We start from the raw sequence: 72,089 nt of genomic DNA, 5'->3' as shown, positions 1-72,089 counted from the left end.
AGGAATGCGTTACTTCCACTGTTGGAGGCGATAACAGTGTCTGACTGAGGCCGGAGCATCCGGATGTTGTTGTAATATCCCACATAAGTTGATCTTCTCGCCTTTTAGATGGTAAAATTAACTACATGACCAACCTGGTATCCAGCCTGTTCTCATTCCCAGGGCGTCAAATATCAAGGGTTTGTCACGGCGATCAACGTTCGGTACAGACGCACTAGACACCCCGGTATGAAAAGCATCAGACCTTCCATTAACTATAATGTAAATCCATCCACGGCAACAGTAAACGCTCTGAGAAAGGAGCACCGGGAGTGCGGTGACGTCACATCGAGGCAGCGTAAGGGGAGGTGGATGGGTCCAACAAACAAAGCTTTCATCCAGGAGACCGCTGTTCGTGTCTCGTGCGTCATGTTACAATCAGCTGTTCCTTCGTGCCCCTTGTTCACAATGTTCAGTGTAATTTTCACCGTACGAACGTAGTAGTTTAAAGCCCAACGTGTATTTTTCCTAAACCTAACTATTGTGGTTTTGATGCCGCGGAACAAGAGTGTGACAAAGCGGCAGAATGTGAGAAGCTGAGATGACAACATGTTGTGACGTCACGCCAAACCATGTACCGATAGACCCACCTGTCCACCAAAGGATAGCGTGTCAGTGTTTTTTGCCTCGCCGAGGCGTTAATATAACACGTGTGTATGAACATAACCAAACCGTTCTCCCTCCCAACTCGTCAAATACCGCCGTTTGGTCAGTGCCCCTCGGCATCGGAGGCACCTTTTAGCTACAGTATGTGACGAACCGATAACGAAACAAACGTAGACAAACCAGGATGTTTTATTTTACTAAACCAAATAGTTTTGTTGTATCTTTTTTTTTTTTAGTTGTATAGGAACTTGCAGGAGACCGTGTTGGATTCTGTGAAAGTCTGGCGACCTGTCCAGTATGTACCAGTGCATGCTGGGAGAGGATCCAACCCCCTGCAACCATGAGTGGAGGTACACGAGTAAATGACCAACATCACGTTACCAAATAGATGTTTGATGATTCAATGAAGCCAATTTAAATGAAATACCAGGACGATTATTCTCAAACACTGCTGTATGTCAACAGCCAGGTGTGCTGCTGAGAGGACGAGAGCGAAGAACCAGCGACCGCAGTTCTGCTACCTGTAAGAAATAACTAGAACACAACAGGTCAGGATAATATGTTATAAAAACTCTTGAATTTGCAGTATGTAAATGTGCAACCCCTCATCGTTGAACTAACTGGACTACCCACAGAGAGCGCTGCTTCGCTTTCCTCATTATATTCAATATCTCATATTCTATTCAATTATATATGAACTGCAAAGGGTTCACTGTTGTATGTTTTCCAGCTTTGTAGTGGCTGTGAGCCAGGTGCTAGGTTTACGTTTCAGACAGTATGGATTAAGAGGATGGTACAGATACACACATACAAACCTAAAACCATCCCACTCCCACCAGTGTCAGCCTGGCGTAGCTGGACTCTCTCCTCTCTGGCCTCGTCTGTCTCTGTGTGTTTGGCTTCAGTGTGTGAAGAGCAGCCATCTGTTGGTGAGGAGAGCTCGTCCTCTGGCTGCCTGTTGTTACGAATAAAGGATTCACAGCTTTGTTTTTTTCCCCCTTTTGTTTCAGGAAACTCAGCATTGAAATGAAAAGAGCCAACATTTTCACATTGTACATGTTTTCATTGTTTCTGTTTTGAGTGCAGGCTTGATGCTCATAGAGAATTAACTGTATTTGACTGGCTGTAAGAAGTGGACGCATCTTGTTGAACCCATGATCTTAGGTATTTACCATGCAACCATGACGGCTAGAGTTTGAGTCCAGATGGACACTGTTGTGTTATGTCATCCTCCTCTCTATCTAATAGGTTGCTCTTCCTTTCAACCAGTTAAAGTGAAATAAATAAAAACACTAAGCATATCCTGAGAAATACCAAAATGTTCTCATCCAAACTCGTCACATACCGTCGCTTCGTCTCACCCCTTGGCATCAACAGAACTAGATTTAGGAAAGAACATGGGGTTAAAGCTACTGTGTTTGTACAGTGGAAATGACGCTGAACGTTATGAACACGGGACACAAATGAACTGCTGATTGTAACGTGACGCACTGGACACAAACAGCGGTCTCCTGGATGAAAGCCTTGTGTTTGTTGGACCCACCCACCTCACCTCCCACCCGCCCGGTGTGTGTCTTTTCGCTCTTCAAACTGCGTCACCACACTCCTGCCGCACTCTCTCGGAGTGTTTCATACCAGCGCTAAAGGGTGTCTAGTGCGGCAGTACCGAACGCCGACGGCCGTGACAAAGCCTCGGTATTTGACGTCCTGATGAATGAGAACAGACTGGAAGTACTTGCTGGTTTACTAAGAAACTTTAAAGCCACAATATCGCCAGAGAGGAACATAAATATTGGACAGAAAATCGTGGTTATGGTTAATTGAAATACAAATATTGATTGCAGGTCTGTGACTGGGACGCAAACTCCGGTTTCCTACAAGAAAGCCCGACTCACAGGACCTTTGCAGTTTCACATGATGTTCATTCACATCAAATGAGTTGTATTGTTCTGTAAAACAAAAGCTGCAGCAGCAAACCAGAGGAGACGCCCTCTTTCAGGAGGGAAGTTATGCAAATGTTCCAAACCAGGGTTTTATTTGTTTACAGTAATTGCACCGACGTTTCACAACTCATTTAACAACGGCTTTCTATATTGGTGTTAAAAAAGGCCACAAACTTCGCCAACAATTTGATGTTCAACATCCAAAAAACAACTCTTTTGATCAATTGGTTGAGATACACATCATCTCCGCTCAGCCACCTTCTAGAGGAGGGTCTCCATCAGGAGGGAATTAGGATGCTGGTATGTTAAATAATCATCCAGTCGTACCTCATTATGATGATGATGCTCTGACAATAACAGCCATAAGGTTACGGTTGGTGTAAAAATGTGTGGATGGAGTTAGAGAGGGGGGGTTGACCTGAACGGAGCATCAGTGCTGGGTTTGTTTACAGGAACGCCAGCGTGACAGCGCTCCGCCTGCTGTGTACCGCATCAGCACATTTCTGGCACGATCTGCTGTCAACTAGTCCCCGTGAACAAAAGCTTGCATTAAGGTGTTGTGAAAGGACATCAACTGGAAGACAAATTACTTGCATATTGTGTCATCACATGCAGATGGTGACAGACCGTCACGTCTTTGTGATCAAAGTAAACTGACCACAAAGTTTTTGAAGGTTTCTGATTTCCTAATTAAAGTCCAAGAACCAGATAATTCAAGAACAGCAAGTGTAAAACAGAAAACTTTCAACTTGTGCAGAACGTTTTTTATTTTACTGAAATAATCCCGACATACATCCGCAGTCATTTGTCATGTTAATATAGACTGTATATAAGAAGTGGACGTAGTAACCGTGCAGGTTGGTCTCATGCAATGTTTGTAGCTTTACCTACTTTTGTGTATATCCTGCAACTGTCGCATTGGGAGGAGGCTGGGTCAAAAGATATCGGACTTTCACCCAGGAGACCGGCGTTCATGTCCCGTGTGAAAGCAGAAGTCAACGTCGATTTATTTGTCACGTAACTTACTTAAAGGCAGGGTTGAGAATGTTCTCCAGTATATCTGTTGTCCCATGCATGCTTGCGTGTGGCTACGCTGTTCAGAAGAGTTAGTTTAGCTCTGAGAATATCTAGTGAATGTTCAGTGGACGTTTGTGCAGAAATAACTGCTGCAGCTCCTCCAGACCAACAGAGGTTTCCCGTGTCTTGTGAAGTGACGGGGCTCCGCAGAGAGAAACGTTATCGTCTCCCCCGTTCCCTCCGGCCGCGGTCGGGAGGCTGAGGCAGGAAAAGCCAACACTAGGATCAGCATTGATTCATGGAGAGACCTTGGTCTGGTCAGCTAACATTACTGCCAAGCAGCTGAGATATAGAGTGATATTGTGCTTTTAGCTGACGTGTGTCTCCTCACTGTGTTGAGAGATGCTCCTTCATGTCTATGTAGAGCGAGCACAAGCGCCAGCAACAGGACGCTGACTTTAGTTGACTTAATGGACACAGGTGTCGCTGTTAACAAGACATCTCTGATTCTTACAAACAGTCCCTTTAAAATTAACTTTGATGAACTGAAAACACACCGTGAAAGGGTTAAAGCTCTAAGGTGAAAACAGGGACAACGCCGTGGTAGCGACCTGTCAATCAGCAGGTAGCCCCGCCCTAAAGCATCCCCTGCTTTATGGTCTATCTGACTCTAAATGGGACCATCATTTACTAAATGAACATCATGCTGTATTGAAGAAGACTTGAAACTAGAGATTGAGACCATAAACTCATGTTTACAATGTTTCCTGAGATAATAAATCAAGAGAGAAGTAGGCTCATTTTCTATCAGACTTCTATTCAACCACAGGAGTCGCCCCCTGCTGGCTGCTAGACAGGATGCAGGTTTACGGCTCTTCAGCGTTGGCTTCACTTCTCAGACCTGGAGGTTTCCGCCTGGTTAATTTATCTTTGCTGTTTTAAAGCCAAACATTCTGCTGAAAATGTTGTTTTCTGCTTTTCAAGTGTTTTGGTTTCTTTTCAGACTTCAATCAATAAAAATATGAACCTCATGTGAAGACATAGTTCATGCTGGAGCGACGTAACCTTCAACCTCCTGAATATCAGAGGCATTTCACTTAATCTCATATAATACAAACTGTTGGATTGTCTCTGAGAGAAAGCCGTCGCTGAATAAAGTGCTAAAGTTCAACGGAGGCGGACAGCAGCAAGGTTGCTGTTGCACTCCATAAATTCCTGTTTGCTGAACCTCTAAAACACTCTGTGTGTTTTATTCAGTATTTAAGTGCCACTGTGGCTTCATTAGCTGCCATTAATTTCCCAAATTATAGTTTTAAGAGGCCCTCCATTATTGCACCCTGTATTTTAGCAGAAATGCCAGGTTTTATCTCATCATCTCGCCCTCAGCCTGAACAGTTACTCTAGAAAAGGTTATTGTGCTTCAGGTCATTGAAGGGTCCTCAGAAGTAATTATGAATTCTTTATTCTGAGCAGCTTAAAGACACAAAGGCATGACGCAGCTCTGTCCTCTGCACTGAGCCTGAACTATCTGAATGGAAGCTATTCAGCGCCGAGGATGTTTTCTCTTAAATCCCTCTGATGGAGGGAGCATTTTATTAAAGAAAGGATTTAAAGCCCATACGGAGCAGAGGAGAGACTGTGGTTCTTCATCTGACTGTTTATGAAGTATTCATCATGTTAATTACACAACATAACATCGCGGGGCATCCTGATGGTCAAGTGGGTATGATGTATATTTTATGACCACCATGTTTGATTCCAGCTGCGTGTCACACCTCTCTCTCTCACTAAGGCACCGAATATGAGAACATGTGCAGCATTAATGTTTGGCGTCCAGGCTCTGACTTTGTCGTGTTGAAGCTGATGAAGCAGCTCAGACAGGAAGGATCCAAATGCAGATGCAGAAGCAGGCTGACCGGTGCAGTTGAATGAGTTATTAAACTAAAGGCCAAGATGCAGGCAGATAACAGGTCACAGGTAACTGGTCACAGGTAACTGGCAAACAAGACTCCATGCAACAAAGAAGACAAAGTGACTGAAGACAAGGGGAGCACAGAGACTAACGCTGCCTTACAACAACAACTCGGAACTCGAAAATCTCCGAACTCCTACTAGAAAAAGTACAATAGAACGCCACTCAAAGTGTTCAAAGGAGTTCATACTTCTCTAAAAGGCAACGTTAAGTATATTTAAAGTCCGTGTAAAGCAAAAATAAATATGCATTGAGGGTTTTTCACACCACAGAAAAATGTGTTACTAACCACACAGCCAAATTTGAATGATTGAAGAAATCGCCAAGTATATAAAATTAGCTTTCAAAATCATGTAAAATAAATCAGTATTCTCTGCTCTGAGCCGCTGGGGGGCCTGAAACCTGAAACCTCTCTTAATACATCCATGGCTGAAACCACACCCACAAGAGGGGAAGGTGCAGGACGGGCGGAGTGAGGAAATGTGGCGTACGGAAGACCGCTTGCCCGGTGTCGCTCGGGGGCGTGAGTCCCTCTGATGGAGGCTCAGCCCGTGGACGGTGTGAGGCCGGCAACGGCCCCCGTCACGCAGTCTGCCTGGGGGATCAACTCGGCGGGTTAGGGACGGCCGCTCAGTGTGGGAGGATCCCCTCGGGGACCGATCCCCTCTCCCCGGCGCTGGCTGGCCCCCGCCCACGCCCCGCTTCAATAACTTTCTGGGTTTCTGTTTTGTCTTTCAAAAACCAGGTTTGTGAAGACGGGTGGAGTTATGTTAAGGACGGCTCCACTGCGTCACCGAGCCGTGATTTCAGCCCCGCCTAAAAAATCCTGAACACAAAACTGGCAAAAAACAGTTTAACGGTCTAACTCCACAATCCAGAACTACAATGTTCACAGTCTTTGCACGTTTTCAGTCATTATTGTCCAACATTTATAATGCGTTTAGAAACAAAGCTCTGAATTTCCTTTACACGGCCTTTCAGTATATTTGCATTTAATTTAAATAGTACATCCTATCATATAGTTCAACCTGTTCTGCATGTAAAGTTATGTCAAAATATGTCACCGTGTCATGAAGTAGCTGGTTACGGAGAACAATCTCTGAAAGTTATCTTCTCTGCACACAAGTTATTCGGTGAAATGTTAAAATTGCCAGTAAATGGTGAAGGTTGAACTGTTTTTTTTTTTACATTTGCACCTGGAACGCGAAGTTGAAAATTTCAACTGTGAAAAGTCCGACCTCTGAGTTATCTGGAACACAGGTCAGGTCATATACACGAGGAAAGGAGGGTGATAACCAGGGACAGGTTGACAGCAGGGCTGGAGAGGAACAGGTGAAACTCATCAAGGTAAGGTAGGAGGTAAATCCAGACAGGACACATGAGCAGGACCGTGACGCGTCGCTCACCACAACGAAACACAGAGCTTTTCATTAAAGCTCTATAAAAAGAACTGGTTACAGATATTGTAGATGTCTTGCGAATCAATTGGGACATTTTTCTTGTAATTTAACACTTGTCTTCTGGGCTCCATTAGTATTTCAAATGAATTTCTCTTAGTGTGAACGATGCCGGCTGCACAGCGTGAGTCTGTATAATGGATTGAACGGCGGGTTGAGCCGGGTTAAACAGGTTAATGAAGGTGCTGCGAACAACCGGCGCTCTGAGACATTCTAACAGAAATAGCTGAACGCATGCGTTCTCAGGCTCTAAAAGGGCTAATGAAGAATCTCTGCTTTCATTAGAGTATTTAGTAAGGTGATCCATGAGCTCATTTAGCCTCATTAACAAGCTTAATTATCTTATTGTAGGGAGTAGATTTGTATCAATGTTTCCTACTCACCGGAGATAAAAACCATCATATATCTCATCTGCTTTCTGGTCTATGTGACTCTAGATGGGAACATAATTTACTAAATGAACATCATGCTGTATTGAAGAAGACTTGAAACTAGAGATTGAGACCATAAACTCATGTACAATGTTTCCTGAGGTAATAAATCAAGAGAGAAGTAGGCTCATCTTCTCATAGACTTCTTGTCTTGCAACCCGGTCTCACTCCCAACACATCCAACACCGCCGTGTGGTCAGTGGCCCTCCGCATCGGAAACCGACGCTTGTGACGCATTTCTGTAGTTGTTTCCGTACGTGTTTTTCCTAGTTTACTTACTTATTTCAAGCCCAGCAATGTCGTTTTTCCTGAAGCTAAATAACTGGTTTTCTTGCCTAAACCTAAAACTGTGAATGTTTGCATAGCGTACAAATGACGCGTGGAGTGTCATGGTATTTAAATGCCTTCCCGTGAGATTGCGTTATTATGCCACGCAACTTTCAATAACGAACGCTCCGTACTTGCTCTGAAAAAAATTTAATTTTAAATTTAAAAAAACATTCAATGTATCCGTGGTTTGCAGAAACATATAATGCCAAAATGTTTTCCCGGCGACCGGGTTGTTTTTGCATTACTATTTTTTTTTCAAAATCACATTTTCACCTTTATGAGTGTTTGCAGAGGAAAATGAAATGAGTTTTACCTAAAACACACACACATCATTGAAACCATCAAAGATTGCCAGGCGTTCTCAGCTTGGCAGCAGCAGTGTGGTAAAGCAGAACCAGCTAATCAGTCCTCAACTCGTCTGCTCTGAAACAGCTCCGCTAAGCAGCGCTGCCTTTCCTCCCAGACTTATGGAGCAAATTGATTTTTCCGGCCTGATTAATCTCACCTTGCTCTCTGATTGGTGCTGTTGATTGACTGCTCAGTGATTTCCCAGACTGCTTCTGGTGGCTGTGATTGTCGGGAACCTGAACACAGATTAGTAAAGGGGGGGGGGGACACGGAGAATACGTGTCTTTACCTCCAAAGAAAAGAAAACAGACTGATTACCAGTTTACAGAAAACTCTTCTCTCCAGACAACCCGACTCCACTTTTATATTTGTTGTGATTCTTTTGTTTTCTATAAAGCAAAAAGACTGTTAACACTCTGATGATCAATATCTGGTGGAAGTGGGCAACCCTGTCTCCAAGAAATGATATTTATATTTTACTAAACTGTTTTCACAATTACATTTTGATGACACATATCCGCTGGCTGGATTCTGTTCAGAGGCATGAAGGTGTTTTTTTTTAGTTGATGAAGCGATATTTATCTACCGCACAGATGGGTTGCAAAACCCCGTTCTCATTCCCAGGGTGTCAAATACCGACTCGCACTTTGTTTTCCTAAATGAAGAACATGCACACGTACAGTAAAGGTAAAGTGAGAAAGAGATTCTGATCCTTCCTGTAGAACTTGTTGACCGGAGCTGAACTTGTCTAAATAATCACCAGAGGAGGCAGAAACTCAGCGCTGACATGTGAACAAGCATCTGTGAGGGTGTAAAATCACAACACGTCCTCAACCTCACACACACACACACACACACACACACACACACACAGTAACAGATGGCAGGTGCTGTTGTGATATTAATTCAGTCCCATACGTTGCAGGTTTAACAGGTTCTACTCTCCGATAAATCACAACCCCAATTTCTTGAGAAGAAAAACAACACAAAGAAATTCCTCAGGAGGACGAGCTGCAGATACGTGTGTTGTTTTTGTTGAATCTCATGTAATAAATGTATTTGTAGCCTAATGGATTGTGTTTAGCAATTTGTTATACCCCCAGCGACAACATCATCACGTGTCCGTCCGTCCTTCCGTCCGTTCACGTGTCGCTTCTTTCGTTTCCGGAGCAGAACTCGGAAAATATTTAACTTAGGAACTTCAAATGTGGCATGATGGTTGACAGTGTGGTCTGACAGGAAGTCAAGCAGTTTATTAATCTCTTCGATCACCTCACTCAAAGTACCCGGATGTTGTACTCTAACGGTCAGATGGTTGAGTGTGGAACGCTGGACACTTTCCACACTCAACTGTCGCCATCTTGGCTACGTAGCGGAAGGGGCGGAGCCACGACCACTATTCAAACATACGCAGATAACAGAATAAAACAATACGTAAACATACCGGTGCATTTTCAGCCAACAGGAGGACACATCGTAGGCGACGACGTTGGAAACGTAATTTCCACTCTGCTTTCATTTTTTCCAGAAGATATTCTGGCGGGTAGCGAGCCGCGCTCAAATGTTGAGATCGTCATTTCCGGTCAGTGCGCCGCAGAGTATTCCATTTGAGACGATCCTACCCCGCTGAAATGTACGCACTACTCAAGTGAGTACAGAGTGCACAAAGTGCACCACATTGAAGTGTACTTCTGGAAGTACGTGGATTGGAACACACTCACTGAGTCACGATATTGAGCAGCTGAGCTAGTTGTGCCTTTTGGGGGTTAGAAGTCCAAGAAGCTACATCATGCTCAATACACTAATTCCATTAGTTTCAAAAGGGCAAAACCTTTGGCTCTACTTTAGTAGGGGTCAAGCGGTGAAGTGGGAGAACGTGAGCCATGCTCACTTTCGCCTGTTTTCTTTCCCAAATTAAATCTCCACCTTCATAGGAAAGGAACATTAAAAAGAACATTCAACTTCAGTCTTTTCAGTTAACAGTTATAAATCATTTACCTATGAGGTCGTCCTTTCTTTAGCCAGGCTGAAATGTCATGTAATATTATGTAACTCCTACATGGAGAGATATACTCACGAAGGATGTAATGTAATGTAAACTGATTCTTTTTTTATTTATATCATCACTTATAGTTCGTACACACACACACACACACACACACACACGGTTGTGAACATGAACATTACGGAACACTGAAAACACAACATATAGGAAACCAAAACCGACCCCATGCAGTCGATGCAGCTTCACTTGTTGACCTTCTACCAGTTTGAGGAACACAGTTTTATTTTTTGGAAAGTATAAAATGTGTGAAAACAGATCCTTGATGCTCGTATATGCTAATCTGTTTATAATATCTGATTAGCATTTGTCCTTGGTGGAGACCAGTGAACCCTTAAGTCTGTTGGTTATAGAGTGAGAGGATTACCGTGAGCCTCCGGGACACACACACACACACACACACACACACACACACACGCATACACACACACTTGATTATGATTACAGAAAACACACTAATACAGCTCACACATGGATAAGTAAAACACATAATCTCATCTCACACAGTTAAACTCATGTACTGTACTTGTGAGGACTCTCATTGACTTTAACCATTCCCTATAGACTCCTAACAACCACAGCTAAAGTGGGATTTATACTTGACACACGTCGTTAACAGGAGTCCCGTCATAGATACCTTCTACATATTCTCATTTATAGTTTGGCATCAGATTTCACCCGCGGCACCAACACACAGCAAGAAGGATGTAACGTATATTATCAGGCTGTTTTAAGGATATAATCCCCACTGTAGCTGTATCTGCACATACTTCTAGTGATGTTAGATCCACATGACTTCTATTTTGTCCCATTAAAGGTAAAAAGATGTTTAGAACAGGCGACAACCTCCTGTTGTGAGAAGTGAAGCCAAAGCTGAAGAGCCTTAAACCTGCATCCTGTCTACCAGCCAGCAGGGGGCGACTCCTCTGGTTCTATAGAAGTCAATGAGAAAATGAGCCTACTTCTCTCTGGATTTATTACCTCAGTAAACATTGTAAACATGAGTTTACAAGCCAGCGTGTCATCTCCAGAGCACAGAAGATCATCGGGACACAGCTCCAAGCCCTGGAGGACGTCTACAACTCGCGCTGCCAAAAGAAAGCGGTCAACATCTGCAATGACGTCACACACCCACACCATCATCTGTTTGAGTTATGGAGTTATGGAAGGCTTTATTTTATCATGCACTTTAACCTTTGACTGCAGAATCGCACTTTGAACTGCATTATTTGTTTAATGATATTGCACATGCGGACTGACTATATCTATTTTATTATGTATTTAATTATTTACTATAATCATCGTCTTTTATATTGTTTTAGATTGTCTACTTACTTTTTACTGCCCTTTAAGACAGTTTGCATATACGACACTGGTCACTAATCTTATAGCTGTTGCTTGTATAGTACATCATATTTATATTTATAGACTGTCTTTTAATGCATCGTGTATGTGATGGGGAGTTGCAAACTCAATTTTGTTGTACCTGTACAATGACAAAGGAAATCTAATCTAATCTGATCTTTATGGTCTCAATCTCTAGTTTCAAGTCTTCTTCAATACAGCATGAAGTTCATTTAGTAAATGATGGTCCCATTTAGAGTCAGATAGACCATAAAGCAGGGGATGCTTTAGGGCGATTGACAGGTCGCTACCACGGCGTTGTCCGGTCTGGGAGATGATTTAGCTCCACCCTCTCGGGTCACTTCTGGTTGCAAAAAGCAAAGATGGTGACGGCCAAAAACCAAGATGGCGATGGGCAAAATGCCGAACTCGAGGCTTCAAAACAGTAGTTCACAAACCAATCGCTGATGTCACAGTGACTGCGTCCACTTCTCATGTACAGTATATGTTTTAGACACGTCCATTAAAACCAGGCTAAACTTGATGAAAAGGTGTTAAAGGATTTTAGACATCTACGTTACATAATGTTTCACACTTCCTTTGACATGATTTCAATGACTTTCAATGTCGAGCTTTAAAATATTTCATTTTCATCCAAATTCTGCGGTGTTTTAACCCGAGATAGCGTCTGCTAATCCGTTCTCACTGGACTGTTTTAAAACAAAAAACCCTCTGACCTGAGACAGAAAAGAAAAATGAATAAGTTGGCAGATTTTTCCCGTTTTTCCTCTTCCCAAGATGTTCCTGTTGGATCTCTCCTCTAATTAGTAATCCTGCTTGTATCTGTTGTCTGTGTTTTTGTCGCGCTCACTCGAGGTAAAGGGATGCTTATGTGCCTCTTTTTTAAGTCCCGTCATGTTGTCAGCTCTCATGTTGCAGCTCCCTGCGGAACCGGCTTTTTACTGTAGCGGTGACATGAATAACCCTCGTTCCTGAAGGGTTCCTGTAATAGATTTAATGTGAAGTTGGAGAGTCTTGTCCTCTTGTTTAGCCTGTGGGGGAAAGTCTGCTGTTCTGGCCACTAAATGATCAATTTAAAAAGGAGAAGGAAGAAATGGCATTCGATCAGCAGATTGGCCTTTCTGGATAAACCTCATTAACTCAGGAACATGCCATTCCCCCGTCACTCATCAAGACCAAATGTCACAGAAAAATTGGCACCTTTGCTCGGTGCACAGAGAATTCATATGAGCCTATGAAACAGTTCAGGGTTCACCTGTTCAACTCCTTCAATGGCTGCTGGTACATCTGATTTACAATGCACGCTCATCTCAGCTTTACCTGGTCCTGCAAGACGGTCTGAGTTACTCATCCCACAATAGAGGAGAGAGGCCGTAATACATCACATCAGAAACCATTTCCATGATGATGGGTCAAGAGACGCAGAAGGATTTTGATCCATACACACCGCTGAAAAACTAAGAAATCATCTCGAGCATCACATACAAACTTTGTTCTGAATATTCATTTAAAACTTTAGCTGCCAATATATACTTAAAGGAGTAGCATGACATTTTGTGAAATAGGCTTATTTGCCTCCTTGCTGAGAGTTAGATAAGATGATCGATACCTCTCTCATGTCTATGTATGAGGCTACAGCTAGGAGATGGTTAGCAACAAGCCATAGTCTGTCTGTCTAGTCTGAATCAGAGAGAAACTGGTTTGTTTTCTATTTAGTCTGTTTCACAGAGAACTAATTAAAGCGGACCAAATAAAAAAATAGTTTGCTGAGTGGCGTGTGCGAAGGAGCAGGTCCGGACTCGGCACTGAACCACTCTTCTCCTCCAGTTTATCTCCCATAACTTTGTGAACATCACTATCTTTTCGGGCTTCATTTATCATATTCTGTATGTTCTTTTAGGCCCAGATGTTAAGCAAACATCAGACTCCTGCAGAAGTCCAGGTCCGTCCTCTCCCACTCATGTTAACCTGTCGTTTACCTGCGTCCATCTCAACAAATAATCACACAGGCAGCCTGAGATTTGGTTCACCTCCTGCTATTGGGTCGGATTATGTTCTCACTGCGATGGAACCGTACCAGGGTTCACATGGAAACGGTCCGAGACCACCTCTCACAAGCGGTCTCAGCTTGTTTTGGTTCGCACTACTGGGTTCACAACCGCCCAAAGGAACCACACCAGAGGTTGAACTGACAAAGTTCGATTAAAATGGAATACATACTGGCTAATGAAAGCGCCCTTAGAGATGCTGGTAGATGGATTTGTTACCTTTGTTACCAGGATGGCTGTTTAACCTCTGTTTCCAGTCTTAATGCTAAGCTAAGCTAACCATCTCCTCTGTAGCCTCTGATTTAACAGGCAAATATGATGGTGGTATCAATCTTCTCATCTAACACTCAAACCAAATAATGTCAAACTAAAAACCACCAAGAGCCATAACAAGATTTTAGTTTTGTATCACTCTGTGTGCAGACATGCAGCCAGTCCAGAGCGGTAAACAAAGAATACGTTTGTATATATTTGAAGAAAAGACTAATGGCAGTTCAGCGAGTTGTGTGTTTCCCCAATCAGATGTACGAAGGGTTCACACTGATTTCTGAGTGAAGGAAAGCTCTAGCTATTCATCATCCGTCCTGCCTCGTCAGGAACGATGTCTGTCTCCAGTAAATTGCTCAACGTGGACATTAAACTTTGTGGTTTGGTTCTGTGTTGTGATCCGCTGATTGAAGTCATGATGTGACCTCCAAGTAAGCACACACTCTTTATTGATGTTTTCAGTCTTAAAGTTACTGTGAGGAGTTTTTAACTGCTTATGACACAGTCTCAATGTAATACTGATGCCTCTATATGACCTACATCAGGAGAGGAGACTATCTGTGAGAAGACTGACTAGTTCTTCTTAAAGCTCGTCATCGGTGCCATCGGGTCAGATTCTCACGAGAGACAGAAACATGGCGGCAGATCTGCTTTCATGTTCATCTGAAAGGTGTCCGAGCGAGGCCAGAAGAGCAGATCCACTTCCCCCACTCTCCAACCACAAAGCCAGATATCTGTGCTAAGGTGAGGCCAACCTATGATGCTGGAACATGTCTTACACGGGTTCTCACCACCCTGAGTCGCATCCTGATAATCTGACAGATGCTGATGGCGAGGAATCTCATCTGAGAATACTTTTAGAGATGAAGAGGATAAAACAGACAGTAGGGCATTCTGCACTTTGTTGTATAAAAAATATGAAAGAAAAAACAAGAAAGAGACAAAACAAGCAGAACCGGCTGACATAACGTGAGAGTAAGGACGCTTTGTGTTGATCCTCCGGGTGTTTTTTGCTTTTAAGCTTGAAAACGAAGTCTTCAGTGTTTTTAGCTTCAGGGAGGGAATGAAAGTTTCAAAGATAAAAAATCGTGCAAAAGCTATGGAACATTTCCAGAATACAGGAGCTGACACAGAGATGCTTTGAAAGCATCTGGGATAGTAAGGATAGCAGCTGCTCTCAAACACCTACAAAACAGAGAGTTATTAGAGAAACTGTTCATGCTTTATTAGGACTGCAAGTATGGCAGCTCAAACAGAAATGACAATCCCAACGTTGGCATCTGTATAGATTTACTCTCTGGATGCAGCTCAGTGTCACAAAACAGCCAGGGCTGGCACGTCCATATATGTGAACTAGGCCTAGGGCAGTATGGAGGACACAACCTGCCAAAATCAAAAATAAATGAATACATTTTAAAAAATGACTCGATAAATGAATAAATATGTCCTTAAACGTAGCAAAAATAATATAAAAAATAAATGTAGTCATTAATTAGTTGATAAGATGTGACATAAATTGATATTTCTGCTTTAATTTTCTTGCTTCTTTTATTTACTCTTCTGTTTAATTTTCCTTTTGATTTATTCATGTATTTATTTTATACATTTTTAAATGTATTTATTTATTTTGGGATGTATTTATTTTTGTATTTTTTTAATTAATTAATTTATTATTTTATAATATAATATATATATATATGTAAATATATACATATATGTGTATATATATATAATATTTATTTTAAAATATATGTATTTATTTATTTATTTCTGCACAAAGACAAATGACATCCCCCACACTTACATAATGAGGCAGAAATGCATAAAAAGAAATGTATAAAGAAAATAATACAGAAATAAATAATTTTGGGTAAATAAATAAGGGGTGAAATGCAAAGGGAAAATCGTGCATTTAAAAATAAATATAAAATAGATCAAAATAAATAAATGCATACATAAATAAAATGGGTAATTTATTAAAGTATATTTTGGTGCTGATACGTACGTACTTTGACATAAGTAAGGTTTAATACAGGACTTTTACTTGTAACAGAGTATTTTAACAGTAAAAGATCTGAGTTCACCTCTGGTGTTAAAGAGGACCATCGTCTTCTAATACTTCACTGTTTGATTAATGCTGTAAATTCAGATCACAGAAAGTTTGTTTTCTCAGTCTACTGAAATGAATATAAATTGTGCAGAAAGATGAGTTTCTGTCTCTGGAGACTCGGAGGGAACCTGCAGGAGGAGGATGCCTGTCCGACTCATTGCATGAGGATTGCATTATGTGTCCTTCAGCTCTCCACTCCCATTTTTTAAAGTGCCGGTCTCTGTAAAATACATGTCTGCAGACTGGTTGAGTTATTTGGAAAAGTTACACCGAGATGATATTTGGCAAGAGCCGTGGTAAGCTATAAGCACTGTTGAGGCACAAATTCAACCAACCCAAGTACTTTCACCGATGGAAGAATAATGTTCAGTCTAGTCAGAGCGTGTAAACACTGGTACTGCACAGAGGTATTATTATTTGTTCTGGACCCGTCCAGCGAGAGAGGTCGGAGCAGACATTAAGTCCACAGCGGCGAGGTCCGGGAGAAGGGTGCTGTAGAGCTCAAGGCCGGAGGTATGAGCCAACTTCACCCCCGGGCCTTTCCAAGCCGACCTCGTGCTGGTTGTGGTGCACCACCATGGAGGAAATGTACCTGGCGAAGGCCAGCCAGCGCCGGGGAGAGGTCCCACGAGAGGATCTTCCCACACCGGGCGGCCAACCTTGATGTTATGTTATATATATGTTATATTTTCGGTTCATTATTAAACTGATTTTGAGGAAGCTAATCTTCCCCTAGCCTCTTAATAGCGCCGCCTATGCATCCAACACATCACTTCCTGTGTATACAAGACATTTGCTAGGAGACTCTTAAATAGCACAGAAAGTGTATTATGAGTAAAAAGTCCAACATTATTACTTTAACATTCTCATTATCCTCTCCGCGCGGTGGGATTCCCGACACGCTGAGCTGCCTGAAAGTAAAGCGAGGCGGTGCTGAAGAGAGGGATGCACGCACAGCAAAGCTTCCCTGTAAACACACAGGTGAAATAAATAAAACAAAATGTTCTGCCCTTTGTTCTAATAGAGTCCATAAATAGGACAAAATAGACCATAAATACAGAAGAGTGCTTTGTGAAGCAGAACAGCTTCCCAGGGGTTTTTATTCAGCTGGTGTTGTGTTGTGCTCGTCTGCTTCCCGGTCCGGGTTCGGCCCGGTTTGAATCACTTCCCATTATTGGCTGCAGAGAAGCTGCTCAGCTATTAAAGCCTGCAGTCACTCAGGCCTATCTTAATAGAGATCTCCCTCTGAGACCAAACAACGTATTGAATCTCATCACTCTGGCAGCAGAAAACAAAAGATGGTTGAGAGTTAATACATGTAGGGGGGAGGGGAGGGGGGGACGTCATGTGGTCAGATACACAAATAAATCACATTTTACAGCTGAAGGTTCATCGACACGGGCCGACGAGGGCTGAGTGGAAGATGGATAGATAAAGCAAATCATGATCTGTTGAGATGTGGGGATCCATCCCACGACTGTCATTGCTAGTTTCAGACCGACGCAGTCGTCATTTTCGCGCCCATGTTGCGTTAGTAGCAAATGTACTTGCGCCCATCTGTGCGCCCAGGGGCGTGTTGGTCTTAACATGAGTTGTGGTCAGACGCTTTCTTGGCGTGTTGCTATCTTGAGGCAGCAGAAAGCGATTGCGCCGTTGACCAACAAAAACCTGGTCTAAAGTCTGGCGCGGTGTTTTCCTGCTATTTAAAGGGCTCGTTATTCAGATAGTAAGATGCATCTACAGGCAGGTTCACAGCACGCGTACACTCTGCTTGTTACACACACAGGGCCGAGCAGCGGTCCTCCTCCTCAGTTAAACACAGTGTCGGCGCGACAACAATGTTTTTATTCATGTGAAAGAAAACACTAAATTCAGCCGGCAGGTGACAATTCAGAATATAATGAAGTGAGGCTCTCATGCATTCTGTGTTGATCAACCTGCAGCACGCTCTCAGCGCTCCTCCGGTCGCTACGTCCGGTCGCTACTTCAAAGTTTGCGGGCCCTGAAAACACCTGTGTAGCTGTTCAGAGGCTTTAATGCCAACTTTGGTTACTGAGCATTTTTCAATACTCTCTATATCTCTATATAGTATATAATTACTCTAAAGATGTGTTGTAAATGTGTGTCGACAGTTGATTTTGCACAGACACACACGTTTGTACTTGATTATAGAGCATTCCTTACTCCTTAACCGTAACTCTGCCTATTCTAACGTCAGTTCTAAAATGCAAGTTAGCTCTAAAACAGCCGTTTTTATGAAATGAGGACCAGGCAGAATCTCAAATGTACCCGTATGAGTTCATGTCTTTGATGGGTTGAATATTGAGGCTACTGACCCAGACTCACTTTTTTTTATGTTTTTGGAATTCACACTGTTACATGTTAAATTGACATAAAATTAACAATGAGGGGCGCAAAATTCATTATAAAATAATCCATCAGCCTCAAAACGCCACCGTTTAGGAGGAGAGTTAATCTGGCTGTTTAGACTTCTACAGGACTGAGTGGGCGTCTCCAAACTAAATGAGTTACGTCTTCCTGTTAGCTTTATTGAACCTGTTAGGGCAGGACAAATTACACCTTGATCATTTCTATTGGTAGACGGAGATTTGTGACCTCATACATTCCCATCGATGCTCCACCAAACTTCAAGCTGAGCAGAGATCTAATCAGTCACAGTAACTGGAAACACCTGAGTGGGTGTTCAGAGGATTTAGACGCTTGTTTACACTTTTCTATGATTCTTTGGTCAGATATCTGATATCTGATTTCTGTGTATTTCATTTTGGCAAACTTCTTTATTCAACACTGATGGATTGAATACTTGTTAGAAGAAACTATCATTTTGGCACTGATATAGAAAATGTTCAAACGATAGCAGCATGTTTTCAAGTATTGATTTTATGTTGGGAAGAAATTCAGAATAATCATCTATCTGTCCATTAAATTGGACATCATGCATCCATTCTGTATTTCAGTAAATCTGCTACGCTCAGAGCTAGTGACATAGAATAAAAAGTGAGAGAGACTGCTGATGGTGGAGGGGTCCGTGTTCGTGTGAATTATTTTGAAGTTATGTTAGTGCCGTGTTTTTAGTGACGTTTATGACGTGTTTTCCGAACTTCTGTTACGTTGTTTCTGTACGTATTTTACTAAGTTAACTTACTTATTTTAAGCCCAACCGTTATGTTTTTCCTAAACCTAACTGCGGCCGTTACCGTAGTTTTGTTTCTTGGCGTAATAATGACACGCTAAAATGCGTTATCAGGAATGTCCTTGTAATGTTGTGCTATTTATACGCCTTGCCATGAGATCCAGTTGGAAAGAAGTATTTAGAGAGCCATGGACGATATGTTTCTGTTATTTTTGTAGAAAAAGTTATTTTAAAAAAATAACAATAAAATACAGTTCAGCAGGGGGGGGGGTTAGGGAAGGGTTAAAGAGTCAGGAGTGAGGTTCAACGTTGCTGCATTGCATTGAACAATATTAGAATATGTTAAAATATACAAACTCAGCATTAATAATTATATTATTTTATAGTTTTCTCATAATATATCACTTTATTTGTTGCTTTATATATTTCTTGCTTTATATATTTCTTCAGTTGAAAACTCAAACGCATGCTCTCCATCCGAATGGACATGTGAAAAACATTCATGCCTAAAGAGGAATAAAGACATTTGTGGTTTTCATAATTAGTTCATGAAGTGCAACGACCTGATACACGACTAGTAGTTTTTAACAGTGAAGGATTTAACTCCAGATGTTTCATACAGGGGTGATTTTCCGTGTGCTGCCCTGTTACTTCTCTCCTCAGCCTCTCCTCTACCAGGCATCGGGGCGCTAAACCCTGAAACCCTCATAGATCACACAGCGACATCAGTGTTATCCTTGAAAACAGCCTCTTCCTCACGGCGGCTCATTTCGCTGTAAAATAGGTCGGTGCTCAGCTGGAAGTTTCCACTGCCCTGGAAAACTGGAGGGCCACGAGAAAGGTGCTTTTTGTTTAATAGCAAGACCATGACATACATAGATATACAGATAGATAGATAGATACATAGATAGATAGATAGATAGATAGATAGATAGATAGATAGATAGATAGGAGGGTAGATAGGTTTTACTTTCTTCTTCGCTCTCTTCCATCTCATCGCTCTCGCTTGTCTTGATGTCTTGATTAAAACGCCCATCACTGCAGACTTCATTCAGAGCTCAGTCAGTTCTTCTTTCTGGAGAGCCAGATATGAATTAGACTGAGAGCAGCAGACAGGCCGCACTCACAGAACATAATTACAGTAAAAGGTCAACAGAGACCCGATCTGCTCTGATGACAGGATGGGAAAGTGTTGGCCGAGCCGGAGACACGGAGACGCAGCTGCTGGTCGTTACCAAGCTGTTAAAACCAGAGCAGTTACACTTCACAAGCTTTGTTGTATTACAGCAGAGCAGATGAACCTGTGTTACTGTAATACACTACACTAATACATTACAGATGCTCTGCTGTTAGAGTATCCAGATATATTGCACTGGCTGATAATTGTTGGTGGTTCTTTAGATGAATGTGTTTCTGTAGGTGGTGCTCTTTTCCTCTGTTGTGTCCCACTACAATCTGATAATGAACAACATGGACTTCACTCATTTTCATGGTATATTGGTTTTAACGTTTATCATTTTGGAATGCAATAATTCAACACTTAACTGCTGTGTAATTAAAGATTGTTATGGAATATGTGCGCCAAAGGACGGAATTTATTTCTGAAGCTGTTTTGTCAGATTTTGCAAACTGTGAGTCGCTCCAATGTTTCTAATAAGAAATGACTCCATTGCATTTTGTATTCAATGCCAATTGTTTTTTTATTCTGCATTACTGCACATTTCCTCTTGTGGAGACCTGAACTGAACTGGATTGTGAGAACCAGATGTTGCGTTTCCACCAAGCAGTTCAGTTCAGTTCATTACACACTAGTAAGTCAATTATTTACACTGATCAGCCATAACATCCAGACCACTGACAGGTGAAGTGAATAACATTGATTATCTGGTTACCATGGCACCTGGCAGTGGAGGGGGGGGGGGGGGGGGGGGGGGGGGGGGGGGGGGATATATTAGACAGCAAGTGAACATTTTGAACTTTGTGTTGGAAGCAGAAGAAATGGTCCAGCGTAAAGATGTGAGCGACTTTGACGAGGGCCAAATAGTGCTGGCTAGACGACCGGGTCAGAGCATCTCCAGAAATGCAGCTCTTGTGGGATGTTCCCGGTCTGCAGTGGTCAGGACCTACCAAAAGTGGTCCAAGGAAAGGAGAACCGGTGAACCGGCGACAGGGTCAAACCCGAGGTTCATTGAAGCCTGTGGGAGCGAAGGCTGGCCCGTGTTGTCCGATCCAATAGAAAAGCTACTGGAGCTCAAACTGCTGCAACAGTTATTGCTGGTTCTGATAGAACGGTGTCAGAACACACATTGAGGAGCAGTTTGTTGCATTTGGGGACCGCTCAGGGTGCCCCGTGCTGACCCATGTCCACCAACCAAAAGCGCCTACAATGGGCACGTCGTGAGCATCAGAACTGGACCACGGGGCAATGGAAGAAGGTGGCCTGGTCTGATGAATCACGTCATGTGGATGGCGACGAAGTGGAGGTGTTGACTCGGCCTCCAGATTCTCCAGATCTCAATCCAATGGAGCATCTGTGGGATGAGCTGGACGAACAAGTCCGATCCACGGAGGCCCCACCTCGCAACTTATACAGGACTTAAAGGATCTGCTACTGACGGCTTGGAGCCAGATACCACAGCAGACCTTCAGAGGTCTAGTGGAGTCCATGCCTCCACGGGTCAGGAGGGGGACCTACTCAATCTATGGCAGGTGGTCATCATGTTATGTTTGATCGGTGTAGTTTTTTACAATATGAATGTATTATTTACTCAAAACCTGTTTAGAATGAATATGGACCTTTTCATTGTCATTCTGTTGCACATAGGAGAAGTTTGCCTTCGGGGTTTACTTTAACCCAAACTACAATCTTTTCCTAAACCTACCCAAGTATCCCCAAGTCTGTTGGCTTAACCTGAGGAGATTTCAGGCAGAAAGCCCTGAAGGCAAACTTTGGTCCGAGTTTACTTCCTGTCAGCTACTAGATTAACAAACTTTGCCACAGGAAGTACACATTTAGAATTGTCTGTTGTGAGACAGTGTTTGTGTGATTAACCATGGGGTGGATATACATCACTGCTCATCTGGTGTTAAAGCCAAACATACTGCTGTTACTGCCGCTGCAGGAAATGTAAAATGCACTCCCTTCATGATACCTCTCTCTGTGAAGACAGACACACCGCGGGGGTTTGGAACTTTACTTGTGAAACTTTTATGTGCTGGGTGTCGGTGGAATCCCTCTTGTGCTAAATCACATCATGAGAACAGACCAATAGTTGTTATTTTAATGATAATAAGCACTAAAACGCCATGAGGCCCACCTGAACATGCAGCACACACAATACACAGTAAAAAAAAACACATGCAATGAAGCATTAATGTTTTATTTGGCAGGAGTTCTTGTTTTCTCTTGTTAGAATCCACCTCAGCTGGCAGCTGCTAAACAACAAAGTGATGCTGTGTCTCGACTGCCGTAATAAATTCAGCTGAACAGTGCTCAGGTGCTCTTGTATTTCTTGAGATACGTAATAAGACAGACAAGATGAATACTAACAGAAAAAGTGGATTATCGATCGAGTAACCTTTAAGGAAATACAGCATTTACGCTCCAAATTGAGATATACAAGAAACCACTGGAAAGCATGAGTTCTTGGATCTTTTGTTCTTTGATTTGCCACCTCTATAGTTTAAGATACGTATTAGCTTTCTGGAGGAGAGTTATACAAGAAGATTAATACTACACTCATATTTGTCCATTACATACAGTATAAGGCTTGAGGCAAGAGGTTGATAGTTAAGCAAACCAGATCATACTGTCGGTGTTTTACTGTAAATGTTGTTGTCGTTTCTCAGGTGAGACACATTGGTTTGCACCCTGTAAGTGCAGCCGTGCTGCAGCTGAACCTCAGTTGTGCAGACGGTGTAATAACAAGCTGTGATCAACAGTATTGATGGAGCAGTAGGAGGGCGGAGGAGTCATCAATAACTGAAAGATCTTTCGTCACCACAGCCGCCGGTGTGGTTTCGGTCGAACGGAGAGATAAAAATCCAGTCTGGAATTTGTCAAAAAAGTTTATCGTGTGATAAAGAAAGAGGTTGGTTGTTTTCAAGCAGATATGAGGTCACCATTAAAGCTGCAGTCGGTAACTTTGAGAAAATATGATTAAAGAAAAGTTATTTTTATAAAACTGTCACTGTGTCCTGACAGTGCACGAGACAGGTAATCTGTGAAAAGAATCATGTTAGTCTGTGTCCTCCGGTGCTCCTAATGGCATTTGCAAGATTTCACTTGGTGAAATCTTGCAAATGCCATTAGGAGCACCGGAGAACACTGGAGAAACATGATTTTTTTTTCACAGATTACCTGTCTCATGTCTCACTACTGTCAGGAAACAGTGACAGTTTTATAAAAATAACTTTTTATCATATTTGTTTGTTGTTACCGACTGCAGCTTGACTCTGGTGAGCTCGTGTTTATTTTGAGGTTGAATCGATATGAAATCCTTTTTCTACTTCTACACCCTCATGTGTCACTGTCTGCACCTCCTCTCCACCACAAACGTATGACCCTTTAATATTGCTCTCTCTCCCTCAGACAGCAGGTACATTCATCACAGTCTTTCTTACACAAATTTGATTGAAATAGAGACAAACAAGCGCCACCCTCATATCAAGCTGTGCTGAGGTTCAGTGGCTGGCTGCTGTAAGCGGGCGTGTCTGTCTGCTTTCCTGTCAGCCTGTTTTTAAAGTCTATCTCTGTTGTTTCTCTACTTTTATAATCTAAACAGACTTCTGCAGTCAGAACACGTCGTTTAGTCTTTTTCTTCATTCCACCTTTTCTACAAACCAAAACCTGCAAGATGATATTTGATAGATGCTACAATCACATAAAAAGTCTGAATGTTTGCTGGAATCAGGGTTTGATCTCTTCGACCACCAGGCCTTCACACAGGGAGATCTGACAGGAGGTGACTGATCAAATGGCCTTTTAAAAGATAATTCCTCTCCTCCTTTTTAAGATGTTTTACAGTGTAAGAATAACCCAAATACCCTGCAGAGAGAAATCAAAGGTCCAGCCAAAGTAAAAGCCTCTGAAATGTAACTGCAGAAAGAATAAGAAGCGTGTGTTGTGCAGATATTTTCAGTTTTGTGAATCCCACACAGTCTTCAGTCTGAAGAAAACACAAGGGAGCAGAGCAACTGGTGGAAAGTCAAAGCATCGATCCATCTCTCCAACATCTGAAATATTTCCAGAGAAAAATAAAAACCAGCTCATCCTCTGTTCATGCCGGCGTGAATTTGGGCATTAACAAACAGTTGGAAATGTACGACCTCCGAGGGGTTCAGCCCACACCGAAACCTCACAAACTGTGATCCGGCTAAGCTTTGCAGATTGTGTTGAGAATTTAATGAGCTGTTATGAATTCTGGGCTTGGTCGGGCAGACCACACAGAAAAAAGCTTTCGTTCTCTCTTCAGAACTTTATTTTTATGTCTAGCATGTTGCTGAGCTTCTTTCAATTTGCGTTGGATCGTCCAGCTCGTTCTCATTCCCAGGGCGTTAAACACCGAGGCTGGTCACAGCCGTCGGCTTTCAGTACCGCTGCACGTAGGAAACGCACCAGGCGTTCCATTTACTATCATGTAAACCCATCTGTGACAAGAGTAAATGCTCTGAGAAAGTGTGCCGGGAGTGTGGTGACGTAGTCTAGAAAACAGTAAAGTGTTCATTTGATTGTTGTATATTTACAGGGACTTGGTTGCAAAAACTTAGTTTCTTTTTGTTCTTAATACTGTGAACCTTTTCACATCCCCTCCGCTTGATAGGAAACCGTGTTTACGAAACGTTACGACAGTTTCCGTCGGAGAGAGGGAAGTTCGTCCCAAAGCTTGAAGGGTGCTTCATTGAGCTGTGAGTATGACCACAAACGGAGTTCACTCCGTCACGGAGTCAGTCAGAACAAGCAAAACAAGGCTGTTCCACTACGGTCCTGGTCCTGGTCCTGGTCCTTGGTTCTGGAATGAGATTAGAGATGAGAATAGAGTAAAGGAAGTGGTCACTGCAAGCTGCAATTGTTTCAATTAAATAGCAAACACATGACCAACACGCTGCTCTGTTTGCACTGAATGCACTGTATCATGATGTCATGTATTTTGCCTTACCTATTGTTGCTGTTGTGATTCAGTGTTGTCTTTTTATATATGTTGAATGCTGCTATTTGACCCTGTCTTGGCTCGGTCTCACTTGTAAAAGAGGTTTTAATCTCAAAGTGACTTCCTAGTTAAAGAAAGCTTATGAATGAATGAGTGGGGACGGTCCAGTTTGAGAAAGGGACAGAGAGCCAGACAAAACAAACAAACTGTAGACAGTCCTCATGACAAAAACAAAGAAAAGCAGCTATTTGAGAAGCTGGAAACAGAGAATATTTGCCTTTTCTGTCCTGATGAAATTGTTGTTGATTACTTTTATGCAACTAATTAACTAACTGATTAACGGACAACAAAAAGGATCCATGCTGCACAATGTGTACTTTAACTTTTGATACTTCAGGTACATTTTACTATTATTACTTCTAATTTACTTTTGAAATACTTTTCACTTGTAATGGATCTTTTTATTGTTTAGTATTGCTGCTTTTTATTTGCTTCTCAAGCAAATAATCTGATCTTCCTCCACAACTGAATATAAGACATTTAGTGTTGCACATTCTGAGTGCGTCATCACTTATTATTATATTGTTGTTGTTGTTCATGCACTTAAGATATGAATCTAAATGTGATGCAGAAATGATGAGGAAATATTCAACGCATGATGAAATGATAAACAACAGCAGCATGAGAGAATGGGAGAAGAATGAACGATCTGTGGCAGTAAACTATTACATGTTGCTATCAGGGAGCTGTCATGTTGCTCACCTCTTTGTTAAAAGCTCATTTCCATTCTGCATTATCCAGAAGCCAACGAGTATCTAGTAGCGGGGGGGGGCAGAGTCTATATAGTGACTGTCATTAATAAAGTGAGAGTGAAGCTGTGAGGAGAGAGCTGCCAATCAGCTGGAAGAGCAGCATTCGAGTCCCACGTGTTTGTTGTTAAGTGTCAAGCTCAATATCACCTTGGTGGGGAGGATGTCTGTAGGAGTCCGGTCTGGTGTCTGTGGAGCTAAAAGAACCACAAGCAGACTGTGACAGACTGTAACAGGGATGTTAGTTTTAGAGAGTTGCATGGCCAGGAGGTGGAGCAAGTAGAGATTTGAATAAAATGCAAAGACAGTTCCATGTTTTAAAGCTAGACTGAAGACCCTGGTATCATATGAAACTATATAATCCTGATGAATCCATCGATACCAACCAGGTCAGACTAGCTGGTCATGAAGGAGGTTAAATAACGCTCCAAACTAACACTAAATGTTGTCGAGGAAAAATTGTCATGTCCATATTCAAAGGGGTCCCTTGACCTCTGACCTCCAGATCAGTGAATGTAAATGGGTTCTATGGGTACCCACGAGTCTCCCCTTTACAGACATGCACACTTTATGATCATCACATGCAGTTTCATCATCATTCCTCTTCATCCCCTATGGGACATAAGGCTTCAATGAGCTCTCTCCATTGTATACGGTCCTTGGCAGCATGTTGGGCCTCTCCCCATGACAGGTTCATCTTGTCCAGCTCCTGTGTCACAGTTCTGCGCCAGGTGGATTTGGGCCTCCCGGGTTTTCTTTTGCCTGGTGGTGTCCATCTTAAGGCGACTCTCGGGATCCGGTCCTGCTCCATTCTCAGCACATGGCCTAGCCATCTCAGACGTCTGTGTGTAATTTCCTTGATGATGCTACGGCTACCGTTTTTTTTTGTACAGTTGGTGGTTGGAGATTTTGTTTGGCCAAAAGATCTGGCATATTCGTCGGAGGCATCCATTGTGAAAAACTTCCACTCTCCTCATATCACTTTTGATCACTCGCCAACTCTCTGAGCCATACAGCAGAACAGACTTGACATTGCTGTTGTACAAAAGCATCTTAGTTTTAAGGCTGTATTGCTTGGACCTCCAGATGGAACGGAGTTGGGAGAAGGCACCCTGAGCCTTTCCCAGCCTTGTTTTAATGTCTTTCTGCACTGCACTATCTTTACTGATGAGGCTGCCCAGGTATGTGAACTCTTCCACAAACTCAAGTGGTGCCCCATTTACAAGAATGGGTGCTGCAGGGGTGGAGTTTACACACATCACTTGAGTTTTGGAGATGTTGATGTTTAGTCCAACCTGTCTGGCAAAGTTGTTGAGCCTGTCAGTTTTGGCCTGCATGTTCGAGTGGTTGGATGCAGTTTGGGGTAAGTCATAGTCAAGTCAGCACACTGACACACTGACAGCTGTTGTTGCCTGTTGGGCTGCAGTTTGACATGTTATGATTGGAGCATATTGTTTTATGCTAAATGCAGTACCTGTGAGGGTTTCTGGATCAATATCTGTCATTGATTTGTGGTCATTGATTTACAATAATAAATATATACATACATTTGCATAACGCAGCATATTTGTCCACTCCCAGAGGATTAAATACTGGACTAATCTCCCTTTAAGGTTCATTTAGAACAGATACAAAAATGTGTGATTAGTTTATGATTCATCACAATTAACTTTGGACAAACATGCAATTAGTCGCTCTTCTTTGCTTAGCAGCATGAGGTGTCCAAGGATGAGATGTCTGAGTTATACAGAGCTCTGGCAGAAATAATGTGGGATGTCAGCAGAGGAAATACTCTGGCAGAGATTCAAATGAACTGGGAGCTCCTGAGAGCCATAACGTCACCGTTGAAGATGTAATGAATTAAGGTTAGATAACACACAGTAGGTGTGGTGTGTTTCTGTCCACACACCAAGTTGTCTTCAGGTGTATTTACAGTTGTATCTCTGGACACTGAAGAGCTGAACTAAATGGATAAATCCCCTCAACTGGGCTAAAAGTGACTCCCTTTCCAAACAGTGATTTCCTCCCATGTTCCTAAACTGGAGTTTAACGTTTTCTCTGCGTGTCTGACCTAAAGCTGACCTCTTCTCGGTGTTTCTAGATTGAAGCTGATTTCCTCAGTGACCGAACTGAAGTGGGTCTCATCTGCTCTCGTGACATTCAGCGCTGCCGGGAGAGGAGAGAGTGAGTGATGACAACCCCGACCGTTACGAGAGATGACAAGTGTCTAAACGAACAGCCTGTTCATGTCTCCCCTGTGTTTCCACCTCTCTCTGTGAGCTGCAGACCCTGCTGCTCCTCTAGTGAAGATAAATAATGACATTATTAATTAACACTCACTCGGGGAGGTAACCCCCGTCCCGCTGCAGAGTCCCATCGAACCCGCATGGCAGACCTGAGCTCGCATCACTCAAGCACCACAGGAAACACAGCTACGTAGCTGTGTTTCATCTCCGAAAAATTAACCCTGGATCAAGTTAAATGAGGCACTCAGAATGATAATTTACTCCCAGATTGGGAGCAAATTTAAAACCTTGAAGACTTTCTGGCAATAAATGGTAATAAATAATCATTCAACTGATTATTTCTTAGATTTTTCCAGGTAAATCTAGATCATCACTACTACGCTAACACCTGCCCTCAGTGTTTAGGGGGCGTTACCAATGCTAACACCTGCCCTTAGTGTTTAGGGGGCGTTACCAATGCTAACATCTGCTCTTAGTGTTTAGGGGTCGTTACCTATGCTAACACCTGCCCTTAGTGTTTAGGGGGCGTTACCAATGCTAACACCTGCCCTTAGTGTTTAGGGGGCGTTACCAATGCTAACACCTGCCCTTAGTGTTTAGGGGGCGTTACCAATGCTAACATCTGCTCTTAGTGTTTAGGGGGCGTTACCTATGCTAACACCTGCCCTTAGTGTTTAGGGGGCGTTACCTATGCTAATACCTGCCCTTAGTGTTTAGGGGGCGTTACCAATGCTAATACCTGCCCTTAGTGTTTAGGGGGCGTTACCTATGCTAATACCTGCCCTTAGTGTTTAGGGGGCGTTACCAATGCTAACATCTGCCCTTAGTGTTTAGGGGGCGTTACCAATGCTAACATCTGCTCTTAGTGTTTAGGGGGCGTTACCTATGCTAACACCTGCCCTTAGTGTTTAGGGGGCGTTACCTATGCTAACACCTGCCCTTAGTGTTTAGGGGGCGTTACCAATGCTAACATCTGCCCTTAGTGTTTAGGGGGCGTTACCAATGCTAACATCTGCTCTTAGTGTTTAGGGGGCGTTACCTATGCTAATACCTGCCCTTAGTGTTTAGGGGGCGTTACCTATGCTAACACCTGCCCTTAGTGTTTAGGGGGCGTTACCAATGCTAACATCTGCTCTTAGTGTTTAGGGGGCATTACCTATGCTAACACCTGCCCTTAGTGTTTAGGGGGCGTTACCTATGCTAATACCTGCCCTTAGTGTTTAGGGGGCGTTACCTATGCTAACACCTGCCCTTAGTGTTTAGGGGGCGTTACCTATGCTAATACCTGCCCTTAGTGTTTAGGGGGCGTTACCAATGCTAACATCTGCTCTTAGTGTTTAGGGGGCGTTACCTATGCTAACACCTGCCCTTAGTGTTTAGGGGGTGTTACCTATGCTAACACCTGCCCTTAGTGTTTAGGGGGCGTTACCAATGCTAATACCTGCTCTTAGTGTTTAGGGGTCGTTACCTATGCTAACACCTGCCCTTAGTGTTTAGGGGGTGTTACCTATGCTAACACCTGCCCTTACAGAGTGTTTAATGGGTGTTACCTATGCTAACACCTGCCCTTAGTGTTTAGGGGGTGTTACCTATGCTAACACCTGCCCTTACAGAGTGTTTAATGGGCGTTACCAATGCTAACACCTGCCCTTAGTGTTTAGGGGGTGTTACCTATGCTAACACCTGCCCTTAGTGTTTAGGGGGCGTTACCAATGCTAACACCTGCCCTTAGTGTTTAGGGGGTGTTACCTATGCTAACACCTGCCCTTAGTGTTTAGGGGGTGTTACCTATGCTAACACCTGCCCTTACAGAGTGTTTAATGGGCGTTACCTATGCTAACACCTGCCCTTAGTGTTTAGGGGGCGTTACCTATGCTAATACCTGCCCTTAGTGTTTAGGGGGCGTTACCTATGCTAACACCTGCCCTTAGTGTTTAGGGGGCGTTACCAATGCTAACATCTGCTCTTAGTGTTTAGGGGGCGTTACCTATGCTAACACCTGCCCTTAGTGTTTAGGGGGCGTTACCTATGCTAATACCTGCCCTTAGTGTTTAGGGGGCGTTACCTATGCTAACACCTGCCCTTAGTGTTTAGGGGGCGTTACCTATGCTAATACCTGCCCTTAGTGTTTAGGGGGCGTTACCTATGCTAACACCTGCCCTTAGTGTTTAGGGGGCGTTACCTATGCTAACACCTGCCCTTAGTGTTTAGGGGGTGTTACCTATGCTAACACCTGCCCTTACAGAGTGTTTAATGGGTGTTACCTATGCTAACACCTGCCCTTAGTGTTTAGGGGGTGTTACCTATGCTAACACCTGCCCTTACAGAGTGTTTAATGGGCGTTACCAATGCTAACACCTGCCCTTAGTGTTTAGGGGGTGTTACCTATGCTAACACCTGCCCTTAGTGTTTAGGGGGCGTTACCAATGCTAACACCTGCCCTTAGTGTTTAGGGGGTGTTACCTATGCTAACACCTGCCCTTAGTGTTTAGGGGGTGTTACCTATGCTAACACCTGCCCTTACAGAGTGTTTAATGGGCGTTACCAATGCTAACACCTGCCCTTAGTGTTTAGGGGGTGTTACCTATGCTAACACCTGCCCTTAGTGTTTAGGGGGCGTTACCAATGCTAATACCTGCTCTTAGTGTTTAGGGGTCGTTACCTATGCTAACACCTGCCCTTAGTGTTTAGGGGGTGTTACCTATGCTAACACCTGCCCTTACAGAGTGTTTAATGGGTGTTATCTATGCTAACACCAGCCCTTAGTGTTTAGGGGTCGTTAGCTATGCTAACACCTGCCCTTACAGAGTGTTTAATGGGTGTTATCTATGCTAACACCAGCCCTTAGTGTTTAGGGGGCGTTACCAATGCTAACACCTGCCCTTAGTGTTTAGGGGGTGTTACCTATGCTAACACCTGCCCTTACAGAGTGTTTAATGGGTGTTATCTATGCTAACACCTGCCCTTAGTGTTTAGGGGGCGTTACCAATGCTAACACCTGCTCTTAGTGTTTAGGGGGCGTTACCAATGCTAACACCTGCTCTTGGTGTTTAGGGGGCGTTACCAATGCTAACACCTGCCCTTAGTGTTTAGGGGGCGTTACCAATGCTAACACCTGCCCTTAGTGTTTAGGGGGCGTTACCAATGCCAGCACCTGCTCTTAGTGTTTAGGGGGTGTTACCTATGCTAATACCTGCCCTTAGTGTTTAGGGGGTGTTACCTATGCTAACACCTGCCCTTAGTGTTTAGGGGGTGTTACCTATGCTAATACCTGCCCTTAGTGTTTAGGGGGCGTTACCAATGCTAACACCTGCTCTTGGTGTTTAGGGGGCGTTACCAATGCTAACACCTGCCCTTAGTGTTTAGGGGGCGTTACCAATGCTAACACCTGCCCTTAGTGTTTAGGGGGCGTTACCAATGCCAGCACCTGCTCTTAGTATTCAGGGGGTGTTACCTATGCTAATACCTGCCCTTAGTGTTTAGGGGGCGTTACCTATGCTAACACCTGCCCTTACAGAGTGTTTAATGGGCGTTACCAATGCTAACACCTGCCCTTAGTGTTTAGGGGGCGTTACCAATGCCAGCACCTGCTCTTAGTGTTTAGGGGGCGTTTCCAATGTTAATACCTGCTCTTAGTGTTTAGGGGTCGTTACCTATGCTAATACCTGCCCTTAGTGTTTTGGGGGTGTTACCTATGCTAATACCTGCCCTTAGTGTTTAGGGGGCGTTACCTACGCTAACACCTGCTCTTAGTGTTTAGGGGGCGTTTCCAATGTTAATACCTGCCCTTAGTGTTTAGGGGGCGTTACCAATGTTAATACCTGCCCTTAGTGTTTAGGGGGCGTTACCAATGTTAATACCTGCTCTTAGTGTTTAGGGGGCGTTACCAATGTTAATACCTGCTCTTAGTGTTTAGGGGTCATTACCTTTGTTAATACCTGCCCTTAGTGTTTAGGGGTCGTTACCTATGCTAATACCTGCCCTTAGTGTTTTGGGGGTGTTACCTATGCTAATACCTGCCCTTAGTGTTTAGGGGGTGTTACCTTTGCTAATACCTGCCCTTACAGAGTGTTTAATGGGTGTTACCTATGTTAATAATAAACAATCGATTCATCATTCAGATTTGGATGGTTAAGAACATTTGGTGCATCTGGAGTTGACTTATTTTTTCTCTATGTTGTTGGGATCACTGAGCATTTCCATTCTGTTTTCTGAGACAGAATTTGACCTGACCTTGGAATTGAATATGCATCTTTAATTTAGTGAACCACGAATGATGGACAGTCGCTCTTCCTGTGAGTGAACACAGACCACGCTGGTTTATATTCAACATATTCCTAACTTCACTGCCACTGTTCAGCTGGTATTCTTTGTTTTTAAAAAAAAAAAGTTTCTATCTAGTTTGAATTTCGCAGCCATCAGTTTGACCTTGCAATTGTATATTTAATTCAGTAAATCATAAATGATGGAGAGCATCTCCCTTTCTGAGAAAACAAAGAAGCTCTCTATGGAAAAGCAACCCCCTCTAACAAGATATAATAATACATTCTGTGGACTTCTCCACTGCCCAACAGCTATATAAGGCTGTGGTCTCTGTGGACTTAATTATATTAAACAATCTAAACCTTACAGTTTGAAAGAGCTTACTTTATTAATTATTACACAGCTGTCAGCCTGCAGGTTTGTCACATAAGAACATTTAAAACCAGTAAATGCAGCAGGTGATTTGTTAATTTTTAACAGAGGGGATGGACCCGGTTCATTTCGTTCATTCTCAACTAGCGAACCGCTCCATGAACGACTCTTTTGGTTCTGTATGTTTTTAATACCCCGGTTCTACAGTTCAGTGAATATTATAGATCCAACACGAAACTGACTCACAGAAAAAGTTGAATTTACAACGGACAGCACCACGGACAGAGCCATGGATTTATCAATACACAGCTCAGTTAGGCTACTGGTGTTTCAGAGCCATGGTCGGGGCCATAGATTCTAACTTGCACAAACCTCAATCAGATAAAGGATCAATGAGTCAGGCACACTAGACTGACATATTCAACTAAACAACTGGTTAACAGCAGGTTAACAAGGGGGGTGGTACCTCCCCTCATTCTCCCTCCCATCGCCTGCTGGGTCACTTAAAAAAACAAACATTCAAACTTTATTACATTTGTCATATACATACAGGTACATACATGACATTTGACCTCTGCATTTAACCCATCCTAACATTTAGGAGCAGTGGGCTGCTTTCAAGAGCCCGGGGAGCAACTTGGGGTTCAGCGTCTCCCTCAAGGACACTTCGACATGCGGACAGTAGGAGCCAGTGATCGAACCGCTAGCCTCGCTGGTTAATTAATTAATTAAATTTACAAAAAAAAAAAATATATGAAAAACGTACAAAAAAAAGTCTGAAAAATGTCTGTAAAAGAAAATTATGAAAATTTTCCAAAATGAAAACTCTGAAAAATGTCCTTAAAAAAGTCTGAAAAATGTTAGAAAAGTATCTGGAAAATGTCAGAAAAAAAAAGTCTGAAAAATAGGTTAATTTTATTTATTAATTTTATCTCTAGATCAACGCTGTGAGCAGGATTTGAACCTACGCGGGGAAACCCCATTTTGAATCCAACGCCTTAACCACTCGGCCATCACAGCTACTACATATCATTTTCTCTATATTAGTAACTCAATGAGAAGATTAATTTAATATCAGCTTTCATTGTAGATTTCAGCCGATTAGAATGTTGTCAGGCTGTTACATAGGCACTATCGGTCGCTATAAGCCCCATAGATGTGGGTCAATAGGGGCCTACTACACCCACTAGTAGGATTTATCATCTATTCACATGGAAGATCACCGAAAGAAGGTAAAAAACAAGACAACAGTGACCTCTAGTGGTCGTAGTAATTATGACAGAAGCAGAAGCGGAGGTCATGTGTTGTAGTTTAGACAACGTGAAACTCCATAAGGGGAAGATGGATAGGACTCAAACCACAGTGTTTTCACCCAGGAGACCAGAGTTCACATCTTGTGTGAAACCGACAATGTGTTGTTGTTTTTGTAGTTATTCTAACCCAAAACACAATGTTTTTCCCTAAACGTAATTGTTTTGTTTTTTTTGCCTTATCTTAAAGAAGTTGTAGTTTTGTTGCCTAAACCTAAAGAAGTTGTAGTTTTGTTGCCTAAACCTAAAGAAGTTGTAGTTTTGTTACCTAAACCTAAATAAGTTGTCGTTTTGTTGCCTAAACCTAAAGAAGTTGTAGTTTTGTTACCTAAACCTAAAGAAGTTGTAGTTTTGTTGCCTAAACCTAAAGAACTTGTAGTTTTGTTACCTAAACCTAAAGAAGTTGTAGTTTTGTTGCCTAAACCTAAAGAACTTGTAGTTTTGTTACCTAAACCTAAAGAACTTGTAGTTTTGTTGCCTAAACCTAAAGAAGCCCTTCTTTGTGTGTTCAAAACATGACGTTTCATTCAGTTTTACATGTTAGAACGTGTTGCTTTCAAGTTTCACAATGTAATGACCCATATTTATAGTGCTTATAGCAACAGTTGATTACTTCATTATATTAACCAAAGAGATCGACGCTGTGAGCAGGATTTGAACCTACGCGGGGATTCCCCATTGGATTTCAAATCCAACACCTTAACCACTCGGCCATCACAGCTTTCTGAAGGTGCATTCATACTAAATTTTGTTACGCATTGCCATGATATGGTCTTAGAGCTATACTGTATACACAAACACATGCAGGTTAGTGTGTGTTTTTATCTTGAAAATTTTCCTTTCATTAAATTGAGCCCATCGTCTCATAACCCGTCCATGAGGGTATTGTGTTGTTTTTCCACAGGACACGATGTCAAACTATGAAAAGCTCCCCAGCCTGCAGCAGTAAACTCTTATTTGTTATTCTGGATGTGCTCAGCATTAGTCTGAGGTCTTTAACTCTCCTGTTTGGGTCTTGTTTCTGCAGCACGGAGACATCCTGCTTCACGCTGTAAAGTTTTCATCCCAAAAATGCTTACGGTTTTAGGATCAGGTAGTGCCTCATTATGTGATCTATAGATTTCTTTATAAATGAAGTATTCAATTTGAAAGATATGTGTGATGTGCTTTTGATTATTTATTGATCAGTTGTCTGGTTTTCCACTTCAGCAACTTATTAAGATTCTGTCTTTGTCAAACACTTGTGACGGCTACACATTATCAATAATAACTGTAATCCTTCAAAGAACCAAGACACACCATTCTTCCCCAAACTAATTTGACTATGGTTAGCAGAATTAGTAATTGTCAGAGAGAATGTTGTCTTATTTCCTAAAACAGTTTACCGTCTAACAGGGTGGGATTGCAAATCTTAAGGTTACTCGTCCAAATTGCCGCAATTAGGAAAATGCTTTGCCCTTTTCCTCCGCCGCTGCCCTTCTGCATGACATTTATATTACAGAGTGTCATGCAGGCGTCAGTGTGCAGCCTCATTATATTGCATGCACATTTTTTTTCTCCAAAAGGTGAACATGTTGAGATTGAGTTTTTCATATCGACCCGTCTCCTGCATTTAAACTGACTTCAGCAGCTCATTAAGATTCTGTCTCGATAAAATCAGCGTGGGGATGATCCCGTCGCCGTTGTACACACGTGAAGAATGTTTTAGAATGTCAGACTTTTCTACAGAGGCTTTCTTTCAATCAATCTCTCGTTTCATCATCATACTGTAGATGGAAATATGGTCCCACCCTCTCCTTTATGGTACAATATGAATGTGTTCAAAATATGGTGTTATAAACAATCTATTGTAATGTTCTTTTTCTTTACAAAACACACAAAGCATTTTCATCACAAAGTGCCATGATGTTGATTTTGGACTCCTGGTGTCTGGGAGTTAATTTTGGCTTTTGCCGGTATATTGTCAACATATTACAGGCTGGACGAGACAAACTTTAAATGGTGTTGCTGCTGCTGAGGTGCTAAAAATGGGCAGTTTCTGCCATCTGCAGGACAAACAGGAAGTCACAACCAGCCACTAAAGGGACATTTCACCCCCAAACACATCACAGACATCACATTTTCACATCACATACAAATGAAACAAAAAAAGGGGGAGTCATTTGGAAACAAAGGTAAAATAAAAATAAAAAAATAAATAAGTAAAAAGGCAAAAACAATGTCTGATCCACTGGTCAAACTGTAAACACGGCCGACAGAAGGACCTGATCGTGTGACAGAGACTCAGTCAGATGAGGAGTCTTCACTGTAAAACTAAAGAGAAGTAAATGATGAGTGAAGCTGCAGCTCTTCCAGTGAGGACAGCACACACAGAGCAGACAGACGGTCTACCTGGACGTCGTGGATCACCTGCTGCTGCTGTGGAGCTCAGGTAGGACTCTGCTTTAAACGTTATTATTCACACCTTTATATTGATCTTTAAATCAGAGAACAAACTGATCACACACACCAACATCAAGTTTTTATTCACAGCTTCAGACCCACTGAAACACTAAAATATCCTCCTGCACCATGTCGAAAGACATCACCTTAGACTCTGACAGACTGTGCTGCACATGTTTCACTGTTTCCTGATGTTTCCCTTCCTCACTGATTGATTCCATGAATAACAGAACGGACAGATTCATCAACTATTGGTATAACAGTTAGTTGCAGCTGTAGTTCAGTCTGCTCTGAACGACTCTCTGCTGAGGTCGACTCATTTAACCTGGAAACGATAAGAACACTCTGAGAGCATTAATCTGACAGCAGCATCTCAGCCTGCCCTGGTTGTCACGGTAACAGAAACCACAGTGCTAAAATTAGTAATCTGTCAACAGCTTCTTATCAACACATCAGTTCCTCAGACACGCAGCTCAGAAGAGTTAACGACTACTACTAGAGTTCACCGTCTGTAAAGATCATCTTTAACGGACAGAATTTAACAAACGCAAAGGCTGCGACAAAGACACTCAAAACAACCTCAAAGACACTCAAAACAACCACAATAAGTTATAAAACAACCACAATAAGTTATAAAACAACCACAAAGAGACTCAAACACAATAAGTAGCAGTGTTAGGGATAGCCTATAGATTGAAAGCATGATTGCTGAAACGGAGGATGACATTTCATTATATTACATTACATTATATTACATTACATTACACTTCATTATATTATATTATATTATACAGGGACATCTCTACAAGTATTAACCTTAAAGAGGGAAAGTAAGTCAAAGCCATACTGGACAAACGTGAGTTTTAACAGTTCCTTCTGATAAATGAATTATTTTCTATCAGGTCAGTAATTCAGTTCATGTCAGCCTACGGTGCACACTCGTCTCCTGAGCGTCTAGCAGCGATTAGAGATGAACTATCCAGATTCTAAGTAACTGGAGACTAAACTTTATTTTTCTACTCCTCGTACATCATAAACCCTTTAATATAATAACGACTGGTTGAAATCGGTTGAGGAATGTAGACGTTATAGTGCTTTTTATCCAGAAAAACGGCAGCTCCCCCGTTCACTAGTACAGGGTTACAGGCCAGTCTGGCCAGGTCCATAAAGGCTACGTTGACGTATCGCCGCAACGGCCTGAAGCGTCCAATGCGGCGTCTATGTATATAGTTCTATGGGAGATTTCATGACTCGCTGGGCGAGCCGACCCAGTGTGCCCGACCCTACTCTGCTCTGTTTGGCTATACCCTTTGTGACGGCCCCTCTGTGTTTGGATCTTGTACTGTGTTTGCTTTCTCTCATCAGGGCTGCAGACCTGATGAGGCTAATCAGCAGCATGAGACACACCTGGGCCAGATGAGCTACCTGCTTAAAGCCAGAGCCTGCAGCAGTCTGGGTCCGGCAGACCTCCTCATGCACATTTCCCCTTTGTTAAATGGTTTTGGTTCTTTGTCTTTGTTTTACAGCACAACATCCATGCAGCACAATTTCACACATCCCCTCCCTACACTACTGACTCTACAGACTCCTCCCAGACATTCTTTTGACTTTTTACAGTTTTAGGTTAATAAATCTCTTTATTTATTCAGTATACCTGCGTGTCTCCCGTTTTGGTCACAGCTCTAGAGCCGGGCTGTGACACCTTCCAGACGTCTGCTAAACGCTAACATCTATAAAAGATTCTTTTCTCACACACTATGAACATTGTTTTAACGTTTGTATAATGCTAACCAGAGCAATGAACTAGAAAGGCCCGAATATTGGCAGTTTTATGAAAATTGATGTTGAATCAAAGTGTCTTTAATAATGAAATAGCATATGAAACGTTGGTCTGTTTCATTGCTGCTTTGGTGCTCGGCCCTCGGGTATCTTCGGACCGAGTACCTTTGGACTACGGGAACAAAACCGTGAGCTGCCGGGTCTAGCATGCTCTCTTTCTCCTTCTAAACACATAGACATGTAAACTGAGAGAGATTTACTCAGTGATGCGGCCTACATACAATTCTCTCCAATATTAGCTAATAGTTAGTTTAGATCAGTAAATGTCTCAGTTCATGTGGCCGGCCACCCACGTTTTCTTTTTTTCTAAAAGGTTTGCATACAGAGCCGGTCCTGACCTGAGATGTAAACCACCACCATGCCACACAGTCACACCTGACACCCCAGTGCTCCTATTAAAGTGTAACTTCACCCACTGCATCATTTTAAAACAGAATAATAATATAGAAATAAATTTGGTAAATGAATGTGGGTCTGCAAAAAGAAAGAATCATGCAGAAATAAATATATAAATACACAAATAAATACATACAATTTAATAATGAATAAATAAATTCAAAAAATGTATTTAAAATAAAAATATTAAATGCAAAAATAAAATTAAAAGTTTACTAATTAAATAAATATATAAAAGACAAAAATTAAATAGAAGAGTAGCGAATTAACACAAAGGTAAATAAATAAAGATCTTTTATGTGACATTTTATCAATTAATTAATGCCTACATGTATTTGTAGTATCGACAGCTCTGAAGAGACTTTTGGACTGTTGGACGGACTAAACAAGACATTTAAAGACGTCACCTTAGACTCTGACAGACTGTGCTGCACATGTTTCACTGTTTCCTGATGTTTCCCTTCCTCACTGATTGATTCCATGAATAACAGAACGGACAGGTTCATCAACTATTGGTATAATGGTTAGTTGCAGCTGTAGTTCAGTCTGCTCTGAACGATTTACAATTTACCTGGAAATGATAAGATCTCTCTGACAGCATTAATCTGACAGCAGCATCTCAGCCTGCCCTGGTTGTCACGGTAACAGAAACCACAGTGCTAAAATTAGTAATCTGTCAACAGCTTCTTATCAACACATCAGTTCCTCAGACACGCAGGTCAGAGGAGGATAAATATCATGTGTAAAACTAAAGAAGAGTAAATGATGAGTGAAGCTGCAGCTCTTCCAGTGAGGACAGCACACACAGAGCAGAGAGACGGTCTACCTGGACGTCATGGATCACCTGTTGGTGCTGCTGCTGCTGCTGCTGCTGTGGAGCTCAGGTAGGACTCTGCTTTACACATCATGTGTTATTATTCACACCTTTATATTGATCATTAAATCAAAGAACCACCTGATCACACACACCCTCATATCATACTATACTAGCAGTACAACCTCATACTATACTAGTAGTACAACCTCATACTATACTAGCAGTACAACCTCATACTATACTAGCAGTACAACCTCATACTATACTAGCAGTACGTACTAGTAAGATGTGATTTCCAATAATAAATATATTCATACATTTGCATAAAGCAGCATATTTATTTCCTAATTTAAAGGAAAAAAGGATTTGTGTGGCCCTACGCAGCTGCACCGACACTGATCACCTCCACACACATCAGATCACATCACCTACACACTCAAAGGAAGAAAAGGCAAACAGGGAACATGGATGCTGTAAAACCGTACACATTCAAATTGATTAAAATAGTTAATCTGGATTAATCACAAATTAATCACACATTTTTATATCCGTTCAAATTGAACCTTAAAGGGAGATTTGTCAAGTATTTAATACTCTTATCAACATGGGAGTGGACAAATATGCTGCTTTATGTAAATGTATTTATTTATATATATATATATATACATTATTGAAAAACAATGACAGATATTGTCCAGAATATTGTACTAATTTTCATAATGAAGTAGAAATGTATAAAGAAAAGAATACAGCAATATATAAACTTGGGGAGATAAATAAGGAAGAAAATGCAAAGGGAAAATAAATAAATACAATTTAATTATTTATAAATTAATTTATTAATTTAAAATAATAGAAAATAAATGCAAAAATAAATATATCAATTTAAATGTCAATAAAATGAATACATAAATACTAGGACTGTCAATCAATTAAAATAGTTAATCATGATTAATCACACATTTTTCTATCTGTTCAAAATTAACTAAAGGGAGATTTGTCAGTATTTAATCCTCTTATCAACATGGGAGTGGACAAATATGCTGCTTTATGCAAATGTATTTATATATTTTTTATTGTAAATTAATTAACAACACAAAACAATGACAGATATTATCCAGAATATTGTACTTATTTTCATAATGAAGTAGAAATGTATAAAGAAAAGAAAACATAAATAAATACGTTTTGGGAATTAAATAGTGAAGAAATTGCAAAGGGAAAATAAATAAATAAATACAATTTAATAATTTATAAATTAATTTATTAATTTAAAATAAATAGAAAATAAATAAATACATTTAAATGTTAATAAAATGAATACATAAATACTACGACTTTCAATAGATTAAAATAGTTAATCATGATTAATAGCACATTTTTATATATCTGTGTTTTAAACTTGGTCTCTAAATGTTCAGTCTTTAATTTTATTTATCCTATTTTAACACTTTTAATGGTTCTTTTGTGTAAAATGTTTTAAGGTTGTATTATGATTGTTTTAATGTTTATGGGAAGCATAAATTGCGCTATAAGTGTTCTATATGAACAAAATTCATTATTACTGTTATTATAACGGCGGTCTTATCAAATTATTTCGGGGGCCGGATCTGGCCCTGAAGCCAGTAGTCTGGGTTAAACTGTCACAGAGAGAACGGGAACGCGCTGCGTGCATTTTACTGACATTAAGCGTCATGATTTCTGGATTTCCTGTTAACTGATCGCTGATATTTTGATGCTTCCAAGTTGCCTGAAGTTTGTTTAAATTAACGGGTTTTTATCAACTGATAAGAGGTCACCTCAGCTGAACGATTAGACGTCACTGGAGAAGATGATCTGGCCTGATGTTTTTTACAGAGGTGTAGAACCGCTGGAAAGGGTGGACCCCACAACTGGGCAAAAACATTGCGACCCCACAAGGGAGGAAAACAAGTTTGTGTATGTGCGTGTGTGTGTGTGTGTGTGTGTGTGTGTGTGTGTGTGTGTGTGTGTGTGTGTGTGTGTGTGTGTGTGTGTGTGTTGAATGCAATAAGAAAAGTGCTGTTGTAGAATATTAAAGGCAGAGTTCAACATTTGGCGTCAGGACATGGTTAGCTTAGCTTAGCATAAAGAGTGGAAACAGGGGGAAACACCTAGCATGGCTCTGTCCAAAAAAACATACATGGTTATTTAGTTTTAATCACACACTTTTATATATATTATATGTTATATATTTTTATATATAAATAAATATAAATGTTAATAAAATTAATACATAAATACCAAGGCTGTCAATCGATTAAAATAGTTAATCATGATTAATCACACATTTTTATATCTGTTCTAAATTAACCTTAAAGGGAGAATTGTCAACTATTTAACACTCTTATCAGCATGGGAGTGGACAAATATGCTGCTTTATGCAAATGTATCGATATATTTATTATTGCAAATCAATTAACAACACAAAACAATGACAGATATTGTCCAGAATATTGTCCTAATTTTCATAATGAAGTATAAATGTATAAAGAAAAGAAAACAGCAATATATAAGTTGGGGGAAATAAATAAGGAAGAAAATACAAAGGGAAAATAAATAAATACAATTTAATGATGTTTAAATTAATTTATTAATTTAAAATAAAAAGAAAATAAATGCAAAGATAAATAGATACATTTAAATGTTAATAAAATGAATACATAAATACTAGGGCTGTCAATCAATTAAAATAGTTAATCATGATTAATCACACATTTTTATATCTGTTCTAAATTAACCTTAAAGGGAGATTTGTCAGGTATTTAATCCTCTTATCAACATGGGAGTGGACAAATATGCTGCTTTATGCAAATGTATCTATATATTTATTATTGCAAATCAATTAACAACACAAAACAATGACAAATATATTCCAGAATATTTTCCTAATTTTCATAATGAAGTAGAAATGTATAAAGAAAAGAATACAGAAATAAATAAGTTAAGGGATAAGGGCCCCCTTTGAAAACGGACATGCCTTTTCCTTATGTGTTCTAGTCTCATATGATACCTGTATCTTCACTCCAGCTTTAAAACTGAGCCGCTACAACCTTAAAATCACAAGTTGTGTTAATGCATTAAAGAAATGAATGGCACTAAAACATTTTTGCTTTAACACATTAACTTTGACAGCCCTGGTTATAATCTTTAATATTTTCACCAAATCAAACCAAGTGTTTGATTCTACCTTTAGTCAGTTGTTATTGCTGTAGTCAGTGTAGCCGTATGTGTACTCAGTAATGATCTCTCTGGGCGGTGGGCTTCATGGTTAGTGACTGAGTCCGCCATAGATTCAGACTCATGACACATTGAGAGGAAACGATGCAGCACGTTATCAGTGATGCTGTTTGTAAGCTGCTCTGATTGATATCAGCCTCACTGTCTCCTGTTCACTCTCCTACAGCCGGATCTGAGCTGCATAGACTTACTGCTAATGCTAACACAACAATTCCTGCTGCTGCTGCTTCACATTAAAACACCTCAACTGGACCAACACAGTGGACTTTTATTGTGAAGCAGCTACAGGAAACCCAACGTATTCATCACTGAGGACAAAAACAGGAGAGACCACAGACATATATATATATATACATATATATATATATGTATATATATATATACACATAGACATGTATACACAGACATATATACATAGATATATATAGACATGTATACATAGACATATACTGTGTATATAGAGACATGCATACTTAGACATGTATACATAGACATATATACATTGACATGTATATATAGACATATATATATATAGACATGTATACTCAGACATGTATATAATAGACATATACATATATATATAGAGACATATATATAGACATACGTACATAGACGGGGTCCTAAAAATCAAGGAAAGGGCTCTAAATTCCCCAGCATTCACTACAACAGTGCAACATTTATGCTGCAGATTGCTCGCTCAATTAACAATAAAGCACTACTCATCCATGATATCATCACTGACAGGAAAATCGACTTTCTCTGCCTAACAGAGACTTTGCAAAATCAGCAGGATTTCATGGCACTTAATCAAGCCACTCCCCCTGGATATGTCTACATACAGAAGCCTCGCTCCATGGGTCGTGGCGGCGGGCTGGCTGTTATACATCGAGCTGACAGCTTCAAAAGACTTCTCAAAACCCACGTCTTCACCAAGGCCTATGGCCCCTAGCTACTGTTATGTTCCATTTGTTGTGTTTGTTTATGTCTATGTTGAGGCGTCCTTGGGTTTCTTGAAAGGCGCTATATAAATCCAAATTATTATTATTATCATTATTAAATTAACTACATTTTAAGATGATCGAGGGGGCCGAAAACTGGAGCTCTGGCCCTTTCCCCCCCCGGAGTTATGATATTACAAAGTTTTCCCGAATTGTCTGCGCTCTCAGCGCAACCCTTCATCTGTCCACCAGATGGCAGGCTCTTTGGGTATTGCCATTGAACGGGGTTGTCCTTAATCATTCGGGTATTGACATCGGACGATGCCCAAAATATGTCCTTAACTGGTTAAAGGTCAAGAAAGGTCAACGTGTCCACTGGTAATACATTAACATTGACATTGTCAGTGTTTATATTTCCAAAACCATTGATTTGTTCCTTTCCTGGAGGCGGAGCTTCCCGTGTGCCAAGTTCGAAGTAAATCAGAGAAAATTGATAAAATGGATCAAAACACTCTGAGAGACAGAAATCCAATTCCAAGTCGCTACGATTGGCCGAGGTATTGCCATTGGACAAGGTCCACTCGGCATACCTGAGGCTCTGCAGTAAGGTATGTGAAGTGGACTTGATTTGTCCACTTCACATACCTTACTGCAGAGCCTCGGGTATGCCGAGTGGACAGAGGCCATATCTACAAAGCACCTTGGGCAAGGAGGCTGAAAGCTACAGGGCTAGTTCCTGGAGGCCAAGGCACCAACATAGTCAAAGTCCAGTCCGACTCAGTATGCCCGCCTCTACTCTGCCTCTGTTTGGCTATACCCTTCCAGACGTTCCAGGTGTCTGCTAAACGCTAACATTAGCCTAGCTATAATGCTAACCAGCGCAATGAACTAGAAAGGCTGAATATTGGCAGTTTTATGAAAATTGATGGTGAATCAAAGTGAATTTAATAATGAAATAGCATACGAAAATTGTAAAAAAACGTACCGTCGTTGGTTTGTAGTGGCCAAACGGCGGTACTGCAACACCCGTGTCCGTCACGTGATGCCATTGGGCCGATTTTTAGTAGTTTTAATCTACAAAAGAACCTAGATATTGCTACTGATGGATAATAAACACCAAGTCAAAGTTGTGACAAGCATTATTGTGTGATTAGTTGAAGAATCACACAAAATACCAGTTTTGCAGTGTTGTTTTGTGCACATTTTATTTATTTAAGTTTCTGAGAAATAAAAAGGCAGCTGGCCATAAATAACAAATTATTTATATAACAGGCAGCATTGTTATTTTTTGTATAACTTCAACTTGTTATTCTTGAAGTCACTGAGAATTGAGAAATACTAAACACTTTTTAGTAAAATGTGTTTATTTGCAAGTTTAGCATGAATAAATGTTACCGTTTGCCTTTGTGTTTACATTCTTTGATATAACTTTTTTAAATAATAAATAATAATCTTATACACACTTTATTCTGCTTTCATGACATAATTTACCACACCGCCTTTATTAGTGCACAGCGGACTGGAGTAGATCCTGAAATTAGCACCGCTATGTACTGAATCCACAATCATGAAATACTGAAAGATTCACTTATTGTTCTGCGTACTGCCGACTAAATGAAGGATTAAGTTTGCAGACTGTAAACACTGAAGTATACTCAAGCAAGACGCATCACATGACTGATGGCCGGGCCGGTCTCAAGGCACCCTGCCAGCGGCTCCGTCACATCTCCAAAACCGTTGCAAGACATTTCCAAACAGGCGTTATTTGGATAAACTGAACACATATTGGGAATCTAAGTTTACTTTCTCGCATTAATACATATTAAAACTAAATAAAGTGACATATTAACAGCTTTTATCTCACATGACTGACGGCCGGTCTCAAGGCACCCCGCCAGCGGCTCCGTCACGTCTCCATAAATATACTTAAACAATAAATATTTGTGTATTTCTACAGGACTCCAGGCTGAAGAAAATCACAACTCAACAGGTAAATAAAAAAAGAGAAATAAAGAAATAAAGTCAAGTCTCAGTTTAATCTTTTCTTAAATTCACTTCTTTTACTGACGACTCTCTTGTTTCTGTTCAGAGTCCGTCAGGTTGGTGGGAGGAGACAGTCGCTGTGCAGGAACACTGGAGCTGAAACATCAGGGAGACTGGAGACCAGTGGTTGACTATGACTATCTCTGGACCCTGAAGGAAGCAGCAGCTGCCTGCAGAGACTTGGACTGTGGCTCTGCTGTTTCTGTAGAACAGAGAGAGGAGTCCTCATACAGATCTGTCTGGAGGATCGTGTCTGACTGTGTTCAGTCTGGATCTACTCTGAGGGAGTGTGCAACATCAGGTTCCTCTAACTCCATCCTGAATCTCACCTGCTCAGGTAAGCCCATCAGTGACATCATCTATGACATCATCTATGACAGTAATGTTTCCAGTATGTTCCTTCCTCCGTCACAGTGACAGTCGGTGGTTTCCATTGGACTGAACTGTAAAGTTATCCAGGACAATGACATCCTAAAGTGTAGAGAAGTGTATGGAGAGCTGTTTTAACATTTAATAGCTCAGCTTGACTATCAAGAATTAACATTAGAGATATCTACAACTACATTCTGACTAGTCGTAATCACATTGTGACTAGTCAGAGTTCTTATTCCAGATATCTATAACCTCATTATGACTAGTCAGAATTAAATTGTAGATATCCGTAATGAGGAACCTCATACACATGAATGGTAAAAGTAGTTTTAATCGTACTAGTCTAAATGTAATTAGAGATGTATAGAATTAGAGTTATGACTAGTCTAAACAGCGCTGCAGATATCTCTGATGAATCTGCTGTCCAGCTATTAAATGTTTAAACAGTTTGTCATAGAAGTGGGCTTGTTTCTGAAAGCTTCAAACTCTCCACAGACTGCTGAGCTTCACCTGACAGGACACACCTGTCTGTCTGGAGGCCTTTCCCATTTCACAGTTCCTACATCCTCCATTCCTTTCCTCGCCTCCTCTCCTCGCGTCTTAGTCCCGCCCACCAGAGATGTGAGCTGAGGAGGCGAGGAAGAGACGCGAGGAGAGAGGAGTTGAGGCAACAGGCTTTTAACAAAATGAGACCTCCTCTCCTCAGAGCCGTCATTTTAAAGCCACATCAATTAAATATGACATGTGGCCTCTTTGATACGTCACAGGTGTCTCTGTTCACATTTCTATTTCATCAATTTGTGTGTTATTTTAACTAAATTCTATATTCACCCACCAGCAGCTCATTTTATATGAATGTTCCCTTTAAACCAGAAGGCTGGATTTATTCTATTACATCAGGGCTGTGTATTGGAAAGAATCTGGTGATATGATGCGTATCATGATACAGGGGTTATCATTCACTATATCACCATATATTTAATTTAATTTTATTTATTTTTAGGAAAACTGTCATAGTATAAAGAACACAACATCATATGCATAAAATCTGAGTAAAATAAGTTACTTTTTAATGCAATTAACATTTATCACAGTCCCTGTAACATCCAACATCATAGCACTACGTTGGCTAACACTTCATTTTACAGCTCCGCAACGTCCATGGTGATTAGGTGATAATAAGCAAGTAACCTATTTGATACTTCTTTAGAATTACTGCCAAATTACCCCAATATTTACCTCAAAATCTATCTAAAACTACTTTATTATAAACATTATTTAATAATTATCTGCTAAAATATCATGTAAAGGTTAAAATAGGGCCCTGAGGCTTGAGAAGAGGCTGTGTGCTGCTAGATAATCGATGGCAGGGACCGCTCTGAACTCCTCCAGTTGGAATCACTGAATTGTTGTTAATGACATCTTTTTATTGAGTGTCTGGTGTCTTTTATCTCTCTCTATTTCATCTTCTATCATCTCTCCAGACTCTGTCAGGCTGGTGAATGGGACTAGTCTGTGCTCAGGCAGACTGGAGGTGAAGACTAACCACTCTAACCAGTGGTGGTCCTCAGTGTGTGAAGCTGACTTTGACCAGCAGGATGCTGAGGTGGTCTGTAGGGAGCTTGGCTGTGGGGCTCCTTCAGTCCTCCAGGGGGCGCTCTATGGAGACGTGGAGACTTCAATGTGGACCAAAGAGTTCCAGTGTGGAGGAACTGAGTCTGCTCTCCTGGACTGTAGAAGCTCAGGCTCAGATAGAAACACCTGCTCACCTGGCAAAGCTGTTGGACTCACCTGCTCAGGTAGAAGAGGAGCTGCAGCTCTGATCTGGTTCATTTCTGTTCTAATGAAACTCACTTTATTCTTTTACTGACGACTCTCTTGTTTCTGTTCAGAGCCTGTCAGGTTGGTGGGAGGAGACAGTCGCTGTGCAGGAACACTGGAGCTGAAACATCAGGGAGACTGGAGACCAGTGAGGGGCTCTGGCTGGAACCTGAAGGAAGCAGCTGCTGCCTGCAGAGACTTGGACTGTGGCTCTGCTGTTTCTGTAGAACGGAGAGAGGAGTCCTCACAGAGATCTATGTGGAGGATCAGGTCTGACTGTGTTCAGTCTGGATCTGCTCTGAGGGAGTGTGCAACATCAGATTACTCTAACTCCATCCTGAATCTCACCTGCTCAGGTAAGCCCATCAGTGACATCATCTATGACATCATCTATGACAGTAATGTTTCCAGTATGTTCCTTCCTCCGTCACAGTGACAGTCGGTGGTTTCCATTGGACTGAACTGTAAAGTTATCCAGGACAATGACATCCTAAAGTGTAGAGAAGTGTATGGAGAGCTGTTTTAACATTTAATAGCTCAGCTTGACTATCAAGAATTAACATTAGAGATATCTACAACTACATTCTGACTAGTCGTAATCACATTGTGACTAGTCAGAGTTCTTATTCCAGATATCTATAACCTCATTGTGACTAGTCCAAATGACATTTAGAGATATCTGTAATTCAGTTCTGACTATCCTTAATAACAGTTACAGATACAGCGGGTAAAATAAGTATTGAACACGTCACCATTTTTCTCAGTAAATATATTTCCAAAGGTGTTATTGACATGCAATTTTCACCAGATGTTGGTAACAACCCAAGTAATCTATACATACAAAGAAACCAAAACAAACCTGAGCAATGCATACGACTTGTTTCTCCATACAGGAGGCGTCTTGAAGCTGTCATTACCAACAAAGGCTTTTGTACAAAGTATTAAATATATATCAGTAAGCGTGTTCAATACTTTTTCCCTGTGTCATTCCACATTATTACACATGACTTAATTTCTGAACGTATTTGTTTTGGTTTCTTTGTATGTATAGATTACTTGGGTTGTTACCAACATCTGGTGAAAATTGCATGTCAATAGCACCTTTGGAAATATATTTACTGAGAAAAATGGTGACGTGTTCAATACTTATTTTACCCGCTGTATCTATAACCTCATTGTGACTAGTCAGAATTAAATTGTAGATATCTGAAACTGGAGTTACGACTAGTCATAATTCAGTTGTGGATATCCGTAATGAGGAACGCCATACGCCGAGAAGACTTACGCAAAGTATACACGGATGTATCGTCGCTCATAGCTCCTTCGGCGAGCCTTCTCGCTCCTCCAGATGCATTTTAGGATTTGGGATGTCCTTCAAGATGGAGCGCTGAGATCGATTTCTGGATCACAAGCCGGAGCATCGAGGATCAAAGAGACGAGGAGACACAAGATCAGGTCCACTTTGTTGAACGGAGGTTCAACAAAAATGAAACGTAAACGGCGGTGCATTGAACACTCTGTTGTGCTACGCTAATGCACTGCCTTTATAATACGGCGGGGTTCGTGCACGTCGCTGCTGATTGGGTAACACCTCTGACACACCCACCAATGAGAGGAAACGCACCTCAAAGCCTGTTGAGCACCATTTCCAGGAAACACGCCGTTCAACCCAGAAACCGTAGCAAACCAGTGCACGCTGTTTTCAGACTGAACGTGCTCCGGCTCTCAGCCAATCATCTCTCTGTGTTTACAGACCTGCTGCTTCAGCCCAACATCTCTGGGTCCTCCTCCGTGGACCGGGTCTCCGAGGCCCAGCAGCAGGGGTTTCACGTGCTCAGGGACTCCACCTTCACCATCAGCTGCTCCGTCCAGCCACAGTACCCAGGAGGCTCCTTCCATCTCACCTTCACCTCCTCCACCTCAGCACTCAACTACTACCTGCCAGCTGTCAATCACTCCGCCCACTTCCTGTTTCCTGCTGCAGAGCCCGCCCACCAAGGAAGCTACAGATGTGTTTATCACGTCTATGTTTTTTCTCACGACTTCTTCTCTGAGAGCCGTCTGATCTCTCTCACCGTCGCAGGTAAACTGACTGTTTACATGCAGGTTTGGAAAATGTGGAAATGATCAGCTGACAACAGAGAAGCTTTCATTCTCTAATCAAGGATTGGGCTTATTTTAATAATTAAGGACTTTTCTTATTTCATAAGAACTTTACTTAATTTTGTACTTCAGGAATTTTATTATTTCACAGGAATTTTACTTAATTTTGTAATTAAGGAATTTCTTTTATTTCAGTTTGATGAATTTTGTCGGAGCCTTCAGAGATCATAGGGATTAAAACATGAATATAAATTAGAGGTTTATTCTACATGGAGATGACGTCACTTTAGGACGTCTGCTCACAACCGATTAAAGAGAGATGTAGTACTAGTAGTACTTCATTTAAGTAGTACTAGTAGTACTTCATCTAAGTGCTTTAAGGGTTATGACATGTTCAGTCATAATAAGTCTGTGCATGTTGTTGTTTGTGGAATGACACTGTGACTACTGTCATTGTGTTCCACATGTCATATAGTAACCACACTTGTACAAAGTGGATGAATGTCAACAGCAAACAGTCTGCTGGAGGACGGAGCATGTTTGGTTGTAAACATATAAAAGTCTCTCTAAAGTCACGTCAGTTGTATTTCTACAGATTAATCTCAGAGGACTTTCTAATCTGTCCAACAAAGAACAGTCTCCGTCCTCAGAGCCTGGATTCACATAAAGAGGATTGAAGAAGTGCTTTTAGATTTCAGGTCACTACAGTTTGTGTTTAATGGGAGCTGTTGGACTCATGATGTCATGTGATGTGATGTGATGACTGTCCATGTGTTTGATCAGATCTAAGGCCTTTCATCATCAGAGCCATCGTCCTGCCGCTGATTCTGCTGTTGGCGAACATTGGCCTTTACTTCTACTATAAGGTACTGACACACGTCTGTTGTTCAGACCGCTGACTGACATGAAGCACTCAGTCTGTGCTTATTGAAGTGAAGAGAGAGGAGTGATGCAGGAAGTCACATCTGTGTGCTGTCATGTGTCTCCAGGGCAAGAGGGGGCAGAGGCCGAGCAGACGGGAGAAGGCTGAGCCGGATTATTATAACCTGGGTGTTCCTGCAGCTGAAGAGGAAGGAGCTCAGGGAGCAGAGTAGCACCTCCAAGGAGCTCATCTCACATCCAGATGGATTTATAACACACAACCCAGCAGCAGCTCATTTTAGACGCATGTTCCCTTTAAACAAGAAGGCTGCTTCTATTCTATTACATCATATACTATCATTTGTTTCACTCTCAACATGAAAACCAACAATGTGTTAGTCTCTTGTAGCCCATTGGTTCCTCCTGAAGATGTAGATCTCTAAAAACACCTCACAAACATAAAGTGTCATTGAAAACTAGACTTGAAAGCAGGAATACCGGAGTCCGACCCAGGCCGATCGGGAACAATGCTTTATATTAAATTAAGATAAATGTAGAACATTGATATATATCCTCTAAACTCTGTATTACCGGTCAAATCTGAAGACAACTGAAGAATGACATCCTGAGATCAGAGTAAAAACATGTCACCGACTGTTGGATCTGTAGATCTGGAGCACATCCAGGGTTGGTGAAGCACATCTGCTGCCACGTTGACAATCTGTTGGTGTTTGTGATTCAACAATATCTATAATGAATGAATCAAAGTCATGTAGCCAGCAAACAAAGTAGAGTATTAAAAACCAGAGGCTGTTTTCACACCAGTTTCATCTGGTTAGTGACACATGAACTTTATGAGCTCACTTTAGCCTTGTGGTTCACATGGCTCATTTATTGTTGTGAGCAGGACCACATTTAGCTTATGAAATAACCATAATAATACAAATGGGAGCAAAAATATAAGAGTATTAACAGCTTATAGTGTGATGAAGGAATTTTAGTATTTCATTAGAATTTTGCTTAATTTTGTACATAAGGAAAATTTGTAATTGAAGATATTACTTTTACTAATTTTTTTTCTAATGAAGGATTTTGCTTATTTCATAAGAATTTCACTTAATGCTGTAAACAAGAATTTTGCAAATTTTCATAATTAAGTAATTTACTTATTTATTTAAGAATTTTACTTAATTGTTTTAATTAAGGAAATTTCTTATTACATAAGAATTTTACTTAATTTGATTTCAGTTGAATTTGGCTAATTTTTGTACATAAGGAGATTACTTAATTTTGCACTTAAAGAATGTGCTTAATTTCTATGAATTTCACTTTTGTATTTAAGGAATTTACCAAATTTTGTACTTTGGGAATTTTCTTGATGTTGTACTTAACAAATTTACACAAATTTATAATTCAGGATTTTACTTTTACTACATTTTTTTCTAATGATGGATTTTGTTAATTTTATAAGAATGTCACTTAATGCTGTAATAAAGGATTTGATGATTTTTATAATTTAGTTATTTACTTATTTTTTAAGAATTTTACTTAATTTTGTAATTAAGGGATTTTCTTATTACATAAGTATTTTAGTTTGAAGTATATGTATAAAGAAAATACAGAAATAAATAGGTGAACGGCTCATACACAGTCATTACAGTAAGTAAGTTTTGGGAAATAAATAAGGAGTGAAATGCAAAAGGAAAATCGTGCAGGAATAAATAAATAAATAATAATGCAAAATAAATAAATAAATGTAAAAATAGATCAATGAATAAATAAAAGGAGTAAATAAATAAGGGAATAAATACAAATATAAATAAATATGACAGAATTATCAATTTATGTCACATTTTATCAATTGATTAATGGCTACATTTATTCTTGATATTATTTTTGCTATATTTAGTGGCATATTTATTTATTAATCGAGTCATTTATTTATTTTTTATTTTGCCAGGTTCGATCCTCCAGAATGTACACATTAATAATTATAATCCATTGATATATAATACAGGATATACCATGAAATGGGTCGTACTGTATAATGAGTACTTTTACTTCTGATACTTTAAGTACATTTTGGTGATAGAGGTACTTCTTCCACCGCTGAACATGGTAACTACCCATCTATCTGTTTAGAGGAGGGATCTGTTTATTTTAGTATTATTTAATTCCAGTCAATAGTGGACCCAAATCCAACCTGTGATTTCTTGTTTTTCTATGTGTATGTATATATATATCATTTTGGATTATTATTATTATTTTTTTATTTTTTTATTTATTTCCTTGCAAATCTCCTGCTCCCCCTCCAGTCCAACAGGTGGAGGTAATGCACCTTTAAGCTGGTTTGCCAACCGCCAATAAACACCAAAGAAGAAGAAGAAAAAGTGTACTGTCCCTTTACAGTTTTTCTCGATTGTTTACACACATTTTCTGAAAGCATGCCTCATACTCTCAGAACTCTACACACAAATCCAAAAACACACACACAATGGGCAAAACCCCTCAATTCTCCTGCAAAATTAAACTTTACATTCAAAACAATGTTATTTCTTCTCAAAATGGTATTTTGTTTTCAAATGACACACACAAACCATCATATGAATAGACATTTATAAGAACCAGTTGAACACTGATGTGCTCAATGTAAAACACTATGATGAATGGAAAACACTTCTTCTCCATTCATCATAATGACTTAGGCCCTTTTTTTGTTCAGTGTTACACTTACTACAGACAGTACATATATTACTACAGACAGTACATACATTACTACAGACAGTACATACATTACTACAGACAGTACATACATTACTACAGACAGCACATACATTACTACAGACAGTACATACATAAGTGTGTTGTAAAATATTTTAGAATATTGTTTTTATACTCAGAACACACAAATACACGGTAACAAATATATTTTATTTTCCCCACAAAAACAATGTACACAGTGAACATCCCAACCAACACAAAGTTGCACATACAGAGGTCTACATACAAAACAACAGAAGAATTTACTGTATACAGTTACAGTAAAAACAACTATGCTGCATCCTCTCTTCTGTTTCGGTCTGGCCACAGCACCTCATCCACATCACAAGCAATGTTTTCCCTGGCCAAGCAGCGGGGGAAATATCGCTTAGCATGTCGAATCCAGCCATGAAAAGCATCAACTGATTGCTAATTGTAACACTGTGTGACAGGTGTTTGCCCATGTGATGAGTCAGTGTGCATAGTAGGGCAATTGACTTTAGAATTTTGAATGACAGTGTGTTCCTTGTGAAAACGAGATTTTCTCATGAAAATTGTGCCAAATGCAGAGAATTGTGTGTAGTGTTTTGAAAAAAGTGTGTTTTAGAACTGCAATTTGAGTGTAAAGCAGGAATTGTGCTTGTAGTTTAGCAGAATTGGTTCAGGGGGTTGGTGCATGAGTTACATGTTGTGGTCATTGTGTGTCAAGTACCAGTATTTGTGTGTAAACAATTGAGAAAAACTGTAATACTTTCTCTTTAGCGCGTTTTGGACTCTGTCGCTCTCCGTAGTTCCAAGGCCTATGGAAGTAGGATAGGTCATGGGTCATGTGTCTAGTAAAACGCATGCGCAGTGTAACTGAAGTGCAGACCAAATTCTACTGCGCATGTGCAATACCCCCTCCCCGGATATATGACGCGTTGATGACGCGTGATTAAGCCTCCTTTTCATAGGCCTTGCGTAGTTCTAGGAGGTTGTTGTGTTTTTCTCTGCTGCTGCGCCACTGATTCACATCCCGAGAGATTCAGACCTTAACGGAGAGACTCAGACCTTAACGGAGAGATTCAGACCTTAACGGAGAGACTCAGAGTTTAACGGAGAGACTCGGAGTTTAACGGAGAGACTCGGAGTTTAACGGAGAGACTCGGAGTTTAACGGAGAGACTCAGTGTTTAACGGGACTGAGTTCACCGTAGAGATGTCCGGAGGAACCCATCTGGAGAACGCGAACCCGGTGATCTTCCAGCGGTCCGGAGACAGACTGATGACTCCGAGAGACGAAGACGAAGACATCCACGACCCCATCGACCCCCGAGAGATCTTCGATATCCTCTTTATACAACTACCTATACCTATATATACCTATATATACCTATATATACCTATATATACCTACATATACCTATATATACCTATATATACCTATATATACCTACATATACCTATATATACCTATATATACCTACATATACCTATATATACCTACATATACCTATATATACCTATATATACCTATATATACCTATATATACCTATATATACCTACATATACCTATATATACCTATATATACCTACATATACCTATATATACCTATATATACCTATATATACCTACATATACCTATATATACCTATATATACCTACATATACCTATATATACCTATATATACCTATATATACCTACATATACCTATATATACCTATATATACCTACATATACCTATATATACCTATATATACCTATATATACCTACATATACCTATATATACCTATATATACCTACATATACCTACATATACCTATATATACCTATATATACCTATATATACCTATATATACCTACATATACCTATATATCCTGTTTATACAACTATATAGAACTAGATATAACTATATATCCTGTTTATATAACTAGATATATATATATATATATATCTAGTTATATAACTAGTTAGTCTGCCTCTAGTTTAGACTGGTTCATATTCAGTTAGTTAGTCTTCCTCTAGTTTAGACTGGTTCATATTCAGTTAGTTGGTCTTCCTCTAGTTTAGACTGGTTTATATTCAGTTGGTCTTCCTCTAGTTTAGACTGGTTCATATTCAGTTAGTTAGTCTTCCTCTAGTTTAGACTGGTTTATATTCAGTTAGTTGGTCTTCCTCTAGTTTAGACTGGTTTTAAACACAGATGGTGTGTGTGCTTGTTAAACTGTATTTTAACTGATAGTCTGGACACATTTCTTTTCTTTTCTAACATTACCAGCTGTTGCATCATCTCTGAGATGACGTTAACGGTAACGTACAGATAACAGTAACTGGTGCTTCTCTGTTAAAGTTACATGGAATAGTAACGTTACTGTAAATGTGTAAAAGTGGTGTCAGAAGTACTTTTAGACCTTTTTACATCAGTAAAAGTAGCCTTAACGCCGCATTGTAGAAATACTCAAGTAAAAGTACAAAAGTATTAACATCAAAATATACTTAAAGTAACTTTACCCATGCATTATGACCACTTTCAGAATAATGTATTTTAATTATATATATATATATTCAGTTTCCTTCTGGGGATCAATAAAGTCTGACTGATAATAATAGTAATATTAAAATCTATCTGTTGATTATATTTTGAATTATTAATTTGGAACTTCTAAGTAACTAGTTATCAAATAAAGGTAGTGGAGGAAAAAGTACAATACTGGCTTCTTAAATGTAATAGAGCAGAAGTATAAAGTTACATCAAATATAAATCATATTATTTTATAATGTGTTGGAAAAGTAACTAGTAACTAAAGTGATCACATAAATGTAGTGGAGTAGGAAGTACTATATTGGCTTCTAAAATGTAATAGAGCAGAAGTATAAAGTTGCATAAAATGGAAATACTCAATTGTAGTATAAATACCTCAAAATTGTACTTAAGTACAGTACTTGAGTAAATGTATACTGTTATATATAAACTGTTTTATATATATATTCATTCATTGCCTTTATTTCAGACCCAAAGGTCCATATCAGTATAAATCAAATAAACCACAAGGACAACAACACAGAGATATAATCACTGCAGTTCACAGTGAGTAAAACATACAGTATATAGGCATTTGTTCCAATAATATATATGGTGAAAATATAGTTAATGAGTATTGCAGGATATGTATACTGCCAGCACATCTTATTAGCTCACATCTTAAACAATATGTTTGTGTACTTCTTGTAAACATAACTTTTTTTTACAATGATTACTTAAGTATTGAGAAAATGAATCAATAATTTAGAAAATGGTTTATAATTTAAGTTATTAATATTCGCTGGTCCCAGCTCCTTAAATATGTGGATTTTCTGGTTTTCTCTCTTTCACATCTTTGTGATTTAAAACATCTTTGAGGTTTGAATAGTTTGACGATGTCACTTTGAGCTCTGGGAAGTTGTGATGGGCATTCTTTCACTATTATGTGACATTCGATAGACTGAATGAAGTAATTAAGAAGATGATTAATCAACAATGAACATTATCATTAGTTGCAGCCCTTCGGCAATATCAGACCACAATCAGCGTATGCCCCCACCTCGTATTAGACAACAGAGTTTAGGTCAGCAAGTACCTTTAAAGACAGTCCTTAAGAATACTTAAGCAATGTTTATCATCTTTGTTTTATGCTGACATCCATGATGACTACCTCATGGGATGTTTAATTACAAACAGACTGTATACAGATGTGTAACACATATTCCAACAGCGTTAGGATCAGTTGAAAAAGACATTTACACTAAGATAAGTAACATTTCTTAATTCACGTGTGCCCTTTATTACTTATTTTAGGTTATTTACAGTAAACGCACAATTACATACCTTGTGATATAACAATAGAAACCACTGTAATATTATTAGTGTCTCACATAATACATCATAATAATAATAATAATAATATACTGACTACATCAGAACAGAGGCAGAACTTGTGTTTTAAATTCTTTAACTAAAGTTACATCTGATCAGATCCATCAACGACCCGGAGCATCCTCTGTCTCTGGAGGAACTCAATGTCGTGGAGCAAGTCCGAGTCCAGGTACGCACCTTTAATTTGATTTACTACTGGGTGAATGCAGGAAAAAGCAGGATATGCCATCGATCTGTCTGTTACTGACCTGACTTTACAGAACTTTTACTGCACTTACTAAAGAAATAAACAAGTAACTTTCACACTCTCCAGCCGTCCTCACTGCAGAAACATCCTACGTCCTTAACGAGTTAAAACAATAAGTTAATTGCATTCAGTATGTTGTTAATTAAGTCTCTTTCTATCTGTGTGTGTTTTTCTCAGGTTAATGATGCAGAGAGCATTGTGGGTATTGAGTTCACGCCCACCATCCCCCACTGCAGCATGGCAACACTCATTGGCCTGTCAATCAAAGTGAAGCTGCTGCGCTCGCTGCCAGACCGGTTCAAAGTACGTGTGTGTGTGTGTGTGTGTGTGTGTGTGTGTGTGTGTGTGTGTGTGTGTGTGTGTGTGTGTGTGTGTGTGTGTGTGTGTGTGTGTGTGTGTGTGTGTGTGTGTGTGTGTGTGTGTGTGCGTGTGTGCGTGTGTGTGTGCTGGTACTATGAATGCACATTTAATATCACCTCCTTTGAGTGTTAGTTAATATGAACAACATGTCATACCGTGTGGGATTTCTGTCTAAACGTTGTGTGTTCTTTCTGTTTCTGCTCAGATTGACGTCCACATCACTCCCGGGACTCACGCCTCAGAGGAAGCAGGTAAATATCACACAGAGACGGCAGGCATGATGGGATATTAGACCATATTCCCCACTAGTCAGGGGTCAGCAACCTTTACTATCTAAAGAGCCGTTCTGGGTAAAAAAAATAAATCTGTCTGGAGCCGCAAAACATTTGATCATTGTGATGAAGGTAACACAGTTTATGAGGGCCAAAGAGCAAATGTACTACGGAGTATTATATAGTATTATTCCAGAATAAAGTCATAATATTACAAAAAAAAGTCATAATATTACGAGAATAAAGTCATAACTTTACGAGGAAAAAATAAAATAACACCTAAAATTACTATATTATATTATTATGACTTTATTCTCGAAATCTATTTTTTTCTTTTTCTCAATGGGCCTAATACTCCGTCGTAGCGTCGTACCATAGACCTACAACGATGATAAATTAAAATTAAAATGTAAACAAAAAACAGTTATTCATTTCATTTCCATTGTTATAAATCCACATGGAGCCGCTGGAGAGGAGCTGAAGAGACACATGTGGCTCCGGAGCTGCAGGTTGCTGACCCCTGGCCACTAGTCATAATACTGTAGTTACTGTTAAATGTGAGGACTTGATTGTATGTTATGTGATTTTTCTTCTATGTTGTGCAGTGAACAAACAGCTGGCAGACAAAGAGAGAGTTGCAGCAGCTCTGGAGAACTCCTCTCTGCTGGAGGTGGTCAACCAGTGCCTGACCCCCCCTAAGGGCGTCTGAGCAGCCAATCAGCTTCATCGTCTTCTGCTTTCAGCCACTGATCAGCCAATCGTGTTCGGCTCTGTCTTTGACGACTGAGGTGTGTCTGCCAAGCTCTGTGTCCGGCCGCCCATCACCAATACAGGTGTGAATAGCTGCAACTGGCGGACACTGATGCTGCAAACCCAATTATTGAATGTTTCCTCCTAAAGAGAGCCATACAGACGGCTAGTCATCATGCAGAACAGTCTGCACAAAGCAGTGTTAGTAATTCTACTTCCATCTGTGGATTTTTGTGGTGAAAAAGTTGAGAAACTCTGTCCGTCAGTTCATTCAGTGTATTTCCTGTTTTATATTATTAAATCTGTATTCTAACGGATGCAATGAATCATTTTTAGAATAATATTTGGACTCAACATCTGCAGCAACAATCCACACCTGTATATAATATTGATGCTTTTGACATCATATTAAAAATGTATAGACCAGAAATTACAAATAAAAGATGAAGATATTTTTGTGTGTTTTTTAAGATGTATTTCTTCAGGGATATAAATAATTTCATCAGACATTGAATTAATGTTCTTCACTTGACCTTATTGAAACAATTCCATGAATGGCAATTAGGGCTGGGCGATATTAAGGAAATCAAATATCACGTTATTTTCAACCAAATACCCTGATATCCAATCCAATCCAGTCCAAATCTATTTATAAAGCACATTTAAAAACAACAAAAGTTGACCGAAGTGCTGTACAATTATACATAAAAACATAAAAAACAACAATAAAACAACTAAGACCAACTTAAATAAAAATATTCAACTCTCATGCCGAGCCAAAAGCCATAAAGGAATAAAAGTGTGTTTTGAGGTTTGATTTAAAAGCAGGCAGTGTGGGGGACGGCCCAACATGTGGAGGCAGAGCGGTCCAGAGCTGCAACTGAAAAGGCTCGGTCACCCCTGAGCTTTAAAGGTCCCATATTGTGCTCATTTTCAGGTTCTTACTTGTATTTTGGGTTTCTATTAGAACATGTTTATATACTTTAATGTTTAAAAAAAAACTTTATTTTCCTCTTACTGTCTGCTTGAATATACCTGTATTTACCCTCTGTCTGAAACGCTCCGTTTTAGTGCATTTGTATGGAATTGCAACAGAATTGCGTTGCTAGGCAACAGCTCGGGTCCATGTTTACGTCCTGTCAGCTCATGTCATTCACATCCACTGCAAAAGGAAATAAACTGGGACCCATTTAGAATGTTTACGTTTAAAACCTTGTAATGGTCTAAATATTGTATATTTGTGACATCACAAATGGATAGAAATCCTGATGGCTTGTTTCAAATGCACAGTCTCTGAATACGGGCTGTGTGTGTTTCTCTGTGGATTGAGCGTTTCGATACTTTTACAGTATTTATATAGAACTTAAACCTGCTTTATAATATAAAAGCCATGAAAATGTCACTTTTTACAATATGGGACCTTTAACTTTGACCTTGGGGACAGTCAGAAGCAACTGGATCTGAGTGTCCTTGATAAAAGATGTGGTTTTAAAAGGTCTGAGAGATAAGTTGACGATTTATATGTTAATGATTAAATCTTAAAATCAATCCTAAAAGGCACAGGGAGCCAGTGAAGTGAAGCCAGAATCGGGGAGACGTGATCACGTTTACCAGTTAAAAGACGAGCTGCCGCGTTCTGAACAAGCTGCAGGCGACACAAAGAGGCTTATTGGCGAACACCAACCTAAAGTGAATTACAATAATCAAGACGTGTGGTGATAAAAGCATGCATTACCTTTACGAAATCATAATGCAACAATATTGTTGGGTTAACCATCAGTGCTTTCACAAAATATTTACACAATGAGATTTTTTTATGAATAATCATCAAAAAGTTTACAAGTTCACAAGAAAATTGTTCAAAACAGTCAATATGAATATAATATTTAAACATCTGATTCATCTATGCACAGACTCAGATGTGTTTTTAGGGAAATCCAATTTAATATTAAAGCTGCGAGCAGCGATGAACGGGCCCTCGCACCTTCCCACACGTTGGGGGTACTGGCGGGACGGAGATTGACGCGGCCAGGAACAATGAAACCAGAACTCTGATGAGTGCAACGACGCCTGCAACAAGACTCTACGACAACTGATTCATGAGTTATGAAAGGGGGTGGGGCTATGAGTATTTTTTTTGCATGTAAATGTCCTCAGGACTGGACCCTTATCATGCCTGAGGAATCTGGGGCAGATCGGACTATGTACAGTTGAATTACAACAACTTCCTGTTTTATGGCGAATGGCTCAAAATGGCCGCCACGCCACGGTCAGGTCGTTTAGTAAAAACTCTCCATTTGAATAACTTTTCATCCTCAAGGTCTTAAGATGGTCCTCACCAAATTTCAAGTCGATCTGATTAAATCTGTAGGAGGAGTTCGTTAAAGTAAACGGCCCATAAAACGCTAAAAATGGGCGAAAATTGCACAATAAATTCAAAATGTCTGACTTCCTGTTGAGTTTTGGGCATACCTCCAAGAGGCATATTCGTGTGTCTCCACATGTTACATCTGTCTGCCAAATTTCATACATGTAGGTGAATTCGGAGCGGGGAGCTCAATTTTTCCAACTTTCTAGGGGGCGCTAGCGAGCACCCGAGACCCTTAAAATACTACATGTTTCACCGCGTCTGATAAGTGTGCAAAGTGTAACAACGTTTTGAGCATGTTGAGGTCCTCAAAAAGCCGTTCCATTTCAAGAAAAAGAAAAATAATCCCTAGAGTTTCAATCGGGCCTTCGCTGGCCCGACGTTGTCGCTGCTCGGGCCTAATAAAGGGCAAACTAATGCAGTTCAAGCAGTAGCTCTCTGCAGAAGGCCCTGCAGAGAGGGCTTCACTCTACTGTATTGTTCAGTGTGTTTGTCTGTCTGAGGCTGTGTAGTGGTGGTGTTGTAAGGGTTGTGAAAAATCAAACATCTCCATCCAAGACTGTTTTAATCATTTAGTCATGAAATTGAAAAATGTAAGTGGTTTAGTGTCCATGTGAATATCGCAAAAGCAAGATTGACTGTCCTGAACTATCCACACAGCAGAACAGCTTTATATAATGTCTGCGTTCCTCCAGCAGGAGGAGCCGTTATCTTGCCCCTGCAGGTTCAGTGGCTCCTTCTTGTTGGTGCACATTCAGAGTCCTGCAGCTGTCCTCTCAAAGTTCAGTTAATTATCTAGTAAATAGTTTAATATCTGTATGACTGTTGAAGACATGATGTGAGAAGTGACAGAAGATAAAAAGAGAAACCTGCAGGGTGTTCTGGTTACACTTTACGTCAACAGAGTCTCTTGTCTTCTCTCTGGACATGAAGACACTTGTTGGTGTCTCTGTCTCTGCTGCCATGTGATCCGTCTGCAGAATGTCCTCCGTCATCCTCAGCCCTCCTGCTGCCCGGTAACACCCCTCCTCTCTCGGTGTCTTCCAGCTGACCTGCAGCAACACGTTGACTTCCAGAGGAGGTTTCAGCCGCGGAGCGACATGCGCTCCTTAGCCGGCCTGGCTGCTCTGGTGGCGGCCGCCAGCGTCTTCCTCTACCTGCTGTCAGCTCACCTTCCTCCGGGACCGACCAGCCTCCAGCCGGAGGACCAGGACGAGGACCATGACCATGACCAGGACCAGGGGGAGGGACAGGACGAGGCGGGGGTCCGGGAGTTCAGGTAGGAAACACACAGTGACACTTTAGAATAAAGTTAAATTAACTTAAAGTTTGTTTTTCTTAAAATACAGAAGATTTTTTATTTTTATTTTTATTTTTATTTTTATTTTTATTATTATTATAATCACATTATTATTATTATTATTATTATTATTATTATTATTATTATTATTATTATTATTATTATTATTAAAATAAATTCATCACATCATTATTATTATTATTATTATTATTATTATTATTATTATTATCATTATTATTATTATTATTATTATTATTATTATTATTATTATTATTATCATCACATTATTATTATTATTATTATTATTATTATCACATTATTATTATTATTATTATCATCACATTTTTATTATTATTATTATTATTATCATCACATTTTTATTATTATTATTATTATTATTATTATTATTATTATTATCATCATCATATTATTATTATTATAATTATAATCACGTTATTATTATTACTAATATTATTATTATTATCATCACATTTTTATTATTATTATTATTATAATCACATTATTGTTATTATTATTATTATCACATTATTATTATTATTATCATCACATTTTTATTATTATTATTATTATTATTATTATTATTTATTTCAGTCTCTCCCAAACTATAGGTAATTAAGAAATTTAGCCTATTTTATTTATTTTATTTTATTTTATCAGAATATTGTTTATTGCCAGGTGTATCAGGTTATTTTTCTCGGAATTTGCTTTGGTCCGTCGGTGCAAATAGGTGGTAAAAAATAACAATAGAATAATTAAAACGTTAGAATAAAATAAGAATAAAATAATTGAAATTCTAGCAAGATACAACATACAGATATATATATATATATATATATATATATATACATATATATATTTATTTTATTTTATTTTATTTTATTTTATTTTTATTTGGCTTTTAGCTATGTTTACATGCTAAAAATATTAAAATATATAAAAAAAATACTGGGCAATAAAACCCCTACAGCAGTGGTTAACTTTCAGTGTGTAGTTTGCTTGTTCTCCTGTATTAATGTGGGTCTTCTCCTACATTACAGTAAGGTGAAACTAAACTACCCACAGCTCACAGGACTGTGAGTTTATCCCCCCTGTGATGGGTTCTCACAACCCTTTCGGTTCATGACCCCTATAATGATTTAATGTGTTCTTACAGTATGACCCGTCATCACAGGCCTTAACGAGGGCGTTCATTCATTGTGAGCAGGTTCAACCAAAGAAGAGTCCTTTTCCCTCCTCAGATTGTTTCATTATAAACCTCCAATGATCCAAAAGATGAAGCAGAAATTCATGTTTTACTAGTGACCCCTTTAATCACCCTGTGACCCCTCACCCTCGTATTTACCTTGAAACCAGCGGACCAGTAACTCATCAACAGTGTTGACCTGCCTCTCTCCCAGTGCATGCTGGGATATGATCCGTATGAGTAAAGGCAATGAATGAAGGAAATAATGACCTCTACAAAACCAGCCAAGTCATCTGTACTAATATATTATATCATCTTTTTGACATGTTGATTTGAGCACATTAGTCACCTATAGATCTTTTTTATTAATATATCTTTGTCACAAATGAGAATAATAATAATAATAATAATAATAATAATAATATTAATAATGATAATAATAATAATAATGATAATAATAATAATAATAATAATAATGATAATAATAATAATAATGATAATAATAATAATAATAATAATGATAATAATAATAATAATCATAATAATAATCATAATAATAATGATAATAATAATAATAATAATAATAATAATGATAATAATAATAATAATGATAATAATAATAATGATAATAATAATAATGATAATAATAATAATAATGATAATAATAATAATAATAATGATAATAATAATAATAATGATAATAATAATAATGATAATAATAATAATAATAATGATAATAATAATAATAATGATAATAATAATAATAATAATAATGATAATAATAATAATAATAAAAATGATAATAATAATAATAATAATAATAATGATAATAATAATACAGTGATCAACCTTGTTATAACTTGGGACAGAATCATTTCTATACATATGCTGTTTAAATAATTTGCTTAAAGTAATCAAGTAGTCCGCTTACAGCGTTTTGTCTTTTCATAAATGATAATATATGGAAAAAATTTATATATTTGATATTTATTTTATATTAGGCGTTGCCTACACTTTATTTTCAAGCCTGTTAAAAGTAATTAAGTAAAAGTTATTTATTTAGTGCTTTACAAGATCATTATAAAATAAAACACAATGCATAAAGACAAATACACAATAAAGACCTAAATGCATAAAAATGTTTAAATGCACTGAAACTCCACCGAGCTGCGATGCTGAGATGCCTATTTGGACTACTGACATTACACAACACTGTTTTAGGCTATAGCCTAATTATAACTTGAACTACAGTAAGCTATATAGTATATACTGTACTGTAGTATAGTGTACTTTAATTATGCATAGTACAGTAATTTAATGTATACAGTAATAATAATAATCTGCTTATAATGATCAGTTTGAGGCGGACAGACGTGATGTAATAATAATAATAATCATGTCACTAAAATATTAAATGTGTTTGATAGTCACATCTCCCCTCAGGACATATCGGACTGATCGCATTACTCCTGTGTGTGTGTGTGTGTGTGTGTGTGTGTGGCGTGTTGCTATGTGCCAGACAGTCAGTGTGAGGTTGTCTATGGGATGATAGAATAACGCCGACCAAGATACTCTGAAGCCAAGAGCAGCGCCCATCTGTGTGTGTGTGTGTGTGTGTGTGTGTGTGTGTGTGTGTGTGTGTGTGTGTGTCTGTGTGTGTGTGTGTGTGTGTGTGTGTGTGTGTGTGTGTGTGTGTGTGTGCGTGTGTGTGTGTGTGTTTTACATCGATATGACTCGTATTATACGGTTACTTCTACGTCATTTAAACATGTGAGTTCACCCTACACAGTTACATTGAGTCATGTGAGTGTGTATTTCTGTGTACTGTGGCCATGATACAGGTCAACTTAATGACTTCTCTTTATATTAAGTATGTTTGAAACCAACTGAGGTCAAAATATTGAACTTTTTCAAACAGAAACAGAAGAAAACTAAACCAAACACAACAAAACAACAACGACAGCACAAAACACAAGTTCACACAGGGCGGTCCTTCAATCAAATGCTACAGATTTAATCAAACAGTCAACTATAGAGACCGTCTTGTGATGGGATCACAAGTCACATCACACCAGACGCGCCGCCGTATCGGGCCATCAGCATAGAGTGGAGGGCCAATGTACTGCTGTACTCTGCTCCTCTGCCTGCCTTCACTCACACACCGCGCTCCTTCTCTCTCTCTCCCTCCACCTCTCACGTGCATGCTGCTCACTCCACACTGCAGAAGAGTTAGTTTAGCTCTGAGAATATCTAGTGAATGTTCAGTGGACGTTTGTGCAGAAATAACTGCTGCAGCTCCTCCAGACCAACAGAGGTTTCCCGTGTCTTGTGAAGTGACGGGGCTCCGCAGAGAGAAACGTTATCGTCTCCGACCAAAACTCCGGCGTCTCCCCTGTTCCCTCCGGCCGCGGTCGGGAGGCTGAGGCAGGAAAAGCCAACACTAGGATCAGCATTGATTCATGGAGAGACCTTGGTCTGGTCAGCTAACATTACTGCCAAGCAGCTGAAATATAGAGTGATATTGTGCTTTTAGCTGACGTGTGTCTCCTCACTGTGTTGAGCGATGCTCCTTCATGTCTTCCTGGAGACGCCTGCTGGAGCAGGAGCTACTACAGAGGAGGTTTACAGTACTTTGCCAGGTGTTTATATGTCGGCCTGTCTGCTTACAGATGTTATCGTAGTGCCACAACTGTGCAAGATGCAGTCACGAAACTTTACAGATGTATAGTTGAGATCAAAATTTAGGTTGATTTCAAAGATGGGTGTAGTCTGAGCGAGGGGGGGCGACCGAATTTGGCGTTGCAGCTGGTGTGATCCCATCGCAAGATGGTCTCTAGTTCTTCATGTTTTCCTAAAAAATAAAATATCAATTATCAAATTAAGATCATATTGCAGGTTAAAGTTCTTTTATTTTCAAAACATTTTTTATAAAATGTTATTTGATGTCACTAAATGGCGCAAATAATGCCTACATTGTGTGATCTGTTAGTTCTTTCATAATGCTTTTAAAGCTGAAACTATTAGTCAATCGAAAAAATAATTGGCAACTATTTTGATAATCAGTTAATCGTTAAAGTTTAAAATCAATTTATCCAGCAGAAATGTAAAATATTCATGAGAGGATTTGCTTTTTGACGACACAAACATTGAAGACGTCATCTTGGGCTCTGGGAAATTGTGGTTCACTATTGTTGGACATTTTATAATCTTACCAGTTTATAAATTTAGGGATTAATTTGTAGTGAAAACAATCATTAATTTCAGCCCTGGTTGCTTTAAAATCTCTCTCAACATTAAACCTGATACGAGTTGTGATGAAGTGACCTCAGAGTTCAAACCCCCTCTCTCTGTGTGAGACAGAAGGTTTCTCATGGGGTTAGACGTAAGCCAAATTAAAAGTGCCCACGATGACACATTTCCCTCCTTAAATACTGAACATTCATTCACGTATCGGAGCGCGTACGCATCATCGACCTGCTGACCAATGACAGAGCAGAATGTTGGTCCACTGACCAGTAGAAAGGAGGAGTGCTGACGGTCAGAGCAGGTGGTCTAGACTCTAGACCACCTGCTCTGACCGTCAGCACTCCTCCTTTCTCTAGACTCTAGAGGAAGGCGGCATCTTGAGTTTCAACGGGGGGATTTTGGCGTGTGTGTGTGTGTGTGTGTGTGTGTGTGTGTGTGTGTGTGTGTGTGTGCCCTCTGCTCAAGTCTACAGGCAGCGACACTATTTCTGTCCCTCAATCAAAAGTATCCCGTTACCCTCCATCTCACTCCTCCTTCATTCTGATATGATCTTTCCTTCTTCTTTATAAAAACCTGAGGCCTCGTTTTGTTGTTTGTTTCACTCAAATAAAAAACAAAAAGACATTTTCTCTTCCGACTACTGTAGGATCTCATCATGCAGATACTTTCCAGCACCAACACAGTGAAGTTAAAAGGATTTTTAGAGGATAACTTCAGTATTTTCTCACAGACTGATGTGTACGGGCTTCTAAAGGCCTTAAAGGAGCTTGTTGAAAAGTCAGCAGATATACTCGACCTTTTGTTCTGCTGTGTCTCTCTTCCCGTTCAGGCTGAAGTTCCCGTCGGACCTGGACGAGCTGCGGGAGCTCGCTGAGATGCTTAAGTTTTATAAACAAGAACATCACGGCTACGTTCTGCTGCTGTTCTGCAGCGCCTACCTCTACAAGCAGTCCTTCGCCATACCGGGCTCGTCCTTCCTGGTGAGACACACTGAGCATCACGTCACATTTAGACATGACATCGAGGAATGGTGCACGGTGTTTGGTTGACACAACTTGAATCCATCTCTCTATCTATCCATCCCTCCCTCCTTCAGAACATGTTAGCCGGAGCCATATTCGGGCCCTGGGAGGGTCTGATGCTGGCCTGCGTACTCACCACTGTCGGCTCCACGTTCTGCTTCCTGCTCTCCTCTACGTTTGGAAAGCAGCACGTTGTTCACTTCTTCCCAGAGAGGGTGGCCCTGCTGCAGAGGAAGGTAGGCGTCTCCATCCACTCGTTAACTTCAGAGTGCTCTTCCTGTGCACATCACATCCATCTGGGTATCTGGAGTTCCTACCAACCCGCAAACTGGGAAATAACACCCCCCAGTCCGTTTTCAGATCTCTTTCCCCTTCCTATGTCACACGCAGGCTCATTAGAATATCTCCGCCCACAGCTTGAGATCTACCTTTGCAAAGGTGCACCATAGTTTCCTCGCGAGCCAATCAGAGCAGACTGGTGTTACAGGTCTATTCAGACAGACAGGATGAGGGTTTTTTGAACATTAAAGCATGTAAACATGTTCAGATATGGGACCTTTAAGAGTCTACAGCCATGATAGGCTCTGTTAGGCTGTACTCAATGCTAATGTCAGCTAGCGAGCATGCTCACAACGACAACGTCAACATGCTCATGTTAAGAAAGTCACAGTATAGCTGAGGCTGATGGGAAGATGAGTTTTGCAGGTATTTGGTCAAAAGACAAAATATTGGACAAATAAAAATGTTGATGTCAGTGAATGTAAATATTTTAACATCATAGAAGATAAATCATTTCCACTGTTCAGAGATTTGAAGAGCATTTTACCTTCTCTTCTCTTTTTATCCTCTTAACCTCCGAACCTCTGTGACTGCTACTATGAATTTAGCCTTCAGACGCAAGCAAGACAATAAATAGATATATATTGCTATTTAAAACAAAATCTCCCCCAAGTCTGACGTTCAAAGTTAATTTTTTGGTTGTGCATTTTGCAGCACTGATTAATGATAATGGGGGGAAAACAATGAATACAACAAAAGGCAAACAAAGTGATGGAAGATTTTTTTTCCATTAATATTAATTATTAATTATTTGACTTTTCTGCAGTCTTCTCAGTTCCTCCTATACAGACTTTATGACGCTCTGTTACGTTTACTTATCCCCTCATTTTCCTTCACCATCTTTGTCCTTTCCTTCCTTCCTTCCTTCCTTCCTTCCTTCCTTCCTTCCTTCCTTCCTTCTCTCTCTCTTTCCTCCCTCCGTCAGGTGGAGGAAAATCGTAGCAGTTTGTTCTTCTTCCTCCTTTTCCTTCGTTTCTTCCCCATGACTCCTAACTGGTTCCTTAACATCACCTGTCCCGTCCTCAACATCCCTATGCCCATTTTCTTCTCCTCTGTGTTCATAGGTGAGACTACACACACACACACACACACACTGAAAACACACACACACTCTGCACAAACAGCCATGATGACTTACTGATTGTCACGATTCTCCTCCAGGTTTGATCCCCTACAACTTCATCTGTGTCCGTACGGGCTCCATGCTGTCAGAGATCTCCTCCCTGGATGACATCTTCTCCTGGGCGACGCTCGCTCAGCTCCTGGCCATCGCCCTCATGGCTCTCCTCCCAGGAGCGCTGATCAAACAGTACAGCAAAGGTCACCTCAAGGTGGACGGCATGGACAGTAACGGAGCCAGCCAGGAGGCTGAGGTCAAGCAGGACCGGAAGAGGCGATGATTCTGGGATGAATCATCTGGTTTGGGATTTACCCAACATCATGCCAGAAGGAAACACTCTCTCCACCGGGAGGCATGTGACCTTCTGTCCACTTCAGCCTCGTGATTTGTGTAAGGTCACACCGAAGGCTCGTCATACTTATAGTATGATCTGTTCTGAACGTTTGGAAATGTCTTCAGGTCGTGTTGCACCGGGCTTCAAGACTACAGTTTCCTTTAAATGCTATTACACAGAGCTAAAGTCTTCTGAGATGGGCCCTAAAGTTCTTTAGTCTTACAATAAAATAAAGTCTTAAGTTGAGGCTGAATGTTCGCTCTTCAAAGTGCACATCCTGGAGAAATACTGTGATGAGGATTGGTGTTTGTTATCACAAACTTTGTCGTTACCCGCCGCCATTTTCTGGCGTATGCCCGATCGATCGGTGCTGAGCATGAGATGAGAAGGAAGCGAGATGGCTCACTCCGTAGCTACCTCCATCAGGAGTTAAAGGATGTGTTTAATTCTTTTTTTAACACTTGATCTATGGAGAGGCGAAGTCCTGCCCCTTCCGCTGGACCCCCATGGGACCTTATCTCAGAAAGAATATGAATAACGGTGGTCAACGGCGAGAGACAAATCATTTTTTGATCCCGTTTGTATTGCTCCATGAATCACACACGTGATGTTTGTTAATTTAAAACATCATTTTGCAAGTGAAGATATAAGACTGTGAAAATACGTAATTAGAAAGACGACACACCCGAAAGTCGCATAAGGGACGTCTCTCTCTCTGAATCTGGTGTTAGTGACGTATGTTGTGCGAGACGAGAGATGTTGTTCACTGAGCGGTTTCACACAAAACTAGAAGTGCACTCGGAGAGCGCAGACCTCCGCCAAGGCAGCTTTCATGTCTGTCGCTGCCCCCAAAGCGTCGTCGTCACTCTTTGCAAGTCACCAAGTGTGCCTTGGTCGAAGTAAACTGTAAGGTCACCGTGTTTGATGAGAAAAAAATGGTGAGAGGCTGGATGACGCGTCATCAGTTACACTGCACATGACCTAAAGCCTGATGTGTTAATGCACAGGCTGAGCGGAGTTATTAAAAAAAATTCCCGAAGCCGGATCATGATCCGGATCGCCACCAAAATCGAATGGCGTGTTCATTGTGCCACACTTCTCCCCTCCAAAAGATTTCATTCAAATCCACATTGGACTTTTGGAGTAATCATGCTAACGGACAAAGCAACAAACTAACGTCGGTGAATACATAACCTCCTTCCTTGGCCTTCGGCCTTGGCGGAGGTAACTAAATAACACTACGACAAACTGAAACTCTCTTGACTTGCAAAATTATCTTTTAAATTGACAAACATCAGATGTGTGATTCATGGCGCAATTCAAACGGGATCAAATAAATATTTGTCTCTCTACCGTTCACATTTTTTTCCGAAATAAGGTCCGATAGTGGTCCACCGGAGGAGGAGGGACTTCGCTATCCATCGGGCAAGTGCGGGTAATCCTTATAAAGCTTTCATCTAACAACAGAAAAACTAAGTTCCTCTTTAATAATAGTATTTCTTTTGGAGACTGTCTTTAGAAGATCACTGTGAATATGAGGCCTTTAACGGAGTGTGATGTTGCACTTTATGTGTGTGTGTTAGTATCAGTGTAACTGATTTAAGTTTGGATTTGTACTATTTATATTTTTTAAAAACAGTATTTTACAGAGCAGTTTATAGAGAATAGTCTTTCTTATCAAAA

The 72,089-nt window shown here is 40.2% G+C and overlaps 3 protein-coding genes, 1 long non-coding RNA gene and 1 other non-coding gene across 5 annotated transcripts; 4 read left to right on the top strand and 1 right to left on the bottom strand.

Annotated features, from left to right (window-relative positions):
• Nucleotides 1-34,937: 34,937 nt before the first annotated feature.
• On the bottom strand, nt 34,938-35,019 carry trnas-uga (transfer RNA serine (anticodon UGA)). Its single transcript has one exon. It is a non-coding gene; the product is annotated as a tRNA-Ser (tRNA).
• Nucleotides 35,020-36,628: 1,609 nt separating this feature from the next.
• On the top strand, nt 36,629-49,615 carry LOC141773602 (scavenger receptor cysteine-rich type 1 protein M130-like). Its single transcript, XM_074645445.1, has 5 exons — nt 36,629-36,729; nt 46,088-46,368; nt 47,888-48,202; nt 48,296-48,580; nt 49,584-49,615. Exons 1-5 carry the CDS (start codon nt 36,629-36,631, stop codon nt 49,613-49,615), a joined length of 1,014 nt encoding a protein of 337 aa, XP_074501546.1.
• Nucleotides 49,616-49,870: 255 nt separating this feature from the next.
• LOC141774622 (uncharacterized) lies at nt 49,871-52,283 on the top strand. Its single transcript, XR_012595385.1, has 3 exons — nt 49,871-50,307; nt 51,111-51,193; nt 51,317-52,283. It is a non-coding gene; the product is annotated as an uncharacterized LOC141774622 (long non-coding RNA).
• Nucleotides 52,284-55,139: 2,856 nt separating this feature from the next.
• Nucleotides 55,140-59,926, top strand: LOC141774612 (cytosolic iron-sulfur assembly component 2B-like). Its single transcript, XM_074647398.1, has 5 exons — nt 55,140-55,274; nt 57,936-58,013; nt 58,269-58,394; nt 58,657-58,702; nt 59,329-59,926. The coding sequence occupies exons 1-5, from the start codon at nt 55,146-55,148 to the stop codon at nt 59,430-59,432; spliced, it is 483 nt and encodes a 160-aa protein (XP_074503499.1). The 5' UTR covers nt 55,140-55,145; the 3' UTR covers nt 59,433-59,926.
• A 2,726-nt stretch (nt 59,927-62,652) lies between these two features.
• LOC141774610 (transmembrane protein 41A-B-like) lies at nt 62,653-71,832 on the top strand. The gene is made up of 5 exons (XM_074647397.1): nt 62,653-63,120; nt 68,421-68,571; nt 68,688-68,849; nt 69,878-70,016; nt 70,114-71,832. The coding sequence occupies exons 1-5, from the start codon at nt 62,942-62,944 to the stop codon at nt 70,350-70,352; spliced, it is 870 nt and encodes a 289-aa protein (XP_074503498.1). The 5' UTR covers nt 62,653-62,941; the 3' UTR covers nt 70,353-71,832.
• Nucleotides 71,833-72,089: the final 257 nt, after the last annotated feature.

The sequence above is a fragment of the Sebastes fasciatus genome, chromosome 9 (genome assembly GCF_043250625.1).
Source record: "Sebastes fasciatus isolate fSebFas1 chromosome 9, fSebFas1.pri, whole genome shotgun sequence".
NCBI classification, from domain to species: Eukaryota; Metazoa; Chordata; class Actinopteri; order Perciformes; family Sebastidae; genus Sebastes; species Sebastes fasciatus.
Note: the sequence above shows the minus strand (reverse complement) of the source record. Positions and strands in the feature narration are given on the sequence as shown.

What these genes read in the sequence shown, in the direction of transcription:
- LOC141773602 (XM_074645445.1), top strand. Translation starts at nt 36,629, where the DNA reads ATGAGTGAAGCTGCAGCTCTTCCAGTGAGGACAGCACACACAGAGCAG. An exon ending in GCTGCTGCTGTGGAGCTCAG is followed by an intron (nt 36,730 to 46,087) that starts GTAGGACTCTGC and finishes AGAGTCCGTCAG; the next exon opens with GTTGGTGGGAGGAGACAGTC. An exon ending in TGTTGGACTCACCTGCTCAG is followed by an intron (nt 48,203 to 48,295) that starts GTAGAAGAGGAG and finishes GTTTCTGTTCAG; the next exon opens with AGCCTGTCAGGTTGGTGGGA.
- LOC141774610 (XM_074647397.1), top strand. Translation starts at nt 62,942, where the DNA reads ATGCGCTCCTTAGCCGGCCTGGCTGCTCTGGTGGCGGCCGCCAGCGTC. An exon ending in GCGGGGGTCCGGGAGTTCAG is followed by an intron (nt 63,121 to 68,420) that starts GTAGGAAACACA and finishes CTTCCCGTTCAG; the next exon opens with GCTGAAGTTCCCGTCGGACC. An exon ending in CTTCTCCTCTGTGTTCATAG is followed by an intron (nt 70,017 to 70,113) that starts GTGAGACTACAC and finishes ATTCTCCTCCAG; the next exon opens with GTTTGATCCCCTACAACTTC.
- LOC141774612 (XM_074647398.1), top strand. Translation starts at nt 55,146, where the DNA reads ATGTCCGGAGGAACCCATCTGGAGAACGCGAACCCGGTGATCTTCCAG. An exon ending in TGGAGCAAGTCCGAGTCCAG is followed by an intron (nt 58,014 to 58,268) that starts GTACGCACCTTT and finishes TGTTTTTCTCAG; the next exon opens with GTTAATGATGCAGAGAGCAT. An exon ending in TCACGCCTCAGAGGAAGCAG is followed by an intron (nt 58,703 to 59,328) that starts GTAAATATCACA and finishes TATGTTGTGCAG; the next exon opens with TGAACAAACAGCTGGCAGAC.